This window comes from Taudactylus pleione, unplaced genomic scaffold, assembly GCF_031769625.1.
Source record: "Taudactylus pleione unplaced genomic scaffold, aTauple2 ptg002523l, whole genome shotgun sequence".
Classification (NCBI taxonomy): domain Eukaryota; kingdom Metazoa; phylum Chordata; class Amphibia; order Anura; family Myobatrachidae; genus Taudactylus; species Taudactylus pleione.
The window spans coordinates 192,771-264,859 of NW_028286906.1; the positions used below are offsets into that span (position 1 = coordinate 192,771).

The 72,089-nt window shown below is 43.4% G+C and overlaps 1 protein-coding gene across 2 annotated transcripts; it reads right to left on the reverse strand.

The window, feature by feature from the left end:
- Nucleotides 1-6,582: 6,582 nt before the first annotated feature.
- On the reverse strand, nt 6,583-26,062 carry LOC148431282 (uncharacterized). 2 transcript variants are annotated; one of them, XM_088466130.1, is made up of 8 exons: nt 25,900-26,062; nt 24,131-24,181; nt 21,372-22,607; nt 19,278-20,311; nt 11,468-11,981; nt 8,451-8,629; nt 8,085-8,378; nt 6,583-7,663 (listed from the first exon to the last, which is right to left on the reverse strand). In XM_088466130.1, the coding sequence occupies exons 2-8, from the start codon at nt 24,177-24,179 to the stop codon at nt 7,433-7,435; spliced, it is 3,537 nt and encodes a 1,178-aa protein (XP_088322256.1). In that variant the 5' UTR covers nt 24,180-24,181; nt 25,900-26,062; the 3' UTR covers nt 6,583-7,432. The 2 variants fall into 2 exon arrangements, with proteins under 2 accessions (XP_088322256.1, XP_088322255.1); XM_088466129.1 differs by lacking the exon at nt 25,900-26,062 and adding an exon at nt 24,868-25,019.
- Between the last annotated feature and the right edge of the window lie 46,027 nt (nt 26,063-72,089).

The window sequence follows — 72,089 nt, forward strand, 5'->3', positions numbered from 1 at the left end:
AGGGAGGGCGATTCTGAGCATCTGGATGCCACTGTAGGTGCCTTCATCCCAACTGCCGCGCTCTCATCCCCAACCTGCTAAAACATCACTGAAAGATATACATGCAGACAATGAGCAATTGTGTTACAGAAACAGATCTAAATATATCTACTAGTATTTTCCGCAGTGCCGTACATAGAATGACATAGTAACAGTGTAACTTCAAGTATCAGAAGTATAATGTTTTGTCAACTTTTCAAATCTAGAATCAAAATACAACAATAAAATGACAGACTATTAAAGATGGGGAAAGACTAGGGCAAGGGGTGGTAATTTGCAGGGAGGGGCTAAACCAGGACATATGGTAAGGGTAAGCGGAAATTATCAGGGTCATTGAATGGACTTGTAGACAAAAGACAAGAGACAGAATGCATGACGCACCGCATTATGAATGTGACGCATCCCACCACTCAGCACAAGCATAGCGGTGTTTATTAAAGCCTGAAGGAAATCACAAGGGACAGCTGTCCCAGCAGAAGCTGTCCTTTGTGATAGAAGGACTTTGGGTTTAGGACCCAGAAATCCTCCTGTGCATGCGTTGAGTGCCGCACGATGGGTTGCTGGGAGGGTCAGATTGGATCCCTCTCAGGGGGAAGTGCAAATAGAAGCCCATAGGCTTCTATTGGGCAATGCCATCTAAAATAACTGCAAATGGTAATAGTAAATGTTCTAGCTAGCGGCTGGATGTAGGACATAAATAACCAAGGAGCCCCTGCTCATACAACTTTTACATCAATGTTGATGGAGGAATTAAATTGTTGCTCTGTCTGAGCCCGACAGCCGCCGGCGTCGGCATTTCTGCTCGCAGCCTCAGGAGGGTGCAAGCAAAAATGTGCGAGAAACCCGTGGTTAGGGCGCCAACCAGGACTTTAGATGGATTTAGCCATTTTACATGACTAAACCCGGTCTCATAGGGCGATAATTAATGAGCGCCCAGAACAATTGAATTGCAAAACTGGGCGCTCATTAATTAATCACTGCTCATGCAACAATGAAATCGCCCCCTCTGTCCTCCCCACACTGAGGTGCTCCAACAAAGATGTAAAGTAATAATGTGCCCCCACCATTGTCTAATATAGTAAAATGATTTAAATGTTTTCATTAGGGTGCAGGGACTTTTTGCACTGCCCCCCCCCATCACCAGTGGACATTAGGGGACCAGTGAGTACTGTGGAGGCTCCAGGATTTGAACTAGAGAAAACGGCAGTTGGTGGCTGCGCTGCGGTGAGGTATCGGCCGCTGGGAGCGGAGCTGTGCGTTGTGTGTGTGTTTTTTATCTGATTCGCGGCGGTTCTTCCCCGTGACTGACAGCCGAGAGCAGTTTAAAGGAAGAGATTAGAGAGCATCGCACCAGTGCCTCCAGCTCATAGAGACAAGTCAGCCATCGTGAGGGAGGTCAGTGAGCCCTGTTGCTAAGCCACGCATCCTTACACCATAAGGTAAAGGGATCCACAGTCAGTTTATACGGGTCGGGTATGAAATCCCGGCTGTTGGGATGCTGCTGGTCACAATACCGACAGCGGCATCCTGACAGCCAGAAACCTGACACCAGGGGCGTATCTATAATGGGTGCAGGGACCTCTCTAAAGTCCCACGTCGACGGGGGGGGGGTCCGGCGCTGTAAAACGACTGGAAAATGGCCATGGTGGCCATTTTCCCAGTGACCTGTGCATACACTATAGACTCTGGGCACACTCTAGTGCTCAGAGTCTATAACTTTGGTGCTGGCCACGCACAGCTCAGTGTGCTGCCGACACCGAGTGGAGAGGAGGGGGCCCGAGTCGGAGACTGCACAGGTGCCCCCTCCTCTCTAGAAACGCCCATGCCTGACACCAATAGGAAAAAAAGGTAAATCTTTCCTAACCCCTGTCCTAACCCTCCCTCCCCAGTGCCTAACCCTAACATCCACCCTAGTGCCTAAGCCTTACCTCCCCATGCCCACAGCCTAAACCTAACACCCCGTTCCCGGTGCCTAAACCACCATCCATTGCCTAACCTTAATGCCTCCCTAACACCCTAATACTTACCTTTGGGATGCCGATGGTTGGGATACTGGTGCCGGGATCCTAACCTGTTGGGATTTCGGTGCCGGCATTCAGTATGCCGACTACATCCCATTTATACATTGCAGCAGATTGTCACAGTATATTATGCTGAAAACACCATTGTTATATGGGAAAACAGCGCTGGTTGCATAAAACTAAGCAGCCAGCCCCTGTATTACCAGCACCATTTAGGAAAGTGACAGTAGCTGACAAGCAGCAGTAAGCGCGCCAGTGCAAGTGCAATCAGATTGCTAGCTCACTTGCAACAGCTCTCCCAGGACACGGCCAGAGCCTCATAGCACAGTCTGGGATAATACAGCTCCAGGATCATAGAAAGCACAAATCATTCAGGACTCAGCACTACAGAAATATGTAGCTTAAACGTGTTCGTCTCAGTCAGATAAAGGGAGGATAGAGACTTTGTGCAGCTCAGTACTTTTGTTGCACTAATCATCTGAAAAGTTATAAAGGGCCAAATGTAATAGGGTGAGAGTTTAAAAAAAAATGTGAGTTTAGCAGTAAATCTCACACGGTCACATTGGTCGAGTTGTATTTTCAAAATGGGAATCATCTAGATGAGAGTCTAAATCGTGAGAGTTCTCTGAAAAAACAGGCAAGTTTGTACGTTATAACGTAAGGGAAGGGGAACACACGGGAATGATGACGCACAGGCAAATAAACAGATTAAATAGTAATACTTAGTATTAACCACTGTTCCTAAGAATAATGAGGGGAAAATTTCAAAAGTATATGTTGGCGGGGGTGGTGCTCACTAGCGTTAGATACAGATTGTCAAAAAGAAAAATAGAAAGAACTCTGTTTGGTGCGCACTCTTTTTTTAGATGAATAATCAAATAATTAAATCTTAACTTTTAATAAATATCTTTAAAATAAGAAGAATAATTCATATATAAACAGACACATCATCGAGTAGAGATCCACAAATACTATAATATACAAAATATGACAAAAATTAATAAATGAATTAGCACATATAACAATAAACAGGAAAGTGTCACTATGATGACATCAATGTTTATTAATCCATCTAATTTGGGGCGAAATATTAAGAACCTTAAGTGTATAATTGTCTGGCATCAAAATTGATAAGACATGCGGTATAAATACTTAAAGTGTCCTTGAAATCATATATTCAAACATATCAAGTGTTGAATCGGAACCCCCATTTTTTAAAACTCCAAGAAGAATCTAATCAATTCAACACAATAGTAACATATATAGAAAATATCCGAGTTTGTCCCTCTAACATATCATTTCGTGAGGGCATAAAGAACATGAAGTATCAGAAAAGTCTGGGTATAGTGCTACTATTCCTCATTCTGCTGCTCCCCACCTATGCAAATTGCTATTTGTGAGGAGTGAGAGATTACCGGATAATAGTTTACCCTTGGAAACAACAGAATAACAGGGACGTTACTCAGGTTTCATTTCTGTTTTTGGGTGTCATACTGATGCATTGGACACTCAATGAGAGAACTACTGACTAGAGATTGTCCTCAGTTAATAGAGATAAAGAAAAGCAACACATTAAGAATAAATGACATATGATTAGAATATATGAAGGTTTGATAAGTGTGTTTATAAACTCCTGCTGTCACGTTTAAAAATTACATTATTCATACATTTAAGCATTAAACCATGTTACATAGTATTTAGCAACTTATGATAAGTCATTTAATAAAAGAAAAATATTTTTTTATATCATGAAAGTACCGCTGTATACAAAGTGTTCAGTATCCATACATGCACAGATATTATACTGATAGGGTCTATATTATCCAAACCCAACACCACACAGGCAAGGTTAAAATACTCAGCCAAAAGATGGAATGAAATCAAAGATTCACTTGCTGTGTTTGGGTTCGACACTTATGCATATATGAAAAATCCCTTGTTGCAGATTTGGGAATGTGTTAACAAAAATACAGATACATATACTGTATATCAAACTCCCCACAGTGCATAAGTCAAATGCCTGATTATAACATAATTAAGGGGTAGATTACAAGCAATGCTTAACATGACTGTCACAATATGCAAATGACGGTACTAAGTTACCAGTAACATGGCTACCATAGCAAACAACAAATATAAAGATGAACGTGATTCCTTAGAAAAATGAATAGACTATATGCTGATCATCAAGGAATAATACCCTGCTACTGTCCAAATGGTATAGCCTCTATGAGAGTGATTACTCGGATATAGTTACCGGGATTGGAACAGACTTGAGACGTACGCGTCCATCATAGTATGGGCGTACATAGTCCAAAAATGTAAATAGATATAGACCACAATCAATAGGATCCCGATCTGGGTACAAACTTGTGGTAAAGATGCTGCGCCGTGCAGCCACAGACATCCATCCGTCCCGTCCTTCCCCGTCCCGTACGTCCTCCACGCGCGTTTCGCCGCTAGAGCTTGATCACGAGGGTGATCACATGTGACAGTGTTCCTGTTAAATACAGGTGTGTATGTTAGGCTGACCAATCAATTCCCTAACTTTAGACTGACTCTCGGTCCAGCCTATCGATGTGCCGGTTCAAGAGAGATACAGTATGAGGACAGCTCATCAGAAATTAACCCTTATTAATACCGGGCTTTCTTACCATTGATGTGGCTACAGAAATTCATACTCGATAGTATATATTATCCATTATATTATAAGAGGTTTAAAATTAAGGGGGATCAAGAAAGATATCAGTAAAGAATACTTGATAATTATTTTTATTCTATCCTAACAGCTAAATATAGTAAGTATTACGTGATATATGGTTGAAAATTATATAAAATATCAATAAGAGGAATTACTTATACTCATGTTAGTAAGCAGACACTAATACATGTGAAGGTCAGTTGCACTACTGACCATTCTAAGTACTAAGAAAATTTGACATTTGAGTTGCAAATTTGCATTCCATGGTGTCACTGTTTTCTAATAACCATTACCTCATATATAGATAAACGAGGTAACAATAATAGTTCACTCCCACCTTAGTATGTCTTCTCATATACCAGAAACTGGTACTGATGCTCTACATTTAATACTGTCTAAATCACTCAGGGTTTATCATATTCATACTTGATTGAGTAAGACACCCTGGAGTTGCATATTGGTAATTAATGGATAAACAAATTATTAGTGAGTCCATAAGTGTGAATACTTATCAATAGTGAATAAAAGTGACATGTGCAAATAAACTAAATTTTGTAATATGTGTGTCGAATGAAAATAAAAATAAAATTAAATATAAAAATAAAGATAATAAAAAAAGAGTGCTCACCAAACAGTTCTTTCTATTTTTCTTTTTGACAAAGTTTGTACGTTCTCAGGCTCTGTTACATTTTAAACTCAGCCAATGTAATAGAGTCCGAGAACGGCAAATGTTCGAGAGGTTACTGCTAAATTCTGACATTCTCTAACCTCTCACCCGATTACATTTAGCCCAAAGTATCAGTTTTGTCTGACAGGAAGCTGCAGATTGTCATCATTCCAGGAAAGGAAACAGTTTCTTCATGTTCAAGAGAACACACTGGGTCACCTGCACTACTTTGGGGTCTATTTACTAAGCAGTGTTCGGAGACAGAGTGAAAAGTGATAAGGTGCCAACCAATGAGCTCCCATCTGTCATTTTTCAAACACAGGCTGTGAGATGGCAGTTGGGAGCTGATTGGCTGGTACCTTATCACTTTCTTATTACTTTTCACGCTGTCTCCTAACACAGCTTAGTAAATAGACCCCTTAGTGTGCATGTTATGAAGCACATGGCTTGGTTTGATCACACTGGGCTTCCGTACTATGGAATCACCTGTGTCACTTTACAACACCAGTGAGCCCACTCTCCCCCTTCATATAGAAAGGAATCGGGGCTGGCTGAGACTGGGTGATCTGGCCCTCCGTGTGTGTGGCAGCAGAGTAACAGGAGGATAGCAGCCGGCAGAGCACAGCACCCGCAGTAGGCGGGCGCCATAGGTCTAGGACCATCAGGTGCAGGGCCACTGGCAGGCTAGACCAAGGTGCTTGGTGCTATTCCCTCCTCCAGTCCCCCCCTCAGTTGCTGCCTACTCCTTTTCCCCTTTACAGCCGGAACTCACCTTCTCCGGCTCTCCGTCTGTCCTGGGGAATGAAGCTGGATGGAGCACAAGCCACGCCACTGGCGGCAGGAACCTTCCTCTTCTGCCACGATGACTGTTCCGGGTCCCGTGGTGCGCGCTGACACTGACAGCAAGGGGCTTATGTGTCTTGTGTGTGTAATTCATTACCTATTTTTTTTTGTACTAAGGACCAGGTATGAATAGATCAGAGAGAAAAGCTGGGTGAAATGGGTTTCTCTTTTTATCGGACACAACGACCGACGCATTAACAAGGTGCAACACAATTTTATATTAATTGTCACATAACAACTGTACATTAAGGGCCTGATTCAGAGCCGGACGCTCTGAACGAGCGCCCGCTCTGAATCAGAGCGGTTTTTTTTTTGGTTGCGGCCTCTTGGTCACTCGCATAGCTGTGGGTTACTATCCACAGCTTATGCGAGCGGCCATGATGATGGTCGCGATGGTCAAGCACCATGACTGCAAAAACAAAAAGTGTCTCCAAGAAATTTCAACTCATACATACAATCTGTGCTCAACTTTGCACCACATTACATTATAAAAATCCATCTACAGAATAAAGCAACACCTCAATATCGCTATTTTTGGGGGCCTGTGAGTATAGTACCGGTTTAACGACAGCCCACTCAGCTTTGCCATGGAGAGATGTAGGTTACTGATTGCCTTTTATGTGATTGATGGGAATGGCACAAGCATCACTGAGAGAACAAAAAAAATAAAAATCTTTGCTCACAGTAAAGTTACCTGAAGAAAAAATAAACCGATTTTCAATGTAATGGAGAATTTGGTGGATGGATATTTTAACTTTTAAAAAAACATTGATCTAATTTCCTAAAGAAACTAGAGTCTCACCTCCCGTTACCAGGGCAATAGGAAGATACCCCCTACCTCTCCAGATGATTCATCAAGTATCCATTTTCCTAACAGTAGACTAGTTGGCCAATGCAGTTATCCACTGTTTATACTGTAAGAGGGTGGGTGGAAAGGTTTATCCAATAAATTGAAATTTGCAAAAAGGTAACGTGTGGCGCCTGCTATGAACGCACAGTACTTTGCATAAAGTCTTTTATTAATATGGAGATCACAGATGTGATGCAAAACTTGGTTCTCCCATCATGGAGGAATAACAAAAAAAACAGTATTAGCTGTAGTAGAAAATGTAGCATAGCATAAAGAGACATTATGCAGTGTCACAGTGACAAATGACCCAACTACCAATAGGACAAGTCTTCTGATCTCCAGTAGTCCAAGCTGTTCCTGGAAGCACAGGCTCCACAGTATTCTGCAGAGAAAGACTCTGCAACCTTAATGGTAAATTCTCCTGAGGCGTTGAATGAAAGGTCTATCTTCCCCGGCTGGCCAATGGACACTACATCCATCCATCTGGAAATGAACAGGTCTGGAGCCACAGTAAGAGGTAGAACCATCATGTTACCATTTACCTGTTGGAGAGTTTAAAAAAAAAAAAAAAATTAAAATATAGGGATAAACAACAACAACTACAACATAATAATAATATAACAAACATTAAAAAAAAAAAACATGTAGCCAACACCCAGTCAATGGAAACAGCCATCGAATGGTCTGGACCAATATTTATGAAATTGCAACCTTTCAATTCATAAGGAAAAGGACATTGCTCAACATTAACTACACAGCACGTCATGGACCTAAATGCTCCAGGGAAACTGAGACAACAGATTGTACGGTAAGGACAGGTTGGTCCCGTCACCAGATTTTCTCTCTGCATAATTAGAAGGTTTAATGGATTATGTGTTACAAATCTCCACCAATCTTTGAATTATTATTTTGGTTCAGAAGATTAAAAAACAAAAAGTAGAATTTGCTTCTATCCCCACTCACCCAAACGTCAAGGACAGAATTAATGGTGATAAAGCTTCGCTCAAAGAATACGTGGAGTCTGACTGCCAGAGGTGGCTGCAGGTGCAGGACAATCCTCAGCCACTGCGGTGCAGATGGGTCGCACTTCCTCAGTAGGTCATAAGCACCATTTCCTGCGTGACCACTTGAAAAATCACCAAATGTCGTGATGTTGGAATCATCTACAGAGCAGAGGCGGCACTTGAGCTGGGATTCCACGTTAGGGTCACAGCTGAGGTATTTTGGCCGGATGGGGACAGGGGTGCTCGTCTGCATCTGAAGATTGAAACCATGATTACTATACTCAAGTCATAGTAAAAGTCAAGTGCTAGAAAGGAGAAGACGTACCTGGCTATTCCTTCCCACCTCCATGCACATCTCCTTAGGGACACAGCCCCTTCCATCCCATTGCAATCCATCAACGCAGCGACAGCCTTCTAAGCAGGTTCCTGAGCACTTGTCCCCTATACAATCACTGCATGGTTCTATACAGAGTTCGTACTCCCCTCCTTGTGGACATTGGAAAGCTAGAAAACACAGGAGAAACATTATCCACAGACTTTCTGCTGCAGTGGCCATTGTGTAGTCACCAGTGGTAGCAACACCTACAGCGGTGCCCTCCTTAAATCACGAAAAAGTGCAATTAAGCTGCGTCATGCGAGCCATTGCTCTCTTTATTTTTTCACACCAATGCAATAAAAGCACAAAGCACGCATACACTGCACAAGATACTGTATGTATGCTATAGCAGTGTGACAAGGATGCCAATCTGAGAAAACGGGAAGGGGTGGCTATGACTGAGCCACGCCATGAATCCCGCAACATTGCTCAAATTTACGCAGCTATGATTGTGAGAAATGTACAAATTCTAAGTGATCAGAACACTACAATCCTGTTTGTGTTGCTGCGAAGCAAAAGTCGCTATTGTTTAAAAACAAAAACCTGCAAAAGTCCAAAATTCGCTATCCGTGGCACCAGGGCTTAAAGTGGTCCAGGTGAGGTGGTGGAAGTTCTCTCCCGCCGCCTACCCCCCACCCACCCGCCATGCTAGTGTGACAGGCCAAAACAAAAGGGTAAACCTGTTCTTTATATACACACACACACACACACAAAGAAAAAAAAATAATTCTATATCAGTATTGTTTTTCTGCCGTGCCTCTCAGTTTTTTTAAGGGGTCCCCACAAACTAGTCTAGGGGGGTCTATTTACTAAGCAGTGTTAGGAGACAGAGTGAAAAGTGATACATTCCAGCCAAACAGCTCCTGTCATCTCACAGGCTGTGTTTGAAAAATGACGGTTGGGAGCTGATTGGCTGGTACATTATCACTCTGTCTCCTAACACCGCTTAGTAAATAGATCGCTATGTCACTTGGATACCCAATGTTTTTTTTGCAACCCCTATGTATTGCCTTAGCTTGATTCTTTCCTTACCAATATGCTGGTTTCTCGGATGAAATTGAGCCTCCCTAGGCAGACAGTGAGGGGCTCTGTCTGTGGAACTTCTGTGCAGGGACTTGGTGGAATAAGTTCCACATTCCATTAGAGGTGACGGAACTCAGTTCCACCCCATTCCTGCCCACTATAACCCCTGGGTGGCACAATATATCCATACAGTATAACACACTAGTACAGTGTTGGCTAACCTTGACACTCCAGCTGTTATGGAACTACATAAGCCAGCATGCACTGCTACAGTTTTGCTATTAGGGCATGCTAAAACTGTGGCAGGGCATGCTGGGATATATAGTTCCACAACAGCTGGAGTGTCAAGGTTAGCCAACACTGCACTAGTATGTGTGTGAGGAGGACACATCTGCGCCTTTTAGGGTGAAGTAAAGAAAGACTACATCATGCACGGTGAAATACCAAGTTTCTGTGCTCTATTATTTGCTTTCATTAATCCCCTCCCCAGCCCCCATTCAGGTGTTCTCCTACAGCAGAGCTTCCCAAACTCTGTCACTCATTACAGTACAGGATTTAAAGGATACCTATGCTTGAGCCTAGATGGTTAAACCAAATTGTCTGAGTAACTAATTAAGTTACCAGTGCTCAATCATGGATGTTTTCAAAACCTGGACTGTAGGAGTAGAGTTTGGGAAAATCTGCTGCAGGGGAAGACACATGAAAGGTAGCTGGGGGGGGGGAAAGAGATTAATGAAAGCAAATTGAGCAAAAACAATAGGGCAGAGGTTCCCAAATGTGGTCTTCAAGTTCAACAGTTCTGGTTTTATAGATACTGTATCCATGGCTGAGCACAGGTGGTGGTTCAATCAAATTGACTAAGGTACTAATGAAGTCACCTGTGCTCAAACCTGGACTGTTGGGGAGGCTTGAGGACTGTGTTTGGGAACCTCTGCTATAGGGTATTTCAACTTGCATAAGGTGGTCTGTATCAAACCTTCTAAAGAGGAGGAGAGGAGGAGTTTCCCATAGCAACCCATGAGATTATACCATATTACAGACTGTACTAGATAAGTGATAACTTGAATCTGAGGTGTTGCCTTGGAAACCTGTAAACTTTTCCTCTGTAGAAGGTTTATAAATTCCCCAGTAATTATATACGCACACCTAGATTACGTTCGATGCAAACACTTAAGGTGCACACACACGTAACGATTTTGTAACCAAAGATTATCTGTCAGATTTTCCCTTGAAAAGTGAAAGATTTTTTGAAGTGTAATCGATGATTTTTACAATGATGAATGAAAAATGTTCCTTCCCTTAATGAAAATCGTTATGTTGGACAGTCTGAAATGGACTACAAACGGGAGCGCGCTTGAACGATTTTCGTTCATTGTTATAACTCAGAAACTGAATGTGTACGTACCTATAGTTTTCAAATAAAATAAAAAAAAAATTGAGCCCTCCCCCTCCAACAATTTGCCTTTTAGGTTTTGGCAACATTGGTTATTAGCTTTTAATGGGATATGAACCAAGCCTCGGAGAGAGATACAAAGAGGAGACGTTGCCCAGAGCAACCAATTAGCTTTGTCATTTCATAGACTGTGCTAGATAAAACTACAGTTAGAAGCTGATTAGTTGCTTTGCTCCACTTTAACTTTCTCCAAGACTAGATACATCTCCCCCTTAGATATGCCTGCTAGGGACCATAAGATGTCAATCTCCCAATCACAGACAGATTATTTTCACCAGTTGGAACCTGGTCTATAAAGATCATGTAGTTATGGGATTGTTTATACAGATAGGGAGGTGGGGACTAAAACATGCAGTACATTTTGGAGGCAAAAGTGCCTTCCCTGGCAAAGTACAAACAGAAGCAGGTAGGTCAGGAGACCTTGTGCGTCTATGGCACAGCAATGTACTTTGAGAAATTACCAGTTTCTAACCAAGAATACTAAACTTACGGCAGAAGCTGTCATTCCGCCAAGGCTTGATGGGGATGCTAAGTGATTGACACAGAGCAACATACTTTTGGAGGTCTTCACAGAACATCCAGCCATCTTCACCACTACCACATGGATGACTCTGGCATGATTTGTAGTAAATATCAGGGTTGACGATATTGTGGCATGTGTCAAATGGGCCGTTTTCACCCAATAACAGGTTGCAGCCATTGAAGCTTCCATTTTTATCCACTGTACAGCCCCCATTCCCAGTTGTTATTTGAAGACATTGGTTTGGCCGATAGTACAGATCAGATGAAGCCTCCAAGTCTTTAACACTTGTGTTCTGCAATGTACACAATCCACATATGTTATTTTGGTAAGCAATAGGAAGCAAGATTACTAGACGGCCATCTTGATTCCAGTCTATGACCAGACCAAAGGCGGTCTCCAGCACTAACAGAGAGCCATTGCTCCTCAGATGGAGCGAGTCAGGAATCAGGTAGGCAGGTAGATCTGTCAGCAACCCATTGACCTGAGAAGAGAGAAACAGCAATTAGTGTAACTAGCTGGTAAGCAATTTTATAGTGGTCCATTTTTTTTTTATTTTTTTTTTAGGGCAGGGGTGTTGAATGGGTTCTGAAACAAGTCCTGATTTTGCACATCCTTTCTCCTGCCTTTGGGTGGAGAAACTTTTTTGCCTATTTTTGACTACGGAGTCTTCGCACATGTGGCGAAAACATCACGTCGGCGAACGCTTTTTGCCAGTCACGGCTTTTCACCTCTAATTGAATACGGGCCTTAGAGGTTGTGTCTGTTCTGTCAAGTTTCCAAACCAGTCCATCCCACCACAATGATATACCCTGCAACGATTAGATCATAAGTCCTTAAGAACGACACCTTCTGGGTGAGTGTCAAAAAAATAAAAAATTATAACGAAGTAAAAATAAGAGTGGTGGTACCATATATCTTTTTGTCAGAGTCCATCTGGGAGTGTAGTGAAGGTTGAAGAACAAGCAATGAATAGGTTAACTTTTAATGGCATATATGCTCCTACCACTGAACTTAAGCAGTAAGGAGAGGTGAAAAAATAAGGACAGGCTCGCATCCTTCTCACACACACAGCCCAATAAGGGAGGGATCGTAGTGTCCCCTAGATGAACTAGGAGAAAGTTTTACTCATAATTACCAAAAATCTTCTCTTTCCTCCATCTGGGGTACATTTCTAGACCATGAAGATGTACAAAAGCTGCCTGAAGGGGAGGGTATATTTAGCCTTGGCTGAACCCAATACTTTCCATTCAAATATGCATTACTGGATGCAAATTCATGACTTCTGTAACATTTGGTGAAGGTATGTACCGGGAATCATGTAGCTGCTCTACATAACTGCTCCGTGGAAGCGATGTTCCACGCTGCCCACAAATTTCCAACCGAGCAAGAGGAATGAGCTTAGACCATAGCTGGAATAGGTCGTTCAGCCCCCTCTCATGCGTGCTGAATAGGGGTACTATCCCATCTGTTTGGATGTTGGCCAATCTCTTTTCTCAACATAATAAAGAATAAGTAAACTCTACGTTTTTCTTACACTGGCTGTCCTCTCCAGATAAAGTCTTAGCACTCTAACCACATCTCACAGACCCTGATCTGGTCTTGCCTAACTTGGCACAGGTCACTATTTCCTCATGAAGTTGAAATGCTGACACCACATTAAATTTAAAGGAAGGCAGTGTACATAACGCCCTATCTTCATGGATAACCAGAAACTGAGATCTGCAGGGTAAAGCTCCTAATTTTGACACTTTTAGATATATTATCAGCTACAAAAGAAAAGATAAAACTTTGTGGTTACCCACTTTAGGTCTGCTTCTCACAAAAGGTACAAAAGCTGATACCGGAAGTGCCGACAGTACAAGATTCAGGTTCCATGGCTCTATGAGTTTCAGAAATTAGACAGAGCAGATACCTGCGCCTTAATGAAACCTAACCTACAGTAAGGCCCAAAACTAGACCTATCTGAAGAAAGGAGAAACGTTCTCCTTGTTACCCCATGCAATATAACACCCCTTTCAGACTGACTACCCAGGTAAAAAATGGGTCTACCAACCTGGGAATTTCCTGCGTCCCAATTCCTGACCCTATAACAAAGCAGTTGTGTTGTCAACTCCTTTGTTCGGTCTCCTTGACAGCAGTACGTCCATACCTGCAGGTCCATCAGCAGTGTTTCTAGTTCTCATACCAACCAAAGTTCTCTGTTGCTTTCACGGTGGGAACCAACTGCCCTGGGCCGTGACCTGGGTGCTTATTGAGTGAAGCCCATATCCTCTTGCGGGTTTCCCTGGTGAAGTCCTGTGGGGGTCTTAGGCACCATGCCACTGTATTTGGTTGTGCCAATTCTACCTATTTGCCTGTATAATTTGTGTGTGTATAGGTGTACAATAATACACTTGCTGTCTGTCTTAAACTCCAGGGTTATTGCAGGCCATACACTGTTCCCAGAAGGCCAGTACATAAGTGTATCTTGTTATGAGCTATACAAAATAATGCCAACACGGTCCGTGTACCTTATTGCACGCTTTACAAAAACAGTGCCAACACATCTGTGTACTTTGTTGCACGCTATGCACTCCGCAACCAGTACCACGTGAATCCGGTAAGAAATACCGCTGGCTACATGGTTCGATTCCCGGCAGCGCCTGGCCGACAAAAGCAGAGTTCCAGGCAGCAGAAGCCCGACAGCGCTGGAAATCCCGATCGTCGCTAAGTATAAATTAACCTAACCCCCTAACCCTCTTTAAGGGTGCCTAACCCTAAGCTCCCCCCAAGTGCCTAATCCCAACCCCCCCTTCCCCACTGCCTAAACCTAAGCCCCCCAGGGGGGGGGGGTGCCTAACCGCTCGTGGCGCCCGGCATCCCTACGATCATGATGCCGGACGCCTGTCTCCTGCGTCGGGGTAATGACGTGCGTCTATATCTAGACGCCTAGCATTTCACCCTCGCCGGGATATGACAGTCGGGAAGCTGGCTGTTGGTATTAAGGTAGCTGATTTCCCGATTGTATACCGTACCAACATATCTGTGAACCTTGTTCCACACTACCAAACTCCCACACTTTGTGTATTCAGCTGTACCTTCATAATTTGTGTCGACTGCGTTAAACACCACAGGATATGTAGTTTCTACCCCAAAGCTTCCCACAGCCATGATCTTTGTAAAAATTTGAGGGGCAGTGGCTAAATCAAAAAGGTCTTCCTCCACCTGCAAACCTTAACAGACATTGATGGCATTCCAAAACAGGTACTTGAAGATGGGCATATATACATGAGAAAACCTTATTTGCCTCCATTCCATTTATGACTGATCTTATCAATTCCATCCTGGATCTGTTCTATTCTCAGCCTTTTAATTAAGACCTTTAAAATTAAAAAATTGGTATGGCTCCCATATGGTTTTTGGACTAAAAACAGATTGTCAAAGATAAATAGGATTTTAATCCAATCTGGTACTGGGAGAATCACTCGAGTTGTGACTGGCTGCTCTAAAGCCAAACACTTCTGTCTGTCGTTTAGTAACTTTGTTGAAAAGTACCTGTGTGGACTGAGACCGTAACCACTTTCTATTATAGCTGTTGCCTATTTGTCTGAAGAGGACTTTGGCTTCTGGTCCCTGAATGACAGTAGATGGGGGGGCCCACCTAGATACTTATGGGTTTATGCCCTTCCCATTATGCTGACCTACCCCACATAGCCTGGGCATCTGTTTCCCTGGATCCTTCTTATATGTCCTAAATGGTCTTCTGAGGTTTTGCCTTACCCATGGCCAGAAAGGATTAAGCAGACTTTTTAAATGGTGAATAATATGGCAGACCTTTAGACACGTAGCAGATCTTCCCATTGGTAAAAATTTAGCTTTTACCACCCACGGCCTCAGAAATACAGAACTTTACCTAAAAAAAAATTATATTTTTATATATATTTTCCCCCCCCCCCCCCCCCCTCGAAATCCACACTCTGATTTTAAACTATAGAACACGCCTAGCCACAATAGCAAGGTGAAAAATCTTTGACTGTACCAAAGTTGCTTCTAAAGCAGCTTCCCCCAAATAATCTGCTCCTACTTTGAGCTGCTCTGCAATGAATAACAACTGAGACTTAGAGCTGTCTGACTGAATCCCCTCTATCAAGAGGTCAATCCACTTCTCCATTGCCTTAGCTATCCAAGCTGGACCAATACTGGTTTTTATAGCTGCTCCTGCAGCCAAATAAATGGATATCAAAATACTTTCACACTTCTGGTACAAGTATTCCTTAAGAGACACCCCATTTGGAATAGGGAGGGCCATGGTCTTTGATAAGTGAGCTTCAGGAACATCTACCCTAGGTGAATGTTCTCTGTGAGCATTACAACTATTTGGAACAGGATACATAGAAGGAAACCTGTGTGAAATCTGAAGTCTCTTATGCAAATTAAGCCATGGCTCATCAACAAATTCAAATAGCTGTGAGTATTATGGAAACAATAGTTGTCTTTTGTTCTCAACTTGAACTTCTTATGATGTATACGGTCAGATGAACGATTGAACTATGAACGATTTCTGACTGCATTAAAATTAATGGAATTGTCCAAATCTGACTGCAAACACATCAGATGTCAGATAACGATATCTGACAAGTGGGAACGCGCATCGTTCATCTGACAAACATGTCAGATTTTCCTTCAGATATGAATGATTTTTAAAATAGTTATTGTACAGATCTGAAGGAAAATATGACCGTGTGTATACACCATTAGTCCTTGTAAGAACATGAGATGTGTGTTAAAAATGTATTTGCAGCATCTCAGTCCCTGCAGCGATAAATAAACATTTTAGCCCTTGGTGTTCCCCTATCAGTCTACTAGTGTATGTGTGTTCAGTCACAGAGCAATGTAACGTCTCACAGAACAAAAGACCTCCTGAGTTAATTTGCACCTCTGCAGGGGACACTCAGGACCAACACCTCCTTCCATTTTCCTGCTTTTGTGTCTCACTGGGGTCTGGCAGACTGAACAGAACCAACCCAGCAGGTATTGGTCAGGGAAGCAATATCTGGGGGAGGTAGGAGATAAGGGAACCACATCAATCAGAGAATGGTGCAACTCCCCTGGGTGGTCACAAGGACTTTGGGAAATTGTAAGCTTTCAAAAGAAGTAATCGAAGGCAGCTTCGCATGTTAGTCATTGACCTGGGCTAAGAAGGGAATTTCTGCCAAGGTGCTTAGTGGAACGCATCGTGAATCCTGTGTGGATGTATACATTTGGAAATTCTGTGTGGACGAATACTCTATCACTACTGTGTGATAGTTTCTACTGTGTGGGATCCTGGAAATGCTAGGACTGAGGATCTCTAGCTATTTCTTGGAATTGTTCTGGGACATTATACTCTAGTGGGACTGTCTCTGTCTAGACTGTGACCTGCATATTTCCTGTTCGCTGTATTTACCTCTTGTCCTTACATATTACCCATCTCTGTGTGCCATGGGAAAATAAACCACCACTTTGGATTCATCTGCTCAGTGCCTGGGTGATTGAGAGACCCCATATCCTCACAGTCCTAAATAAATAATCAGAGAGAGTCTCTTGATTATTTCTATCTGTAAGATCAAGCACTCCTTTAACCAGACCATCTACCCCCTGAACATTCATCTAGAAAAGGATACAGATTCATTAAATTAAGAATCCCCCAGATATTCATCCCCTTCAAAGGAAACATCAGATTCTGAAAATTGCCCCATCAGCAGTCACTAATGAGATTTACTGTAGGTCCAGCTGAAGACAACTTATCTAAAGAGGAGGACATCCTTTCCAGACCTAAAGCAGTCCTCTCGATTGCCTTGGCCCAAGATGGTACTTCTGCAGACCCCAAGGCCCCAGACCCCCCAGAAGAAAAACTGTCTGTGTAACACTTTTGTCCATCTTAGATGAACCAGAGTGATTGTAAAATTTATTCTGACTTAACAAAGTTAGACAATTCCTCGCCCATAACCAAAGCTATGAAAGAGCAAAAGACCTAACCCACGAGGCCTGTGGGGACCTCTGCAACCAGTCGCAGATCAGTAAAAAAAAAATGAACCACCAATATACAGTCACTATGACTGTCTTTGGACATTTATGGCTTCCTAGCCTACCCCCTTCCATGGGTCCAATATGATGGACCAAGTTTAGCTCTGTTCCTCCACTTCCCTTCATCTTTCCCACTTCCTTTTCTCAGGTTGTATGCACACTAATCCTTCTTCCTTTCAGAGCTCTCAATTCTCTTAAGTTGTCATTGCTGCGCTCCTTGATTATATATATTAATGGTCCTTAAATTAGTCTTAAAGTAGACCATTTATGGGGACTATTGTTTCTCTCATTTAAACAGCTGGGGGGGTGATAGTGTGCCTCTGGAGGAGACCCAGGTTTTCCAGTACTCATCATCCCGAACTTAAATCTAAATACTATTCCAATGTCTACCCTGTTTGTGATCCTCACAAGAAAAATTGTGATTCTATATTGTTTGCTAGTCACCTCACCTTTGTTCCTCCTAATATTGTCCACGACCCAGAGGGAGATATCTGATTCTTAAAAGGTACCCTTTACAGCATCCCCTACACCAGGAGTGGGGAACCTTTTTTCTGCCAAGGGCCATTTAAATATATAGAACATAATTTGTGGGCCTGGTGCCGGCCACGCCCCCTCCTTGTGACATCTCATGGGGAAGGGGCCACAATCGCCGTTGATTACAGTAATGCCCGACGCATCCTGAGGATGTTCCAGAGAGCTGCAAGGGCAGCGGTGTGACCATCTGAAGCATCCTAAGAATGCTCCAGGTGGCACTGCTGCATAGATTCTGGCTGCAGGGTGCCCTTCTAGGCACCATGCTAGCCAGATGAGGTTTCTTGCCTCTAGATTGCAGTCAAAGATTTCTCAAAATAACATTTGTTTAATTAAAAACTTTGCGGGCCACATACCCCACAATTCCAAGCATATTACAGAACAATTCCTCCAATTATTCCAAAAATGCTCTGCTCCATCACATGTACTTAATACAGCAATTCCTTCCAAACTGTAAACTTCCATTTACTTCTCCTGCAGCCTCTAAGACTTCAAGCACTGACATCAGAGGATGAAATAGCTTAGGCAATTAAACAGATGAAATCTAGCAAGGCCCAGGCGCAGAAGGCCTCACAGAGGCCTATTATAAAGAATTTCTGAACATTCTTACCCCATCTATCAACACTATTTGTTAATAGTGTTTTAAAGGGTGCTCATTTCTCCCCATAAACCCTTGAGGCAAAAATCATAGCAATTCACAAAGAGGGGAAAGATCCTACTGATTGCACCCACTAACGGCCAATATCATTATTGAATACTGACATTACTGTAAGCTTTACTCTAAAAAGCCTGGCAACTTGCTTAAACTCTGTTTTGTCTCAACTAATCCATAATGGTCAGGTGGGTTCCATTCCTGGGAGGGAGGCCCGATTCAAATCTAGATGGGTCATTAGCCTTATCCATGTCATCAATTCCCACCAGAGTCCTGCTCTCTTGCTTTCTCTTGACACAGAGAAAGCATTTGACAGGATTAGTCGGCCATTTATATTTGGCTTTATATTCATCCCCCTCCGCTGTTAAGCAGACAGTCTAGATTTGCCTTTTAATTTTTAACACTATACAATGTATTAGAAACTAGTTAATTCAATGGGTTATAGATCTTCACAAACACTCATTTTATTTCATTAAACTTTATCAAAATTGACAAGAACAGTGAAGGTGGTTAAATAGGTTCTATAGGGTCAAACATCTCTCATCTTACCCATACACCGTTCTCTCCACCATTCAGCTGCAGAACAAAGTGCCGCCCGTAGACTTCCACAATGAGACTTGCTGCACTCTCATTTCCTTGGGCTCTGATGTTTATTGAAGAGAGAACATGAGTAGCCCGATTATCGCAGAGCTTTGCCAAGACCAAGCTGCACTCTCCAGGAAGCAGTTGCAGTTCTATCCCATCACCAAACTGGACAGAATTATTTCCAAGCTTAAAAATGCAACTGGTTGTATTTGAAGGCAGACATTCTGGGTTTTCAGGATTACCAAGACATCCTGCATCTGCTGTTGGTATGGGAATTGGTGGTGGAGTGGTGTAACTGCTGGGTGCTGGAGTAGATGCTGCTGGTATGGATACTGGTAATGGAGCAGTGTAACTGCTGGATGGTGGAGCAGACTTGTGTGTGGATGCTGGTGGGGGAGTGGTGTAGCTGCTGGGTGGTAGAGTAGATGTTTTTGGCTCAGAGGCTGGCAGTGGATTAGTGTAGTTGCTGGTAGTTGGAGTAGATGCGGGTGTGGGAGTGGTGTAGCTGCTGGATTGAAGAGTAGATGTTGGCACAGAGGCTGGAGGTGGATTAGTGTAGCTGCTGGGTGGTAGAGTAAATGTTGGCACAGAGGCTGGAGATGGATTAGTGTAGTTGCTGGGTGGTAGAGTAGGTGTTGGCACAGAGGCTGGAGGTGGATTAGTGGAGTTGCTGGATGTTAGAGTAGATGTTGGCACAGAGGTTGGAGGTGGATTAGTGTAGCTGCTGGTAGCTGGAGTAGATGAGGGTGGTGGAGTGGTGGAGCTGGAGCTGGCAGGTGGTAGAGTAGATGTTGGCACAGAGGCTGGAGGTGAATTAGTGTAGTTGCTGGTAGCTGGAGTAGATGAGGGTGGTGGAGTGGAGGAGCTGCCAGGTGGTAGAGTAGATGTTGGCACAGAGGCTGGCAGTGGATTAGTGTAGTTGCTTACTGGTGGAGATGCTGTTGGCAAAGAGTCTGAAAAAGTTGGTGGTGCAGACAGGGGTGTCATGAATGTAGATACTATGTGCAGCATGGGGGCAGGACGGGGTGAAAGGAATAAAATACAATAAAAGTTAAAGGTTTGAGAACATCCTCACAAAAGAAAAAATACCATCATTTGATCAGACATAATACATTCAGTTCCTATATTATTCTATGAGAGGACAAGGAATGAGAAAAATGCACAGACAAAAAGGGACTCCCAATTATGCATTTACCTGGTTCTCTTTCAGTGTTGCCTCATCTACCTGCAGCAGATCCCATATGTCATATGTGGTTACATAGGACACCAATAGCTGCTGCTGGTGGAGTGTTGGGACTTACTACAGGTGAGTTAGAGACTGCCGTTTGCCATTATGCATGCGCTCGAGCTTGGGGTCCAGCAGCCAGGACATGCCCACCATCGTGAGAAGCCAAGACACCAATAGGAATTTAGCGTCAGGCATTTTTAACAATCCCCCCATTATAATGCTTTTATTTTACACTTTTAAAATGTGCGGTAGTTTAGAGCAGCGACTTTGTTCTTCAATCATCAAGTACCCCTACCCCCAACACAGCGGTTTAAAAGAGGAGGGGGCCTTTGTGCAGACTGCTCCGTGTGGGCTCCCTTTGGAATTGCGCATGCCCAGGTCTCCGGTAAAACGGCGCATATGCTCACCATTTTCCCAGTGTTTTGCGAAGCTACTGCAGTGCCGCCAAGGGACTCCAGAGCTGTAAGTATTAATAATGGGTGCAGGATGTGTGGCGTGAGCGCAACGCACACATTACAGAATGGCCAATGCCCCAAACAGGTCATGTTTTGAGGATTTCTGACTGTGGAGACAGGTAGTACAAGTACTGAGCCAGCAAAACGGATTAACTCACCTTTGTATATTTAAAGATATCCTAAAAACATGGCCTGCGGGTGGCACATAAGGATTGTAGTTGAAAGCTACTGGTTTTGAAGATCAGAGAGAAGTCTAACAATTATGGTGTGAAGCACTTTTATAGACTACTGTACAGTGCCTGTAGGGTTCAGGGACAAATTAAAGAATTGTATCTTTCCAGTGCACATATAGACAGATAATCCTGTAAGACCTACCTCTATCCAAGCATACGCCATTAACTGCATACGAGTTCATGTTTCTTATACCGATTGTGGCTAAACCGAAACCATGCCCAGGATTAGATATGGAATTGTAAGACATCCCCTGGCCCAGAGGCAGAATTGCATAATAAAGGTCCGTCCCTGGGAGACTTTTCCATTTTAGAGGAGGCAATTGTTTGCGATTAAGCTTCAGCCCATTCTGGCCCCCTGCGTGGACAACCAGCACCACAAAGTTCACAAACCCAGACACAGAAGCAACAGAGTAATTAGCGCAAGTCCTGTCTATCGGCCAAAGATTGTAAAGAAACCCATCAAAGTTGATGGACCAATACATCCCGCCACTGGCAAACAGCACAGCCATAATTCTTCCAGGGCTGGAAATTCCAATAAATGTGTTAGAGTCAGTCTTCAATGCTACGGCTTTCCCAGGAGTCACAGTCAAATTTGTCTGGCTGTTCCCACGCTTCACCTTCACCACAGTCTCTCTAGCAGACAATATATAGACAGTCTTTGTGCCATTGTGAAATGGGAGAGGTGGAACCACAAAATTTGAGCCCCAGACAGATACTGGAGGAAGTTGCAGGCAAATGGGATGACACGTTCCTCCCATGTTAGCACAAAGGCGGCCTGTAAAGACAGCGACAGGCTCCTGTGACACAAGGTGGCTGCCAGACAAATATTGACTGGTCTGGAGTTGCACAGATTCCCAAGGGCCGAGAGCTAAATGAATCTGCTCTCCAGGCAGGTAAGTGGTGTAATCAAATTGAATCAACCCCTTTAAGGAGACCAAAATATAGTTACGTTTGGGGCCGTTAATTATTACTACCTGACCCAAAGTGCTTTTAGGCCTATAGCTTGGAGTCATTATGTAATATTCCACGCCCCAGTCCACTATTGGAGATACATCCACTACACTGGTGGAGTAAGGACTCCTGTTGGTGGCCACCACAGATATAAGCTTGTTGGAATTGATGCGAATGGTGTTGTGTGATCTGGAAGAACCTAAGATCTTAGCTTTCATTGGTAACGCAATAGTCCTTGGAGTGCCAGGGCTTACAGAAACCAACTGCATATACGAGTAATTTCCATTTTGTAGGAAAATGACCACCCGTGTGTCTGGAAAGAAGGCGGTCAGGACAACCGCCAGGCGCTGGTTACCAAGACTAGGCAGGAAGTCCTGCATAAACACTACAGCAAACTTTGTGCCCGGCTGATCACACAGAATAAGACCTAAAAAAGGGTTAGAGAAAAAAAAAAAAAAAAGTTGTTCCGAGGAGTCACCTGCTGTTAAAAATAGAAACACAATATACAAACCAATATGTATACTCTATAAATATATATATTTATTTTTATTTACATTTCTTTTCTCTTATACAGTCAATTTTATTTTATTTTTTAATAGCTTTAGGGGCCTATTCATCAAACTATAATTGGCCCAGTAACCATGCGGAAACATATTTAAGTTAGTAGGCCATGCATTATCAGGGGTCCGAAAGGACCTCTTTGGTATTCAGCAAACTCCGAAAACTGAAAGTTTTAGGAGTTTGCTGCGGAGAACAAGCGCCATCTTCAGACTGCGCTTGTTCTTGTATCCCCACTTCTTGCTATGGGAAGGAGTTCTGGGGTTGCGAAGAGGGTTCTGAGGGGATCCCTTCGCCGCCTCCGCACTCCCTTCCGGTGGCTTTGCACATCCATGACCCGAGGTAGCCAGGACGATGGAGAGCAGGTAAGTAATGCAGCTACAGAAGTAGCTGCAATACTTTCCATGGGGACAACGGCTTTTCGGAGCAGTTGTACCCTCAGCGGAGCAACGATGATTGATGAATTGCTCTGGTGTCATGCTTCCCCCGCTGCGAGTTGGATACTTAAGTACCCCTCGTAGTGAGTTCAATCCATCATCGGAGGCCATAGGGCCTCCAATGATGAATAGGCCCCTTAGACTGCAAAAATTGTGGTTTCCATTATTAGGACAAATCTGAGATTATCCTGTAACTCAGAAGAAGATGCATGAAGTCTTCAAAAGAGTAGAGACGTTGTCCATAGCAACCAGATTCTAAGGGGTATATTTACTAAAGTGCGGGTTTTTATAAGTAATGATGTTGCTCATAGCAACCAATCAGATTCTACTTAACATTTATCTAGCACCTTCTAGAAGACAATAGCTAGAATTGGACTGGTTGCTATGGGCAACAGCTCCACTTTTAAAATCCCACACTATAGCAAATAAACCCCTAGCTATCATTTTATGTACTAGGTCAATGATAGAGACAGTAGAATCCGGTTGCTATGGGCAACTTCTCCACTATAGACTGTTTGATGTGTCTCCCCCTAAGTACATAATAGGAATAAATACTTTAAGGTAAGAAATGAAAGGTGTCTCTCTTATCCCCTAGCAAAACTAACCTAAAGATATATGAAACATACAATTTTTATATATATGCTACCTACATCCCCATGTAAATCTCATTCTCTCCATAGGGGTGAAACATTTTACGGTTATTTCCAGTGAAGCTTCAGAGATGTCACCTTAAGGTGCCTTCACCTCCCCCACAGCAGACCTGACCCACCATACAGTACAAAGGTGTTTGGATGAGGTTGGTCACCAGCCCCTACTGACATCCTTACTAGGGAACACTTCTCATTTTGGCATTTGGTTACTTCTGCAATTTCCCCTTCACCTATTTAAATTTTGCTCATAGATAAAAACTGCAAAAGCAAAGAAATTATTTCTATGATGTTACAAACCCACTTACCGCTGAGGCACAGAGAGGAGCAGAGATAGAGGAGGAACCTGAGATCCATCGCTGTAACACACAGAACAATCAGACATCAGAGAGTTACAGGCCACCAGCGCAGTGTGACAGTATAACACATCTGTGACAGGTTACAGAACCAGCACATCTCACAGGTGACAAGTACATAAAGGCCTATTTATTAACCAGAGAAAATGGTCTTCCCCCTACAGTATCTATCCACAAATACAGTGCATACTTGCCACCTCTCCCTGATTGTCAGGGAGACTCCCTGTCTTCCTGAAGAGTCTACCAATCTCCCCAATTGCACATTACCCCCATTGTGAAGCTGTTATTTAAAAAAAAAAAAAAAAAACACATATATATTGATAATTAGTATCATCTCCCTGCATTGGGTATAAGGCACAATGATCCCTATAGCTACATGTGTTTTCTGAAAAGTGTGTTAACAACGAGTAGATGTTACTGACTGCTTTGTTGCTCATTTACATTTGGGTGTACGTCAATTATATGACATGCCTCTCAGATGTAGCAGTACACACCTATCACATGTATGACATGCCTCTCATATGTAGCAGTACATGCCTCTCAGATGTAGCAGTACACACCTATCACATGTATGACACACCTCTCAGATGTAGCAGTACATGCCTATCACATGTATGACACGCCTCTCAGATGTAGCAGTACACACCTATCACATGTATGACACGCCTCTCAGATGTAGCAGTACACACCTATCACATGTATAACACGACTCTCAGATGTAGCAGTACACGCCCACTTTACCGCCACGCTCATAGGTGCGGCTGTCGCAATCTCCCTGACATGCTTTTTCAAAAGTAGGCACGTATGATACAGTAAAAGCTCCCAGTTGCCAAACATGGGGAACCTATATAGCAATAAGGAAGACAGCGGTGAAATAAAGCATTTTTTCAGGAGGACAAGTACAACAGGAAGCCTGGCCCACGAGGTTTAATGATAAATAAAGGTAACTAGAGCTTTTCCACCACTATGTAACACAATCTTGCGATGGAAATACACTTCACTGTGAGAGTTGCGATGGCAGAGAGGCTTCCCAGACCCCACTGGGTCTCATCATACTGCGCTGTGCATACTGCCGTAACTGCTCGCCCCCAGCGCTATTCTGCCGGTGAGGGAGGAGAACCTCCATATAGCAGCCCTGGCACAGTAAATTGGCTACAAAGTAATATTACTGCAGTAGGAAATGTATCTTTGCATGGAGACACTGTGACGAGGAATAGACACCTAAGTCACCATAACGATGTACCCAAATATTAAATAAAAGGAATTCTATTACAGTCAATACTGCAGGATAATCCCAGTCACTGGCCTACCAAAGGCAGCAACCTCCATCCTGCTCATCCCTTATATACATTTACCATACACATTGCAGCATTATTACACCACACAATAAGAATGGCAACAATACACAGCTATAATAAGAACATTTGGATTTTTTCCCCCAATTATTAAAGTAATTTATGTTGCTGTCTGAAACACAACCCTGTAAGGAAACAAACATACAGTATAGATACTACAGAACTGTACCCACAAATTTCCTCCCCCCTCAACCAGTTTATCTTTAGAAATGGGACGTAGGGAGCTGCAGGCTGTGTCATAACATCCCCCCTGTATTTGGTGATGTATTAATGTATAATAAGGGATTATACCAGCTGGGAACATAGAACAAATACATAAATGAGAAGAACTAGTACACAAGCGATGGTCTACCTGACATAACCTACCTTAGTATGATCCTATATCACACCCTACGCATACAGGACCTCCACTAAATTCTCCACACAACAATCTGACCTCAGGGCTGATAACCTGTCTGCAATCAATGGGCCAGACCATTAACCAGGGGAGTCCCAGAATCCCATACAGATTACAAGCAGCGCATGAAGTTTTCAAACCAGCCCACCTGCCAGGTCAGGTTTTCCAGCTAGCTCTCGGTGTGCACCTGGTTTTAAACACAGGAAAACTGAGCATGGGATATGTCATTTAAATCAGCACCAGGTGAGGGCTTATTGTGATTAATTACTTTATCAATAGTGTTTACTGATGTTACAGTCGCAAAGCACCTAACAAATGTCACAGGGGCATCCGCACAATGCTCGGGCTCTGCAGGTCTGCGCATGACCAGATTTGGGCTTCCAGTTCCACTAATCAAAAAAAAAAAAAAAAAAACATATTTTCAAAGAATAAAGTTTTTTTTTGCTTTTTAATATTTAATTATCACAACAATACTGATTAAATAGCATTCTCCATGCAAACTTGCTACTGGAAGGGGTTATTGCCAGTGACATCAGGGATAACCCTTTGGTGCAGTAGTTGTCAAACTCGGTCCTCAGGACCCCACACAGGTCATGTTTTCCAGGTCACCCAGCTGGTGTATTCATTACTTACTGACATTTTTTAAAAGTTCCACAGGTGGAGCTCATTATTTCACTTGAGATTCTGTGAGGAGACCTGGAAAACCTGCTCTGTTTAAGGTCCTGAGAACTGAGTTATGGTGCATACACACGGTCAGATTTGCTAGATGATGGATAACCGATAACGATTTCATCAATGTTTTGAATGATTTTGTGAACGATTTCTAACAGTATTAAAATTAATGAAATCATCCAAATCTTACTGCAAACACAGTCGATGTCAGTTATCTGACATTCGGGAACGCGTGTCGTTGGTTGATGCATGCCCAACATGTCACATATATGAACAATTTTTACAATCGTTATCCTTTAGATCCTTAACAACATCTGACCGTGTGTACGCAGCATAAGAGAACTTGTGCTTTAGAATATTGGGTGAAATGAAAAAAAGTTTTCACTACCAATAAAAAGGTAAATAAAAGTGAAACAACTGTACCCACCCCAATTCCCAAACCAGCCCCAGCGCTAGGCAGTACCTATGGGGTTCCCATTCTAAAGTGCTATCCAGCTCTATTTTCACGCAGCTAATTCAGGAAACAAGATTCCCAATAAGTTTAACAGTTTTTTTTTTTTAAAGGTGAATGTAAGGTTTGGGGATGAAGCCCTGAAATGAGTGAAACATGTTAGAATAAAGGATCCGTAGTTGACATCACTTTACGCCTTTGTGAACCCCAGCGTGCATACACAAGCTGACAATCGGAACCTAACTTCAAACAAACCGGATCAGACAACCAACTGGGTAAAGCTGGCCGCACATCTAAAGATTATCTGTCCAACCAGCCAACTAGTTGATTGGTTGGAATGAAAATCTGGTAAGGTATTGTCGAAGCTGAATAATTGAGTGAGACAAGTTCAGTTTAAAATTTAATCGCAGCGACGCCATCTTGCGAATGGCCGCAAGACTCCATGTTGGAAATGAGATCGCAAGACACCATTTTGTGTGGTCAGCATTAATTCAAGTTATAACCCAGGAGCTAAGAACAGATGGCAATGTTTTTGTTTACCTACCAAGGGCAACGGGAAAAACCAGCTGTCTGAGTAGAAGTAAATAAGAAGAGACAATGGGTATTTTTACATACAAATTGGGAATCCCTGGATGCAGATAAAGTATAGTTGTGGCAATTGTAATATAATATCTACACAATTGGATTTGCCTGAATCCTAGACAAGATGGCTCCAAATCCCACAGTTTGAGGTGATAATACATTTGCACTTCACACAAGAGTCTGTGAGAACAAAAGAGGTTTTGTTTTCCTTTGAACACAGCAGGTGGGGGCCTGCTGACAGAGGGCATGTAGAACTACAACCCTCAGCCATCCACACTGATGGAGGTTCACTTCGTGTATGAGAGATTATGCACTTAAATCTCACCCATTAATAACTAGCGTCCTTATATCAAACCCCGAATACCCACACACTACATATTCGCACATAAGGTTCCATTAGCATCAAATTGTATGATTCAAGTTGGTTAAGTTAGTTTAAATGCTAAGAAATAGAGGTTTTTGATATCTAAGGTATTATACATGATAAGCAAGGTATGTTTGATCTCGTTCTGATGCCTACGCTTTTTACAGAATCCCGGTGTTATCGGTGGAGAGATCGCATCATGCAAACTCAAGTTACGGATCGCAGAACTTATAAGCAACAAAATGTTTTAGTTGATGGAATGTTACAGGAGGCGTTACCAGAAAGACCCCGGCTGTTAGAGGCAGGGAAAGTCTATTTGAAACAACCTGTTAAATGTGTCGTTACATATGCTCCTCCTCTGGGAACCAATGAGATCAGCAGGAAGTTTCTCCTTTGTCCTGTTTCAGTCTGGGGGGGAATAAATACATGTGTCCGAACACTGGTTTGCCAGTTCATGCTGAATTTTGGGTGAACTGAGGATATCTAGTCAGAAGTCTATCTCTGGGTCCAGAGGCGCAGCGTATGTATAACCGTACTTGGTCTGTATTATTTCCTTTTACGCCTAAATTATGTATGTATAGATTGCGTGTAACTGACTGTACTTTTACCTGAATAATACTTGTGCGTTGAAACCACAAGATTTCACTCCTGTCTTTATTTGCGGTCATACTGCGTACGCAATTAGCGTTGTGTTTAGAGGTTTATAGGCAGGTTTTGTCTTAGAGGTTTTTAGGCAGGGTTTTGTCTTAGAGGTTCTAGGCAGGTGAATCTTAGAGGTTTATAGGAAGGAATATATTAAAAGGTTTAAAGATGATTTAACAGTATGAAAGCAAATGACAATCAGCAATTTGCTCCCAAATGCCGGACAATGGTCAAAAACTGTTGTTTGAACAAATTGTTTGGATCAAACATTTAACAAACTTGTCTGAATAACCATTTTCATCTGTTTTCTGGCATTTAGGAGCAAATTGCTGATCATCAGTTACTCCCATACGTTACCAGATTTTCATACCAACCAATCAACTAGTTGGATGGTTGGACAGATAATCTTTAGATGTGTGGCCATCTTAATACAGCACCAGAGAGGAGGAACCAACAGCACCAGTGCCACAGAAACACCAGCAATTCAGCAGCTGAGTGTGGAAGGGGTAAGAGGACTGAGCGACTTACCGGTAAGGTAATTAAGGAGCGGGACGCCGCTCAATTAAAATACTGTACTTTGGACTTTTTTGCAGTAATATTGAGCCACCACTGCAAAGTATTTATGGGAAATGTATGCTACCATTTCACACACAGCTCATATAAGAGACTACGGCCCTCATTCAGAGCCACTCGCTATTTGCGGTCGTTCGTTCTAAAACAAGGGGTGGCTATTCAAGTGAACCGTTCGCTGTTTGTGGTCTGTTCACGCCTCTAGGTCTGAATGAGCGAACAAAACTTGTGTTCGTTTTTTTGAAAAATACGCCCCCTGGCCGCTCGCATCCTACGTCATGTCCGGTATTTATTAGATTAATCGAGTACATCGACCAGGGTATGAACTGCTCGCTATTCTTGTGGTTGGTTTTTGCTACCACAATTTTGCGAGCAGTTCTGGCTATAAAAGAACCCAGTGACGTGGTCAATGACGCTGCTGTTTTAACTATGCACACCCATAAAATGCCCGTTTTGACCATTAAGCACGCCTGCGATCGGATCTCCACTCCCCGTTTTCAAGCACCTTCCCCTGTTACCACCCACATACGCCTCTTTCTGTCACTCAAATTATCAGGCATTCACTATTTTGCGAGCACATGAATTTCGGCCGCACTGAGTGGTTCGCGCATGCGTATAACGATCCGTACGCATGCGCAGTTGGGCAAACATCGCTCGGAGCGAACGAGCAGCCACTTGCGTCCGGCTCTGAATCAGGGCCTACATTTGTGACTTTGTTACATTTATACAGAAAACCTACAACCCCCTATCCATGCGAGAGCTAATTTTGTCCCTGTTTTATGCTATTTTCTGTGCTTACTGTGCATAAGGTCATACTTGCCTAAAGGTCCCCATACATCAGACATTGATTGCAGCAATCGAATGTGGCAAATCTGCAATCGATTGAAAAAGGGAAGATTTTTATACACAATCAATTGCAAATTTCACGATTGCTGCAATCAATCTCTGATGTATGGGGGCCTTAAGGTCATACTTTTGAAAAAGCATTTCAAGGAGAGTGTGAAAGCAGCACCAATGAGCGCGGCGGTAATGTGGGCGTGTCCTGCTACATCTGAGAGGCGTGTCATAACATTTACTTTCAAACAAATGTAAATGAGCCCCAATGATCTACTTGTTGATGAAAACACACTGATACTTTTTGGAAAATGTATGTAGCCATAGGGATCATTGTGCCTTATACCCAATTCTGGGAAATGATACTAATGATCCTATTTGAATCTTTATATCTGTTTTTTTTTATAAGATAACAGCTTCATAATAGGTATGGTGCAAGCAGGGAGATTCTTAAGCTGGGTACACACGTAAAGATTTTCTGTCCAACCATCCAACTAGCTGATTGGTTGGAATGAGAATCTGGTAATGTATGGGAGTAACTGATGATCAGCAATTTGCTCCTAAATGCCAGAAAACAGATGAAAATGGCGTCAGACAAGTTTGTTCAAACAACAGTTTTTGTCCATTTTCCGGCATTTGGGAACAAATTGCTGATTGTTATTTGCTTTCATACATTACCAGATTTTCATTCTAACCAATCAACTAGTTGGATGGTTGGACAGATAATCTTTACGTGTGTATGCAGATTTAGGCTCGTCAGGGAGATTGCTACTATTTCAGGGAGTCTCCCTGACCATGAAGGAGCGTTGGCAAGTATACATAAACTATTATCTGTGCACACTGTGTATAATCTAGTATCTGTGCACACTGTGTATAATCTAGTATCTGTGCACACTGTGTATAAGCCATTATCTGTGCACACTGTGTATAATCTAGTATCTGTGCACACTGTGTATAAACCATTATCTGTGCACACTGTGTATAAGCCATTATCTGTGCACACTGTGTATAAGCCATTATCTGTGCACACTGTGTATAATCTAGTATCTGTGCACACTGTGTATAATCTAGTATCTGTGCACACTGTGTATAAGCCATTATCTGTGCACACTGTGTATAATCTAGTATCTGTTCACACTGTGTATAATCTAGTATCTGTGCACACTGTGTATAAAATATAATCTGTGCACACTGTGTATAAACTACAATCTGTGCACACTGTGTATAATCTATTATCTGTGCACACTGTGTATAATCTATTATCTGTGCACACTGTGTATAATATAGTATCTGTGCACCCTGTGTATAATCTATTATGTGTACACACTGTGTATAAACTGTTATCTGTGCACACTGTGTATAATCTAGTATCTGTGCACACTGTGTATAAACTATTATCTGTGCACACTGTGTATAAGCCATTATCTGTGCACACTGTGTATAATCTAGTATCTGTGCACACTGTGTATAAACCATTATCTGTGCACACTGTGTATAATCTATTATCTGAGCACACTGTGTATAATCTATTATCTGTGCACACTGTGTATAATCTATTATATGTGCACACTGTGTATAATCTAGTATCTGTGCACACTGTGTATAAGCCATTATCTGTGCACACTGTGTATAATCTAGTATCTGTGCACACTGTGTATAAACCATTATCTGTGCACACTGTGTATAATCTATTATCTGTGCACACTGTGTATAATCTAGTATCTGTGCACACTGTGTATAATCTAGTATCAGTGCACACTGTGTATAAGATATTATCTGTACACACTGTGTATAAACTACAATCTGTGCACACTGTGTATAATCTATTATCTGTGCACACTGTGTATAATCTATTATCTGTGCACACTGTGTATAATCTATTATCTGTGCACACTGTTTATAATCTATTATCTGTGCACACGGTGTATAAGATATTATCTGTGCACAATGTGTATAAACTACAATCTGTGTACACTGTGTATAATCTAGTATCTGTGTACACTGTGTATAATCTATTATCTGTGCACCCTGTGTATAATCTATTATCTGTGCACACTGTTTATAATCTATTATCTGTGCACACTGTGTATAATCTAGTATCTGTGCACACTGTGTATAAGATATTATCTGTGCACACTGTGTATCAGCTACAATCTGTGTACACTGTGTATAATCTAGTATCTGTGTACAGGGGCGCTGAGAAGGGTGTTGAGCGAGTACAGATGGCCCGGGCTTCCAGAGGTGTGTGTGTGTGTCTCCCTCTCCCCCGGATAGCGACGGACAAGCTGTCGCTCCAGCTCTCGCTACAAAGGGGGCGTGCTGTAGATGTTGAGTGACAGCAACCCCCTTTGGTAGGCGGGCCGGGGGCGTGGCTGCCCAGATGGAGGCGTCCCCATGAGAACGCCTACCGTCTGGGTCCGGCCCCACTGACATCACTAGTGATGTCAGTGGGAGTGTTTTTGGCTCTGATAGCGCCAAAATCACTCCGGGCTTGCGGTAGACGAGACCCTACCACAATGGTCTTGTCGCAAGCCCGATGGTCACGATGGTCTTGACCATCGCGACCATCGTCTTGGCCACTCGCATAAGCTGTGGGTAGTCACCCACAGGTATGCGAGCGGCCAAGAGGCCGCTCCAATATTAGGTAGGCCAGCCCGGATTCAGAGCGAGCGCTCTGGTCAGAGCGTCCGGCTCTGAATCAGGCCCACTGTGTATAAGCTATTATCTGTGCACACTGTGTATAATCTAGTATCTGTGCACACTGTGTATAAGCTATTATCTGTGCACACTGTGTATAAGCCATTATCTGTGCACACTGTGTATAATCTAGTATCTGTGCACACTGTGTATAAACCATTATCTGTGCACACTGTGTATAATCTATTATCTGTGCACACTGTGTATAATCTATTATCTGTGCACACTGTGTATAATCTATTATATGTCCACACTGTGTATAATCTAGTATCTGTGCACACTGTGTATAAGCCATTATCTGTGCACACTGTGTATAAGATATTATCTGTGCACACTGTGTATAAACTACAATCTGTGCACACTGTGTATAATCTATTATCTGTGCACACTGTGTATAATCTATTATCTGTGCACCCTGTGTATAATCTATTATCTGTGCACACTGTTTATAATCTATTATCTGTGCACACTGTGTATAAGATATTATCTGTGCACACTGTGTATAAACTACAATCTGTGTACACTGTGTATAATCTAGTATCTGTGTACACTGTGTATAATCTATTATCTGTGCATCCTGTGTATAATCTATTATCTGTGCACACTGTTTATAATCTATTATCTGTGCACACTGTGTATAATCTAGTATCTGTGCACACTGTGTATAAGATATTATCTGTGCACCCTGTGTATAATCTATTATCTGTGCACACTGTTTATAATCTATTATCTGTGCACACTGTGTATAATCTAGTATCTGTGCACACTGTGTATTAGATATTATCTGTGCACACTTTGTATAAACTACAATCTGTGTACACTGTGTATAATCTAGAATCTGTGTACAGGGGCGCTGAGAAGGTGGGGTGAGCGGGTACAGATGGCCCGGGCTTCCAGATGTGTGTGTGTGTGTCTCCCTCTCCCTCGGATAGCGACGGGCAAGCTGTCGCTCCAGGTCTCGCTACAAAGGGGGCGTGCTGTAGATGTTGAGTGACAGCAAGCCCCCTTTGGTGGGCGGGCCGGGGGCGTGGCTGCCCAGATGGAGGTGTCCCCATGAGAACGCCTACCGTCTGGGTCTGGCCCCACTGACATCACTAGTGATGTCAGTGGGAGTGTTTTTGGCTCTGATAGAGCCAAAATCACTCCGGGCTTGCGGTAGACGAGACCCTACCGCAAGGGTCTCGTCGCAAGCCCGATGGTCATGATGGTCTTGACCATCGCGACCATCTTTTTGGCTGCTCGAATAAGCTGTGGGTAGTCACCCACAGCTATGCGAGCGGCCAAGAGGCCGCTCCAATTTTAGGTAGGCCAGCCCTGATTCAGAGCGAGCGCTCTGGTCAGAGCGTCCGGCTCTGAATCAGGCCCACTGTGTATAAGCTATTATCTGTGCACACTGTGTATAAACTAGTATCTGTGCACACTGTGTATAAGCTATTATCTGTGCACACTGTGTATAAGCTAGTATCTGTGCACACTGTGTATAATCTAGTATCTGTGCACACTGTGTATAATCTATTATCTGTGCACACTGTGTATAATATAGTATCTGTGCACACTGTGTATAATCTATTATCTAGGCACACTGTGTATAATTTAGTATCTGTGCACACTGTGTATAAGCTATTATCTGTGCACACTGTGTATAATTTAGTATCTGTGCACACTGTGTATAAGCTATTATCTGTGCACACTGTGTATAAGCTATTATCTGTGCACACTGTGTATAAGGTATTATCTGTGCACACTGTGTATAAACTATTATCTGTGCACACTGTGTATAATTTAGTATCTGTGCACACTGTGTATAATCTATTATCTGTGCACACTGTGTATAATCTATTATCTGTGCACACTGTGTATAAGCTATTATCTGTGCACACTGTGTATAATCTATTATCTGGGCACACTGTGTATAATTTAGTAACTATGCACACTGTGTATAAGCTATTATCTGTGCACACTGTGTATAATTTAGTATCTGTGCACACTGTGTATAAGCTATTATCTGTGCACACTGTGTATAATCTATTATCTGTGCACACTGTGTATAAACTAGTATCTGTGCACACTGTGTATAATCTATTATCTGTGCACACTGTGTAGAATCTAGTATCTGTGCACACTGTGTATAATCTAGTATCTGTGCACGCTTTGTATAATCTAGTATCTGTGCACACTGTGTATTATCTAGTATCTGTGCACACTGTGTATAATCTAGTATCTGTGCACATTGTGTATAATCTATTATCTATGTATAATCTGTTATCTGTGCATAGTGTGGTTACATCCTTTTTATGAATTGCTATACTGTATTTTACCAATGTATGTTATTACTTTATTGTTCATATTTGGGGGGCCAAGGCCTAGTCGTGTATATATCATACTTGCCCACTCTCTCGGATCCTATGGGAGACACCTGATTTTTCGCATTGCCTGCATCTGTTTACCGATTGCTCTGCTAAGGAGTGAGGAGCGGGTGAGAGGGGGTTTCCCAAACTCCCCCAGCTTTGTCTCACAAGACAAGGACGGTCTCATAGAGCATTGTAAGGAGATCCTGCACGGGCCGCTCTGCTTGCAATGACATGGAAGAGCGTCACTGCTTGCAGGGCCAGTTCTAGACAAAGTAGAGCCCAGGGACCCACTGACGCCCCCTTAAAAATAAAAAAAAAATCCTATACTGTTTTTTGTGTGTCTATGGAATAAATATGCACCTTCCCTATATGTGGTTTCTCTGCCAAGGGAACCTGTGAATAAATAAATCCTCTCTGGGCAGGCAGTGTCTTCAGTCGGTATTCACTATTTCTATAGGAGATCACATGGTCCGGAAGCCGCTATCTGCAGCACATAGGTTAGAATGGATGAAATCACACACTATGTAAGAATTTGGTGGGGGGTCCAATAATCCCAGTCTACCCACCCCTCCCCCGGAGCAATTTATGGAGACCATCAGGCTGGGAGCCTCAGGAGGTCAGCTTGGCATTGCCAGTCCCCCTCATCTGTAGCTGCAGACCCCCTGGTTGTAGCAGTAGTTCCGCTTAGGATCATACACTTTTATCTTCTACTCCAAACCTTGGTTGTAGATAATAATAAATTAGACAGTGATTGATAATATGTATTATTTCAGCTGTCACTCTCTCACTCACCTTGGGCTATTTACTTTCATTGTCCTATAATTAGGCACAAAGTTAATATCCAGCCACGATGTTTGCAATGCAGAGAATGTAGCTAAACTGTATCATATCCAGGGGCAACAAAAGTAAATCTCTGTCTCTCTCTCTATCTCATCACTGACCATCTGCTGTCGAACTATGTGCGACATTGCAGACCTGTACTGCGGTATACAATCGGGAAGCCGGTATCCCGACTGCTTTATCCCAGCGTGGGATAAATGACCGGCGTCTATATCTAGACGCCTGTCATTTCCCAGACACCGGGAGACCGGCGCCCAGCATCCCGATCAAAGGGATGCCGGGCACCGCGAGCGATCAGCCGCAGGGAAGGGTTAGGTTTCATGCACCCGGGGGGGACTTAGGGTTAGGCACCCCTGGGAGGGTTAGGTTTAGGGTAGAGGGAGGGAGGGTTAGGGTTAGGCACCCCTGGGGGAGACTTAGGGTTAGGCACCCCCCCCGGGAGGGTTAGGGTTAGGCTAGGGGGAGGGAGGGTTAGGTTTAGGGCACCTGAGGGGGACTTAGGGTTAGGCACCCCTGGAAAGGTTAGGGTTAGGGTAGGGGGAGGGAGGGTTAGGCACCCCTGGGGGAGACTTAGGGTTAGGCACCCCCCCGGGAGCGTTAGGGGGAGGGAGGGTTAGGCACCCCTGGGGGGGACTTAGGGTTAGGCACCCTCCTGGGATGGTTAGGGTTAGGCTAGGGGGAGGGAGGGTTAGGGTTAGGCACCCCCCGGGGGACTTAGGTTTAGGTAGCGGGGAAGGGGGGGAATTAGGGTTAGGCACCCCTAAGGAGGGTTAGGGGGTTAGGTTAGGTTAGTTTATACTTACCTTAGCGACGATCGGGATTTCCAGCGATGTCGGGCTTTCGCTGCCGGGATCTCTGCTTTTGTCGGCCAGGCGCTGCCGGGAATCGAACCGATTTCATACCGTTTCCTGTACTGCACCTGTGCAGATTCCCAACCATCAGGTATCTGCGTTCACTGTGAATTAGGCCCTAAGTGCGAGTGCATATGTATTAAATCAGATTCATGACCCACTTACGCTGGTCTCCAGTGGCTTACGGTTGAATTGGCGGATAGGGACGGTATGTATGCGTTCTGTCATAGGCAATGTACGCTGAGGGCAGGTTCATGCAAATGCTTTCACACACATAGCTGGAAAAGATGGAAATACGCCAAGAACAGACAAATCATTTGCAGATGGTCATTAGCGGGTTCAGATACCGGATGATGATGGTGGTGGTGGTGGTGATTCCTGTTGCATGTAGCAAACTGCTTCTGATTGGACCTGGCATGTGGGTATAGTGTGCTCACCTTGAATGCACATTTTTTAGGTGGAACTTACCCTTATTCCGCGGCCCTCTGTCATCTGAACATCAATCTACACTAGGGAGGCCAATCCCGGGATTGAATTGATAAATGAAAATGCAGAGGGAGGAGTCGGTGGGGAATAAAGATGAAGTGATGTCACATCCTTATGTGCGCGGTGGCAGAGTGCGGGGAGAACTGCGGCTCCTGCTGGGTGGCACTCAAGTACACCATGTGTAACTGTGAGTGCACTGTAGGTTGGTCTCCAGCGGCAGGGTCAAAATACATCAGCTGTTGCCTGGCAACTTGCCGGCGAGATCTGGAGAAGGAGGGCTGGCACACAAGACGGCAGCTATGGGTGACTGCGTGACATCACAACTGTGCATCGCGCCTCCAGAGACCAACAGACCCGGCGTTCATGTGGTGACTTGGTGGTGTGCTGTGTAATTTCACTATAACTTTTGCTGCCCGGCTGGTTGATTCAACATGCGCGCCATGGTCCCAAAATCAAATCCCGGAGTTTTTGGGCCAGAATCCTGGGATCTCACTAATTCAGATTCTGGGATTGGCTTCCCTAGTCTACACTCAGATCCACAAAGCTGTTACTGAATCCATCTGATTTCAGGGTAGCTAGCCTCTTGGATCCATCTGTACACACTACCAATCATGCAGTGTGTATGCCTGATTGCCCGCTCCCGTGGGTCGCATGAGATAGCATGTGATCGCCAATGCTGCACGGCCAATCACACAATATTGTATGCGGGGCTGTGTAGTTTAATGAAGGACTCTTGTAGTGTGTATCGGCAATCTTGCATGGTCCAGGGTGAAGGTACATCACCATGGCCATAAGCAAGATGATTTGTCATGGTGCAAGTCAGCTGTCTGTCCCCACTTCACCAACATCAAGTTCAATGCCTCTAGGCATCAGTACTAGGGGCAAGTGCAGGATTTCTGTAGGGTGTTTTCAAATGCTTTGATTTTAGAGCAAGCATGGCCAGTCCATGAAGAGGGTATAATTAGCATTTAAGAAGCCATATGGGGAAATGTAAAAGATTATGTTTTTTTCTGTGAGTTGGGTGTGACTATTGAGGATACCGGGTATTGGGACTGTAGTTCGCTAAGTGTGCCCAAATCCTTAGATTGGGCAAACCGGTAAGGAGGAGAGAGAGGTAGCGCAAGCGAAGTTCCATTATCTCGCCATGTAGCAGGGAAAATCCAAAGGATGTAAAGATAACCTGTAGACGGGCTCACTGCTGCCCTCCTTACGCTGACTCCTGTTTTTGTCTTTTGTTAAAGGTCCCGACCCCTGAGCCAAGCTCTCCTCTGTGTGGTGAGGTTCTGGGCCTCAGTCACCCTGCTCCAGCAGGCACACCAAACACCACAGAACCAGAGAGCTACTCTGGATGGAGCGATGCCTCGTACAGGTCCTCAGAGGTGACACAGCTCTATTAGTAATCCAGCAGAATGTCTAGGTCCTCCTGGTAGAGAGCAATACTCCAACTGTGATGTGACAACCCCAAATGTTCACTTGTCCATTGGTGAAGTAATAAACAACAAGGTTACAACTTTGAATGGTGTACATAGAGATAAGGTAGTATCACATGCAGCCTCAGGAAACTTACTTATATTTTTATTCAAAGAAATTCTCCAGATAATTAAGATACCAACAACAATACACAATAATATACAATTACAAGATCAATGGACACCTCTGTAATGCTCTAATGTTTTATTTTACAGGAATTCGATCTCGATGAAGGCTGTCAGAAACAGCTGGAGCACTGTAGAAGGTAAGTGAGTAAAATAATCACATCACAATAACAGCTTAACTATTTGTGAATAACTCTTTCCAATGCCATGTTTAGGTAAGATGTTATTAACGATGCTATTTTCCTTAATCTAATAGTAATCCTATACTGGCCAGCAATTACATAAACTAAAGTCTCAGTTTAATCGCTCAGTTCAGGGTTAACCACTCTGTTGGTGCACTTAGAGTTGCCCGGGTTATTGAAGCGTAGAATAAATATTTATTTGCAAAACAACTGATGACAATCTCCCTATATTCGCTGGGATTGCTATTTAATGATCCTTATTTTTCCTTCCAGTCTGTGAATAACTTCGGCTGCGACTTGCACTGTTACATTTCTTTAAGCTACTTTGTTGTAACTTCTGTGACTACTATAGCAAAGTTCAGTGTAATACTATAGTGTCACTATGTATTAGAGTAGTAACCAGATCATTGATTGATTTCTCTTGTATGAACTCTCTACAATTGCAATGGTAGATATTTCTAGCAGCTTTTCAACAGATGGTTGCCTAAACTAGATTATTCCTTTGTCACTGACACTTTTTTATACTGCCAAGTATCAATGCTAAAGCCTGTGGCCTAGATTCTGTCTGTGACCCTCTGATGTAACTGACTGGCTATATGGATGAGGCGGGTGATATATTGCAGTTGATTACCAGCTAACGTCTCCTTAGTCTATAGGAACTGAGGCTATGGCACATGTAAATGACCTGGGATTACTGACTGTCCCACTGGAGTCTAAGGTAGTGCATGTTATGTGGTTTAGGCTTCCTTGTACTCACTACTCTCCTCTCCTCTCAGTCCAGCAGCCTCTGGATCTCTCCAGCTTACAGCCCCGCCTCTCATTCACTATGGCTCCGCCCCTACTCTCAGTCACTTGCAGGGATTGGAAGTCTCGGGAGTTCCAGTATCCCATCAGCCTGCTGTCACCATTTCAACTGCCGATCACCGCAGCGTATCAGACAAAGATCGCAGCGTAGGTCCGGTCCTCATTCTCGCTACCTCAGAACTGCCAACTGCTGCTCCCTGCCAACTGACACCTGCCTAGCCCGGGTCATGTCACCTGCTCCTGACCTCCTGAGCAGCTGCAGAGGCTGCTGGGAATTGTCCGCACCGTTTTAGACATAATACCTTGCATAGCAGGGTATTACACAACAACAGACCGGATCTAAAAATACGCCCTCACTGACCTTGTGCTCCTTCATTTACAAAGTCCCCCGCCACTCTCTACACCCCCTTCTCCTTCACTTCTGCTGCCTGGGGTATGTGGCTCATGTGCATTGGTCAGGGGGATGTAATTGGTGGTGTTGGATGGGTGGGTTAGTCTTTTACACTGTAGCTGGGGGATTGCTGAGGCTATCACCCTGGTGTCTGCTTAGAATCATGCACACAATGGGGTGTATTGGCTTTGAAAGTAGTGTGGTAATTAGTCTTTCAAAGTTGCGTGATTTAGATATTTGCCCTATAAAAGTATCACTGGTGCACTGATCTCACTGATGGGATTTGTGAAGGTGGAGACAGGTTGGACAGTGCGGTGTGTTAGGTTTGTTGCAGGATGGCTACTATGAAGAGGATGGAGGTTCAGAAGAGCAGTGAGGAGGAGGATAATGTTAATTTTGATCCCGAAGAGGAGGATGAGGAGGCAGAGGCTGCAATATCTGACCCTGTCAAGACTAAAACTGGGCACAACCTGCACTTCTCTTATGAAGAAAACTGTGCACATGCACTTGTACCAGTGCATGAGAAGCTGCTAGGGGCCGAGACACACCGCAGATCCCTGGTCCACAAGAAGGGTTTATGGAAGGAGGTATGTGAGGCCGTGAATGCTGTGAGTTCCTACAAGCAATGTGCTGACAGCTGTAAAAAACTCTTCTCTGATAAGAGGGTTTTGAGGAGAGGTGTGAAAGCAGGAAGCCACCGGGTGGCCCAACAGTCCGCGTCCACTCCACTTCAATTGAGGAGGAGCTGAAGCAAGTAATCCCACCTCAAATCCTCCCAGGGACACATCTTGAGGACATGGACCATCCATCCACCCGAATAGTAGCTGGTGAGTAAGGATAAATAAATAATGTATAGAATAATGTATAGAGCACCCTTTACTAAATAATGTTGCATTCTTTTGTGATGAATTTCATAAACTTTGACTGTAACTCTGCTGCACAATCTTAGAGCAACACCCTAATGAGTGTCACCCAACATAGCGGAGGGACGTCCATGGGCAAATGTGTTTTTTTTTATTTACAATACAACTTTGTGGGTTTTTTGTGACGGCAAAGTAATCAACAATTAAGGTTTCAGTGTTTCTCCAAGGAAATTACGTGTACTGTATATTGGTACATATGTCTCTACTTAAAACAAGGAAAAGGGAACTTTAACCATTTTTTTTCTTTCCTTCCAAGCTGATGTACACGGGAATAAGGCACCTTCCAAAAGGCGACACACCCAAGCTGATGATGATGATGATGATGATGATGGTGGTGAGTTCTAAAAAAATGTGTGTAGTAAAAAAAAAAAAAAAATCAGCCCATGGTTTAGCGGCATGTGCAATTTTGCAATATTGTCACGTAATAGTTCACACATTCACAGCGTGACATTTTTAAGAGCAGACATTGTGCAATGTAAAGACTTTGCAGTAACACAACCCCCCCACCCCAAAAAAAATAATTATTCATGACATGTACTTACCTCTTTTTAGGACCATCACAAGCAAATCCACCAACAGCATTGCCAATTCTGATTGAAGATAATCCACATTATCCTCACTGAGGGCGATATACCAGAGCCTGCAGGTGACACAGCAGAATACACCATTGAGCACACAGAGCAATGCCAGCAGCCGCAGACAACATCTGCAACCCCACCCATCCCAACTGCGGAGGAGATGTCATAGATCTTGGATGCCTTCCAGAAGATGCAGATACAATTCATAAAGGTACAAACCACACAACTAAGCAGCATTACATCACAATTACGTAAAATTGCACACAACAGAGTTGCACTAGGTACTCTCAGCCTCCAAAGACTAGATTTAGGAGAACAATCGTGGTATTATCCCTCATATTCAGACTCTCTGGTGCACCTCCATAAATGTACTTCAGGGGTGTGTTACACAAATAGTAAGGAGGAAGAGTGGGTAGTATGGCCAGCAAGTCAGCCTCATAATATATGTTGCTGCAAGATAGGCTGATCTGGAGTTTGCAGTTCTTTAGTGCAACTATTAATTTTCTTGGTTTCTCTTTCAAAAATTGTGAGGAATCTTTGAATATTAACATTGTATTCTTTTATGCCCATATAATTCATTTTCTTAATCAATTATAATTAATTCATCAATTTTTTACCTGCCTTTCACTACATACTGTACAAATTCTACCTCAATTTCCCTGTAATGCCCTTGGGCCTCTGATCGAGTTCTTGATTAATGAAACCATTCTTGGTTTATATGAGGACATATAGTTTATTAAGCTGCCATCAAGTCTGCCATTGCAGTGTGGCAATGTTTCATAGATGTGCTATACACACGCCGTGTGTTTGTGCTGCTGCTTAGTTTAGCCAGCAAGCCTTTGTCCAATATTGATGAACACTATTGTGAGCTGTGAGGTGGTAAAAATTGACTGTAAATAACTGGAAATTAGTGTTATTGAGTATAATAATACTGTAGGAACATAAACAAGTCACAATTATGTGATTTTAAGCTTTTTTTTTTTCAATTTTACATTATGGTGGTTTTGGCAAAATCAAGACCAAAACACAACGATGAATTAGAACACAGGTCCTCAAACTCGATCCTCAGGACCCCAAACAGTGCATGTTTTCCATGTCTCCTCACAGAATCACAAGTGAAATAATTACCTCCACCTGTAAATCTTTTAATGTGTGTCAGTGAGTAATTAATACACCTGTGCACCTGCTGGGTGACCTTGAAAATGTGACCTGTGTGGGGTCCTGAGGACCGAGTTTGAGAACCACTGAATTAGAACCAAAACTGAAATCAAAACACGGGGGTCGGCACACATCTATAGTAAGAATAAAGCGTCACAGCACTTGTGGGTTACTTGCACTAGCAGCCAGTATTTACCCTGCATGCAAACATAATAAATGCATTTACCCCTATTGCAGCCTGGTTTGTCTACGTGCAAGTTACTGCTTTTTTTGTTTTGCTCCCAACTGAGAATCAGCCCCTCTATGTCTATGTTCCATTAAAGCTTTTTTCCTGGGCTTCCAGCCATAATGGACATTCTATAGCTCCTTTGGCTGTACCTAGCCACCCCTCAGACTTGGTCCATATACTGTATTTTCAGTTTCTGTAGTTGTTGTTATCACTTTCTTACAGGTGTTACTAAGTAATACGTAACATTATGTGCATTGATCATCCCTTCAATTCACCACAAGACTGTCAGCCCTATATAACTAAGACTATATGGGGTGGTAAATGTAATAGCCTGCGACTTGCAGGCATCAGTGAGATCCTGGCGAGTCTGGTCCATGTTTTAAAGTGGCAATGAGTTAAAGGCAAAACCAGGCTGGTTTTCACGATTGCCAAATTTGTCAGCCAGACTCGGCGGGACCTTGTCCCTTGGGCCTGCATGTCCCAGGCTATTACATTTACCACAATATATTCTGTCCATACATCCGACACCTATATTCTATACCTGGAGTGATGACCGATTATTCATGTTGCTGGATTGCATCAATGATCCCCAGCTATGTGCTCCTGGTATAGAATACATTATTTATATAGGCTTCATTCAGCTTCTGTGCAGTCCGATATATGAGCTGCAGTAATTCTGAAGCTTGTGACGTAGCCACCAAACAATGGAGCAAGATATCACATCCTTATCTGAAAGCTGTTTCCTGGTTGTCTTAATTGTTCTCAGAATAAAGAATTTTTTAAATGCAATATATATATATTTAAATGAACTTCTGTGATCTGAGATTGAGAAGTATTCAGGTACGGTATACGGTAATGTGTCCGATTAGGAAGTGTCATCTGGGACTAGGTGCACAGTTACTCATAGAGGGGCTGACGCAAGTCTGCGGTAACAGCTTATGCATTACGTGCGCGGGTCCTGTAGGCATCTCTGCGTCTGGACCGCCCTGGTATTGTAACCTGTTTACACTATAAAGCTACTTAGTACTCTGGATGTGCTACTAATAGGGATCAATGATCCCTTGTGACAGCACAATTCAGCACACCCTCTATGTAGCCCAATCCAAATGGACAAATGGGACTTTATTTTCTAATGTTAATCCTTATGATATATGCACATTCCTGTGACTATCATCTTAAAAATTATTTTGGTATTTTTAGTTTTTTTTTTGGTAAGTATTTTAGTACTTTTAAATTATTAAAATGGGAAAATGTTTTTTTTTTGTCATGAACAGAAAGTTGATATTAAATCACATTAATAACCATTTTTTTTTAAAAAATAAGTAAGAGTACAAGTGACATATACGGCAGTAAACTTTTATAAACATCAGGTTTGCTTTGATGGCAAATAAGAATAAATGATCATTCCTTTCTTAAAAACTAACATGATAAAAATAATTTAAATATTGTGTGTTTTAAAACATTTGACAATTTAGTCCAAGCTAAAAATAGTTCCCCATAACATATGGACCATCAAAATCCATTTCTTGAAAACTGTACTAATTTTTGGAAATTCCGAGTCTCTTTTTAAGTCTGACGCATGTAAAAATTCAACTTGTTTTATATTGTATTATATTGCTCGCATTGCACACACACGACACAACTTGCGTCCCTGTTTCGAGTTGCACATAATTTGCACTTGCACTGTGCTTGGAGATATGGATCGGGAGTGCTTATATCTACACTCTGGGCCTGATTCAGAGCCGGACGCTATTAGCGCTCGCTCGTTCAGAAAAGGGGCCGGATATTTAAATAGAGCGCTCGCTCTTTGCGGTCTGTTGACGCCTCTATGTCTGAACGAGGGAACGAAACATGCGCTCGGTATTTTTTAAAAAACGTCCCCTGGCCGCTTGCATCCTACATCATCTCCGCTATTTATTAGATTAATCGAGTACATCGAAAGGCGTATGAACTGCTCGCAGTGCTTGTGGTAGGTTTTACTTCCCGCAATCATGCGAGCAGTTCAGGCTAAAAGACAACCAAGTGACGTGGTCGATGACGTTGCTTTGTTAATTATGCACACCCTTAAAACGCCCGTTTTGACCGTTTGGCACGCCTGCTTTCGGATCACTACTCCCCGTTTTCAAGCACCTTCCCCTGTTACCACCCACAAACGCCTCATCCTGTCACTCAAAATAGCAGGCACTCGCTATTTTGCGAGCACACAATTTCCGACCGCAATGACTGGTTCGCGCATGCGTATTATTACAACCCATACGCAGTTGTGCGAACATCGCTCGAAGCGAACGAGCGGCCGCTTACGAGCGGCTCTGAATCAGGAACGTGACCATTTTTGACACGTCTGTAAGATGCATAATTTCAGAGGTCCGGTGTAAGAATGTCAATTGATGATGATAATGATGGCGGATGGATTTTTGCGCCCGATGCATGTATGATTTAAAGTTGCACATATATCACAAATACAGTACGTGTGAATAACATTATTTTCACATCACCAAAAACAGTAGAGTCACTCCATGGATTTTAACCAATTATCCAGTCATCAGTCCACAGTCAAGTGGTTCCTGATGACGATTAAAATCCATTAAGTGCCCTAAAGCTGCTTTATTGCTATGAGTTCATATGCTGATCTCTTGGAGTTCACCCTGGCATTTGCTCCTTATATGTTTCTATGGTTCTGTGTGTGTGACTGTATATGTGTATATCTGTGTGTATGTGTGTATATATTAGGGGTGTGCACCGGACACTTTTCGTGTTTTGGTTTTGGATCTGGATCTTTCTTCGTGTTTTGGATCTGGATTGGTTTTGCCAAAACCACCCTTCCGTGTTTTGGGTTCTGGGTTTTGTGTTTTGGATCTGTATTTTTTTTTAAAAAAGCATAAAAACAGCTAAAATCACAGAATTTGTGTGTTTTTCTGCTCCTATGCTATTATTAACCTCAATAACCTTAATTTCCACTTATTTCCAGTCTATTCTGAACACCTCACACCTCACAATAGTGTTTTTATATCCAAAAGGTTGCACCGAGGTAGCTGTATGACTATGCTAAGCGACACGAGTGGGCGGCACAAACACGTGACCATCTAGGAGTGGCACTGCAGTGGCAGACAAGATGGCAGTTTGAAAAACTAGGCCCCAAACTGTACATAATGCAAAGAAAAAAAAGAGGTGCAAGATGGAATTGTCCTTGGGCCCTCCCACCCACCCTTATGTTGTATAAACAGGACATGCACACTTTAACAAACCAATCATTTCAGCGCCAGGGGCTGCCACACGACTGTGGCTGAAATGATTGGTTCATTTGGGCCCCCACAAAACAAGCTGGCAATTAATCTGTCCCTGCACAAACTGGCTCTATGGAGGCAAGATGTCATCCTCATCCTCCGATTCCTCACCCTCTTCAGTGTTGTGTACATCCTCATCCTCACAGAGTATTAATTCGTCCCCGCTGGAATCCACAACCACAGGTCCCTCTGTACGTTCTGGAGGCTGGTCTCCCTGGAAGAGTTGATAATTCATTTTATGAACATCATCTTCTCCACATTTTGTGGAAGCAACCTCCTACGCCTTTTGCTGACAAGGTTCCCGGCTGCACTAAACACTCTTTCGGAGTACACACTGGAGGGGGGGCAACTCAGGTAAAATAGAGCCAGTTTGTACAGGGACCTCCAAATTGCTTCTTTTTCCTGCCAGTACAGGTACGGACTGTCTGACATGCCTACTTGGATGCTGTCACCGATGTAATCCTTTAACAGACAGACGCACGCTTGTCGCTGCTGCTTTAAGGATGCAGGTGCGGGTACAGCCCACACATTTCACAAAGACAGAAAAAAAATAAGAATTTTTTAATTGTTTGTGGAGCGCACTTTGAGGGTTACACCACCCTTTAACAGACAGACGCACGCTTGTCGCTGCTGCTTTAAGGATGCAGGTGCGGCTACAGCCCACACATTTCACAAAGACAGAAAAAAAAATAAGAATTTTTTAATTGTTTGTGGAGCGCACTTTGAGGGTTACACCACCCTTTAACAGACAGACGCACGCTTGTCGCTGCTGCTTTGAGGACAGTATCATATGTAGTGACAGTAGACTTGTCAGAAATTGTTGGCACGTCCTTCAGTCCGGACCAGATGTCCAAACCGGCCCTTGACTTATGACACAGGCGCACACTTGGCGCTGCTACTGTGTTGCTGCACGTGCGGCTACATCGCACTCAAGTCACAAACACATAAAAAATAAATTTTTTATTTTTTGGAGCACTTTGAGGGTTACACCACCCTTTAACAGACAGACGCACGCTTGTTGCTGCTGCTTTGAGGATGCAAGTGCGGCTACAGCCCACACAATTCACAAAGACTGAAAAAAAAAGAAGAAGATTTTTATTGTTTGTGGAGCGCACTTTGAGGGTTACACCACCCTTTAACAGACAGACGCACGCTTGTCGCTGCTGCTTTGAGGATGCAGGTGGAATCTAGACGGGATTTGGAACCGGGGACACACTACCTCCATCAATTGTCTAAATCCCACTGCACTAATGGCGGATACCGGACCCTTGTCTAACACCAACATAGCAGTCAAGGCCTCAGTTATACGTTTTGCTTCAGGATGACTGCTGTCGTACTTCATCCTCATCGCTAGGGACTGTTGGAGGGTCAATTGTTTAGTAAAAGTAGTGATGTTCCTACTTCCTCTCTGGGATGATGAACAACTCCCAGCAGCAGCAATAGCACTAGGAGGAAGTGGTTCTTGATCTTTCCCTATTTTATTTTTATCAGAGAAAGTTTGGTCCTCCATTTATGTTATATTGATATATACGTGCGGCTAAAGCACACACAAACACAGAAAATATTTTTTTATTTTTGCTGGAGAGTAGTGCACTTTGTGGGTTACACCACCCTTTAAGAAATGAGCCAGCCGGCTCTTTACTTATGGGACACAAACGCACGCTTGGCGCTGCTCCTTTGTTGATGCACGTGCAGCTACAGTGCACACAAGTCACAAACATAGAAAATATATATTTTTTTTGTTTGGACTGGAGTGTACTTTGGGGGTTACAGCACCCTTTAACGGTCAAGCCAGCCGGCACTTTACTTATGACACAGGCGCACACTTGGCACTACTTTGTTGATGCACGTGCGGCTACTGCGCCCACAATTCACAAACACAGAAAAAATATAATTTTTTTAGCACTTGGGGGGAGCACCCCTGATGGACAGAGCACCCCCTGGACAACACTACAGCACCCCTTTAGGACTGGGACACTGCACAGGACTTTGGAGTGGACACAGCCCCTATGGAGAACTGACTGCACAACACAGTCCAGCCAGCCCCTATGGACTTTGAAGGAGTGGACACAGCCCCTATGGACAACAGCAGCACAGCGCAGCACAGCACAGCACAACACAACTCTGCACTACACTACACTACACAGCCCAGCCAGCCCTAACTCCCTCCCTCCCTCTTCACTGTCCACAGCCGAGTGAGAAAATGGCGCCGACGCGGGTACCTTATATAGGATCCAAAACCCGCGAGACCCGGAAGGTGGGATGATGACGTTTTGCCTCGATTTCAGATCCGAGTCAGGCGGGAAAAGTCGAGCCTGACTCGGATCGGCCTCGGATCGGGGGGGCTCGGGGGGGTTCGGATTTCAGAAATCCGAACCCGCTCACCCCTAGTATATATATATATATATATATATATATATCCTGTATGTTATTATTTTTTTACAGGTATCTCTATGTATGTTCAGGGAAGTATCTACCCCTTGGCCAGAATGGCATTTTTAGGTGCCCTGGCCGATATAATTTATATTGTTTTCAAAATACTTTATTTTATATTAAATGAATTGCTATAAAGTTTTTTCTTTTTCCAAAAAATATGGGTGGGGGGAGGGCACACCAGCCCCTTATTGTGCCAGGGGGGCTCAGACCCCTAGATACACCCATGTGTATGTTATATACAGTATATAAATAACACTCACACAGACATCGGTGAATAATTGTTTACTGGACTTTTAATGTTACTCAAGTATTTCAAGGGAATCCAGTCTAGCAACACCAGGTCACTCTATGTCCCTTCAAGGGAGGAACAGGCCAACTGAGTTACATCTCTACTGACAACAAGTAGATGATATGACTACAGAATAGGGGTGTGCACCGGCCACTTTTCGTATTTTGTGTTTTGGATCTGGATCTTTCTTCGTGTTTTGGATCTGGATTGGTTTTGCCAAAACCACCCTTCCGTGTTTTGGGTTCTGGGTTTTGTGTTTTGGATCTGTATTTTTTTGAAAAAAAGCATAAAAACAGCTTAAATCACAGAATTTGTGGGTCTTTCTGCTCCTATGCAATTATTAACCTCAATACCTTAATTTCCACTCATTTCCAGTCTATTCTGAACACCTCACAATATTGTTTTTATGGCCAAAAGTTTGCACCGAGGTAGCTGGATGACTATGCTAAGCGACATGAGTGGGCGGCACAAACACGTGGCCCATCTAGGAGTGACACTGCAGTGGCAGACAGGATGGCAGTTTGAAAAACTAGGCCCCAAACAGTACATACTGCAAAGAAAAAAAAGAGGTGCAAGATGGAATTGTCCTTGGGCCCTCCCACCCACCCTTATGTTGTATAAATAGGACATGCACACTTTAACAAACCAATCATTTCAGCGCCAGGGTCTGCCACATGACTGTGGTTGAAATGATTGGTTCGTTTGGGCCCCCACAAAACAGGCTGGCAATTAATGTGTCCCTGCACAAACTGGCTCTACGGAGGCAAGATATCGTCCTCATCCTCCTGATCCAACGATTCCTTGGATAAACAGGAAAATGGGATTTAGGTGTCCCTGGACTGCTTACGGTATTAGCCAAAGTTTCTGAACTTGACAGTAACTTTTTATGAAAGTGCTGCAGGTGCCGTATAAGGGAGGATGTTCCTAGGTGGTTAACTTCCCTACCCCTACTTATTTCACCTTTACATATGGTACATATGGCAAGACAGTTGTTGTCCGGATTTGGATAGAAATATTGCCAGACCAAAGAGGTGGAATGTTTGGTCTTCTGCCCAGGCATGACCATGATGGGCTTTTTCATCCCACGGACAACAACTGTCTCCCCCGGAGCCTGATTTAAACAAACCACATCACCATCAGAATCCTCCTCGCCAACTTCCTCCTCAATGCCAGCTACACCAGTATCCTCATCCTGTTGTACTTCAACAGGGACATCTTCAATTTGCATATCAGCAAGTGGACTGTGGGTGCTCCTTTCAGCACTTGCAGGGGGCGTGCAAATGGTGGAAAGAGCCACCTCTTCCCGTCCAGTGCTGGGAAGGTCAGGCATCGCAACCGCCACCACACTTGGACTCTCCTTGGGGATTTGTGATATCTTCTTAGAACGCACAGTTTTTCGCTGTGCTTTTGCCATCTTAACTCGTTTGATTTTTTTAGCGGGAGGAGGGCTTCCATCGTCATGTGAAGCTGAACCACTAGTCATGAACATAGGGAAAGACCTTAGCCGTTCCTTGCCACTCCGTGTCGTAAATGGCATATTGGCAAGTTTACGTTTCTCTTCAGATGATTTAAATGTTTTTTTCAAGGTCATTTTCCTGAACTTTGTCATTTGGGATTGTATGTGCCCTCTACTATGACATTGGGCATCGGCCTTGGCAGACGACGTTGATGGCATGTTATCGTCTATGTCATGACTAGTGGCAGCAGCTTCAGCACTAGGAGGAAGTGGTTCTTGATCTTTCCCTATTTTATTTTTATCGGAGAAAGTTTGGTCCTCCATTTATGTTATATTGATATATACGTGCGGCTAAGGCGCACACAAATACAGAAATTTTTTTTTTATTTTTGTTGGAGACTAGTGCACTTTGTGGGTTACACCACCCTTTAAGAAATGAGCCAGCTGGCCCTTTACTTATGGGACACAGGCGCACGCTTGGCGCTGCTCCTTTGTTTATGCACGTGCAGCTACAGCTCACACAATTCACAAACACAGGAACATTTTTTTTATTTTGTTTGGAGTGCCCTTTGGGGGTTACAGCACCCTTTAGCGGTCAATCCAGTCGGCCCTTTATTTATGGGACACAGGCGCACGCTTGGCACTACTTTGTTGATGCACGTGCGGCTACTGCGCACACAATTCACAAACACAAAAAAATATTTTTTTTTATTTTGTTTGGAGTGCCCTTTGGGGGTTACAGCACCCTTTAACGGACAAGCCAGCTGGCCTTTTACTTATGGGACACAGGCGCACGCTTGGCGCTGCTCCTTTGTTGATGCACGTGCAGCCACAGTGCACACAATTCACAAACACAGAAAATATATATTTTTTTTTTTTGCACTTGGGGGGAGCACCCCTGATGGACAGAGCATCCCCTGGACAACACTATGGCACCCCTTTAGGACTGGGACACACTGCACAGGACTTTGGAGTGGACACAGCCCCTATGGACAACTGACTGCACAACACAGTCCAGCCAGTCCCTATGGACTTTGAAGGAGTGGACACAGCCCCTATGGACAACAGCAGCACAGCACAGCACAACACTACACTGCACTACACTACACTACACAGCCCAGCCAGCCCTAACTCCCACCCTCCCTCTTCACTGTCCACAGCCGAGTGAGAAAATGGCGCCGACGCGGGTACCTTATATAGGATCCAAAACCCGCGAGACCCGGAAGGCGAGATGATGACGTTTTGCCTCGATTTCAGATCCGAGTCAGGCGGGAAAAGTCGAGCCTGACTCGGATCGGCCTTGGATCGGGGGGGGTTCGGATTTCAGAAATCCGAACCCGCTCACCCCTACTACAGAACAATGATTAGTTCATGGTAGAATAGTTTGCAAATTGTAGTCAAAGTTTACTACAGTAAAAGTGCTCAAATTAAAAATACTAGCACACACACATTTATGTATACATATAAATCACGGAAACTCTGTTATGTGAGCACTCTTGAAGTATTAATTTTGTCATTATTTAAAACATAACTTTTATTGGCATATTAATGCCTATCATGTAGTGTGAACAAACAACGACTTACAACATAGAACATGTAAACCCAATCTATTTATGTCATCATACCCAGCTAAACATATCAGTTAATTAGGTCCTAGGATCAGGCAAGTTCCTTGACAATAGATCGCTTTTGCTCTTTTTTATTTTTGTTCATATTGAACAGCTGATTCGGCAGAATAAAACAGAGTTTTCATAACAATGAACGTTGGGGTATTATCTTGTTACTAGCCGTCTATAGGAGGATTAACATAATTTTACATTAATTCTCATATACCTTCTCCTGCACAGAATATTACTTATTTTCAATGCAAGACATCTCCTAGAATTGTAGGTTTCTGTTCAAGTTTCATGTGTGCTTTACAACAAATGTGCATGGTAATCAGATTTAGAGACTGTAATTAATTGTCTATGAAATTACCTACCAGATTATCAGGAGTTAATCAGAAGAGGATTGCTCCTTCTATGTATTGATGCAAGAATTATATGTTCTGTGTGATTGATTATTTATTGATCTAACCAATTGATTAACTTATTTGCTTCTTGGGATACAGTTTCTATCCTTTTGAAAGTCTTTTAGGTATTAAAAAACAGACAGGAGATCTGGTGCACATCATTAATTGTTGTTCTAGATTAGAAAAATTCATCGTTAATACATGTTTTATATGTATATGCATGATATATATAGCCTGTTTTAGATACTTACCCTTGATTCTCTTGTATTTCTGAACTGTCAATTTTGTTGATACTAAAACAATGGTAATAGAATATCACTGCAACTAATTATTATTGGAAATGTACGGTGCACAACTACTATCCTCTCTATTAACTGATGACTATCTCAGTCAGAGTAACTCTCTCATTGGGGGTTCTATACAGTATGTAAGACCCGCAACAGCAGAAGTGAAAAATTGAGTAACATTGTAGTTACACTGTTGTTTGTAGGGGCCAAACTGTTCTCAGATGATCTCACTCCTCATTGATGGCTGTATGGTAAGTGAGGAGAAGCAGATTTAAGAGTGACAGTGTATTTACCCCGACTTTTCTGATATATCAAAAAGTGTACGGTATACCTAAATAATATTGCTTGCTCTTGGTCTCTTAAGGTGATATATGGGAATTCATACAATGAACAACTATTATACAAACTAATATGAATACAATCATGCTATTACAGCCAAATATCAAAAATGAATGCTGCTTAATATATTTTCGCCAATATAATTGACAGACATGAATTAATGCCAATTTAAGGCTGGATCTAATTGTTAAACAGTATATTCTTTGAATATTTATTAAAGGAGGCACTAATATATTTTTTATCTGATCATATGTCTGACCATTATTTTTTCCAGCTAAACAATCAACCTTGCCTGATCCTAGGACCTAATTAACTGATATGTTTAGCTGGGTATGATGCCATAAATAGATTGGGTTTACGTGTTCTATGTTGTCAGTTGTTGTTTGTTCACACTACATGATAGGCATTAATATGCCAATAAAAGTTATGTTTTAAATAATTACAAAATTAATAATTCAGGAGTGCTCACATAACAGAGTTTCTTTCCTTTTCCTTTTCTATATTTATGCTACAATTTGTTTCTACTCTAGTGAGCACCACCGCCGTCTAATACAATATTTCATTGATGAGATTATGAATATATACACGTGTACACACAGATGTACAGTTTGTTTACATATAAATATACATACACCCATGAACCATAGTAAATGTGATGCGACCACAGCTGGCACGGACACATCATATGTAACCTCCGTTCCCCCCTGACACACGCTCCACTGCGCTCTGCATATTTACAATGAAAAAAATTTATACTGGTCACAGGGGACTATTAATGGGATGTGTGGGAGGATATTATTAGGATATATGAGCCCCGGGGGGAATATTACCTATAGGAAGTGGGCAGTTATTTTATTAAGGGGGCCTATGGACACAGGGGGATGGGGGGTGGCAAAACACCCCATAGATATATATATATATATATATATATATATATATTTGTCTCATTTTTATCAAATATTTAAATATTATTAAAAATATTTTTTACTGAGGGGGTGGAAAGGGGTGTTAGCAGGCAATGCCTGCTATGCACATGGGAGGTGTCCCAAACCTTACCTTCAGTTTCCAGTAAAGATTCCCCTTTACATGCACGTTGTGTTCTCCAAGATATGATGATATGTCTTGTATAACAAACTTTTGAGTTTGGCCTTTAAGTTAAAACTCCCTGGTCTCTGCCAAGTGGAACCAGCCACTGGGATCACTACCTCCTCCAACCATTACTTCCCTCCTCCAACCATCACTTCCCTCTGGTGTGGCACCTGCCATAAACACGTGTGCCGGGGCCAGCTGAGCACCTTTTAAGTGATTTTAGCTTTTAGGGAAATAGCGCGGGTTGAGGTGAGTATCGCAGTCACTTGTGTTTATAGCTGTGCAAACTCAGAGGATGACAGAGGGCAAGTGAGATACAAGGGAAAATTGCCCAAAAGTGGCTCATCTTTTCAACTAGGCATATAAAAATTCTTCAACATAATATGGGTTACGCAGCAAGACAATACGAAAATAACTAAATATGCAGTAAATGAGCAAAATCAATTCTGCAAATCGAAGAGTCACTGTTGTTGCCAACAGATTGGTCAGGACAGACTAACAGCGATAATGGTTTGTATTATAGTAGCAATATATATATATATATATATATATATATATATATAAATATATATATATATATATATTTAGTGGTCCAAACTAAACAAATATTTAAAACTAATATTAAACATATTGCATTAATAAATTGCAATTTTTTAATTTGTTTTATGTTATTTGTCATTATGCTCCAAGGTCAAATGAGTTATCTCAGGTTCTGCTAAATCATTTTGCTCATTTTCAATGAACTAGCCAATAGAGATTAACATACTCATGGATTTTATTTTTGCAATCGAATTAATGCATTTCTAAATTTAGGATTATTTAGATGACCATTTTTTAAAGAATTTTTTTTTTTATTAACTACAGTATATTGAAAGGATGTGTCTTCTGTAAAGTAATATAACATGTTATATATATTTTTTACAATATACACTTTGTTTACTCTTAACATTTTTTAAATAGTTGCCCCAAAGGGAGTGGATTTTTTAAATAATTAAAAATCAACACTGCCTTGTCTCATTGTGGAATGTCTGCAATTTTTTTTCTCTCACAGGGAGAGGCCTCAGGGTAATGGAGGAGACACCTTATTGTAAAACACTCTGAGGCATTGGCCAGGGGAATTCTCACATTCTGTTTAATCTGCAACATCTACTGTACTTAGAAGTTCCTTGTATACAGTAGGATGACTCACAGTTCTCTGACTCAGACGAGGCAGAGGGCATGGTCTAGTAATAGAATACTGGAGGGTACAGTTAATTTGCCCTGTGGATTATCTCAATTTGCCTTTAAATCCTGAATTAGCGAATTTTTTTGTTTGTTTCATTAAACTTTGTTTTAATTAATTTTTCTTTTATTTTCAGCTGAGATGTGCGGTTCGGTTCCTCAAAAATCCGAATCCACTTGAATTTCATGAATCCGGATAGATCTGAGTCACGGTTCTAATCTCCTAAAGTTTTTCGGTTAAATCGGAGTCGCTGTTCTGATCTTCCAGCAGTAGATCTTTAAAGGTAAATAATACACCACATGTGCTCCTGTTTTGTTCAGTGTATTTAAGAATATAACCCCACAAGTGTCATTAGATATATGTACCCTACCCTCAATAATCCAGAGCAGTCTTTGATGTTCCTCCAACTCAGCCCCGTATAGTCTTTCCTTGTGTTTATAAATGACAGTCCCACAAAGTCTGTGGGCCAAATGTAATAGGGTGAGAGTTTAGAAAATGTGTGAGAAACTCAGCCAATGTAATAAAGTCGCAGTACATGCAAATTTGCATGTTTTTCAGACTCAAAAAAACTCTCATCCAGGTGTTTCCTGTTTTGAAAATACAACTCGATCAGTGTATCAGTCATGCTTGCCAACAATCGGCTCCCTCCTTCTGGGAGGGAACTGAATGTTGGCTAACAGCGGGGGGCGTGTTCGGACAGCTGTGACACATTGGGGGCGGAGCCACATGATCGCGTCATCGTGGTCCCACCCCCTCTTCACAGTGCCGTTATTTTCGGCACTGTGAAGCAGGGGGTGGGGCCACGATGACGCAATTCCACTGCAGGGATTTCTAGTGTATTCTGGGAGGAGGTCGGGAGGGTTGGGGAATGTCGGTAGGTTTCCTGCCTTTCTGGGGGGGCGGGAGCGGCACCCGATATTCGGGAGGCTCCCGGCCAAATCAGGAGGGTAGGCAAGCCTGGTATTAGTGTGAGATTTACTGCTAAACTTTCACCCTATTACATTTGGCCCTCAGAACCAAAATAGTCTTGATCCTGGATATTCAAATGTACTGTACACCTTATATCAGTCCCACAATGCGATGCACCATACAACAGTTCCTTCATGTACTCTACTCACTGGGTCTACCTTTAAAACCTCCTCTGGAAATCCACTCCATACACCAGCACCTTCGTGTTTAAGGACAAGGACAGTATCACTATCCAAACAGACACTATGTAGCACAGAGTGGTGGTTGAAAGTTACTCATCCTTCCTGTCCGTATCTATATAGATATCACATACCATCTTATTTTATATCACATACCATCTTATTTTATATCACATACCATCTTATTTTATATCACATACCATCTTATTTTATATCTGACCAGTAATAGTAATTTGTATCAGTTTTTGAATTTGGTGCTATCATAATAAAAACTATTAACAATATTGAGTAGTGATACCATTAATCAAAGTTTTAAGGTAACGCACACACATATAAAGGGCCACCTCCCCCCCACTCATTCTAAAGCCACACTGGACAGAAGATAAACCAGCAGAGATGGACAAGAAGGGTGAGTAACTTTCACCCACCACTCTGTGCTACATAGTGTCTGTTTGGATAGTGATACTGTCCTTGTCCTTAAACACGAAAGGTGCTGGTTTATGGAGTGGATTTCTGGAGGAGGTTTTAAAAGTAGACCCGGTGTGTAGAATGCATCCCATTGTGGGACTGATACAAGGTGTACAGTACATTTGAATATACAGGATCGACACTTTGTAGGACTGTCATTTATAAACACAAGGAAAGAATATACGGGACTGAGTTGGAGAAACATGAAAGAGTGCTCTGGATTATTGAGGGTACGGTACATATATCTAATGACACTTGTGGGGTTATATCCCTAAGTACACTGAACGAAACAGGATGACATACGGTTTAGTTGACCTTTTAAAGATCTGGGTGAGCGCAGCATTGATCTGTACCCATTGTGTAACTGTTTGAGGGTTTTGTGGGATACCCTCTCTATGCAGGCAGCTTCCCAGAATCTTACTATTGCGACACTGAGCGCTGATTTTGTGAAATTATCTAATAACCATACAAGACCATGGAATAACAGAAAACTATTGATCTAAACTGTATTATATTTTATTTACATATACGGGACTAAATTTGGTGAATCTAGTGATGCAAAGGGAAATATGGAATAACTGAGTACTGTCCCGCACCGATCTAAGACTTCATTCCTATTTCTCAACCCAGTTATTTTCTATTCAAAATCTATTTAGTTTATAAATAGGGGTGCACCACAAGTTCTAATATTCAAATATGGGAAAATAGAGAATGAAGAGAGCTGTATTAATGTACGTAGTGTGCTTGAGAAACAAATATTTTAATATATGTACAATCTAAAATTATAATGATTATTTAAAATTTCCCATTAAAAATGTTATTATATTCTATAAGGAATCCCAAAAATTAGGCAAAATATTAATAACATCATAAAGAAGAATAGAAATAAAGTTGTGTTATAGAAATGTAAAAATGTGACTTAAGATTTAAATTAAATTTTGTAGACGCCACCTACTGTATATACTTTCAATCTGACAAGACACAATAATAGTACAGGTTTTCAGGATATCCATACCTACCTGTAAGCACAGGTGAAAACTTTTTCCCGTATTCAATTCCTAAGACTTTTCGCAGGTGCGGAAAGTCAATGCATTGGAATAGGCAAAAAGGATACGCCTATAAACCTGTCGAAAAAAAGTGCTTAATTGGGTTTTGAGGTGCAAACTGGCGGGAACCACCCAGCAACCTTGGGACAGTCCCCCCAAAGGTAAACTGTGTCAAAAAAAGTAAAAAAACAAAAACCTTTAAGAACACCCCAAAAAATTACTTTGAAAAAGGGGGCAAAAAGTACAAAGTTGGGGGGCAAACTTAAAAACTAGCGAAATAGACACCAGGGGGCCCCCAAGTATGCCCCATGTGTTTTTAAGATTGCAGGTGTTTACGGCAGGTGGGTTTTTAAAGATTTTTAAAACTTCACTTTAGCAAATTCAAAATATACTAACACCCATTTTCATGTACCCCAAATTTGCTGGGGCTACTTATTTTCACCCAAAAAACAGCTAAATGCTATTCTTCACCACTTCTGCAAAGACGCTAATTTGCAGCTATTGAGATCATTTAAGTTCCCTAAATACCTTCAGCAGGGCTATTCAGGGGTATCTATAGTGATCCCCAATGTCACTGCATCATTTGGGGGGTATTAGGCTGATTTCCCCAAATCTGACAGGACTTTTCGCCAGGTCCGAATTTGCCGGGTCCCGTTTTCGCCGATTTCAAATTCAATACGGGACAAGCAGGGACTAACGCGATATTGTTCCGCATGCAAAACCTGCGATTACGGTGGAAACTCCGTCATGCGACAAGTCCAGGACTTTTCGCACCTAATTGAATATGCCCCTAAGTTAGCCAAGTTTATAGTTGTACTTTGACTTGTATGGAAATCCTCTATGACGTAAAATGAATGAGACGGCGTCCCCTCCCCAAATGTTGAGGACAAAATATTGACATGGTTACATACATGCCTACTCTCCTGGAAGTCACAGGTGGCTCCCAATTTTTCGGGTAACCCCCTAGTAGAGTAGGCACTTCTACCGCATTCCTGCCCACTTCCTAGTGAATTGGGCAGAATGGGGAGGATTTAAAGGAGATCGGGGGTCCCCAAAGTAGGGGGTGGGGCTTAATGGCGCAATTCTATAAGAATCGCATCATTTGTCCGTGCTCCCTATTTAAATATGCATTATTCTCTGTAATTTACTGTGAGGGGCGGGCTTAATGATGCTACACGTCAGGAACCGCCCCCATCACCGCCCACCTGCGTCTCCTCCCCGGGCTTCTTCTGGGGAGAGAGAATGAAAGGTAGGTAAGTATGCACAGTAATAAAGTACTGTGTGTTATTCTTGCAGATATAAGTTTGAATTATCTTCTCTGGATTGTGACAATCTAAGGGAGTGCCGCCATTTGTTTAGTCAGACGGTATTTCTTCTCTCACAAAGGGCCAGATTCAGAGATGACAATAATGCAGCCATTAGTGTGTCTTTTTACTGCATAATGATGCTAATGGCACAGCCGGTATTTGGAAGCAAATTGCTGATTGTCATTTGCTCCCATACATTACCGGAATTTTATTCCAACCAACCAACTAGTTGGATGGATGGAGGAAAGTTGGTCTGGTGTGCGGCCAGCTTAAAGACGTGTATCCACTACACGATATAATGCACGAATAAACGATAATGACCTCATTATCCTTTATTATATTGAGCCCACACTGAATGATATATCGTTCAGTGCTGGCATCCTCCCACAATAACGTCAGGTTGGACAGCAGGTTCGGGTGATGAGCAACGGCGTCAATGACCAGCGGGAGCGAGCATCGCTGGTCGTTGACAGCATATCCACTGCACGATATTGCGTACGATTGAACAAGAACGATGTCGTTATCGTTCAATCGTACATTATATCATGTAGTGGATACACGGCTTAAGACTGGGTGTGTTGCTCTAAGTCCTGAGTCACTCCAGGTGATCTATATAAAATAAAGAAAACATAATAAAACTAAAATAAAGAATGTAAAGGGCATTCTAAGTGTCCTACCACACAACATCCAGTCAAATAAAACCCTGGCACTCGTTCAGCAATAAAAAAAGAAAAAAAAATACTCTTGAAAATCCAATAAAATAAAAAAATAGCAAAAAGTATTTTTTTTCCTCTTTTTAATTAAATGTACTCAAAATAATAATTTTGAGGAACAAGGGTGCTATTATTATAACGCTAATTTTACAATTTGATTCATTTTAAAGCTGAATAATATTTTTTTGGTGTTTTTATAGATTATTGTACTATAACTGCAACTAAATTTCCCGGTAATGTGAAATGAATTGCCAGACCTCCATCTTGTGTAACAGGCATGAACTAGGGATGGAAATCGGAAGCCGATGGCTAGCAACCATCAATGTTTCCGATTCGATGGAAGTAATTTTTCCATCAAATACCATAAATTTGGTTGCCAGCCATCGGATGCAGCTTTCCGATGCCCATCTGATGGTTGGCTGTTAAGGGGGAGCCACAGGAGAATAGATGCCGTGCATATGGCATCTATTCTCAGTGTAGGGTGAGCTTGGGGGCAGCCCAGCATCTTGGAGAGTGCTGGGCACGCCTCCACAGTAACGTAGGCGGGGGTGCCGCGAGGTTCCGTCCCTTTCATGCCATGCCCCGCCCCATTTATAGCTGGTACTATAAACATTGCGATGGCTATAGTGTCAAATTGTTGCGATGGCTAGTTGCCATCGCATTGCATGATTTGATGTCGGAAGCCCGGTAACTATTGGATGCTGGGATTCCGATGTCCATCCCTAGCACGAACTGCTCTTACAATCATCAATTATGTCTCTTGTACATTAGCAGTCATCTTAAGGGGGAATTCAATTGTTTTTTGCGCGCCCATTAGAAATGGGTTCCCAACGGAGCAATTCATTTGATGCTCCGATCGGATACGAGGGCAGTGGGCGCCCAGATTTTTGCTCGTACCCCCCTTAGGTGGTGAGCAGAAATCCTCAAAAACTCAGGTGTTTGGGCACCCAAACTGCTGTTTGAGCGCGTTACCAGGACTTTGCATGGATCTAGCTGCTTTACATGGCTGAACCCGGTGCATATGTGCGCGACAAGCTCGATAAGTAATGCAGTTGTGCCTGAACGGCAAAGCAATTTAATTGCTCCCTTGGGCACCCATTACTTATCGCTGCCCAAAAAGCCATTGCATTCCCCCCTAAATGTTACACGCGTGTTCTTTAGGCCTGATAGCGCTTGATGCAATAAAGTACAGTATGAGCGCCTGGATGTCAACTGTTGTGGAGTTGGAAATAAATGAGGCGCACATGGAAAACCTGTACATTTAGCCTCATGGGGCGTTGGGCACATCTCAATGCGACCGAATCTGTGTGTGCACCTTGTTTATAACATCATAATCATCTGTGGAGACTGGCATCTGTCCTAACCTGGGTGTGAAGGTAACCTGCTGAACAGATGTACAGTATCTCTCTTTGACTGTGTGTGGTGATGTTATAAAAATGCATACAACGCTGCATCACCTGCGCTGATACGCGCCCAATTGGGTGCATGCACCTTACAAATTTATCCTAGATACGCTCCACAAACTGGTGTACATTCAGCTCTGCACCAGACCAACTTTCTTTACTTGTACTGTACATTTGCTTTATAGCAGAGGTTCTCAGCCTCAACCCTCAACTATCCCCAACAGGTCATGTTTTGAGGATTTCAGTCTGTAGCAGCCGGTGGGATAATTAGTGACCCAGCAAAATAGATGAACTCACCTGTGCCTGATTGAAGAAATCCACAAAACATGACCTGTTGGCGGTACTTGAGCACTGGAGCTGAGAACCCCTGGTTTATAGCAAATTTGACACAGACAGAAGGTTTCAGAGATGTTAGGTGTACAGTATATGAGCCATCACATGGGATTAGTGTGCTATGAAGTTCATGTATAGGATTATTGGTGATTAATCATATGTCGTTACTAGGGATGAGTGGGTTTGGTTCCCTGAGAACTGAACCCACCCAAACTTCGGGGATCGGGGTGATCCGAGGCTCCCCTCGGATCTCTCCTCCTGCCCCAGATCCCTAATCGAGGCACAACTTCTCGATCCTCTGTGTTGGATCTCGAGGTTTTGCCTTGAGCAGCCATTTTTAAAAATGCCTTTGCCTTCAATGGGCAAAGCACTGATTGGATGACAGAGCCGTCTGTCATGGCTCTCAGCCAATCAGCATTATGGTGCTCATTTGCATGTGGCATGGACCTGGGAGATCCGTGCTACATGCATCTATGTGATTGACACAGAGCACGGACGGGTCAGTGAGACCCGTCTGTGCTGCTGTGTATTTCTGTGACACAGATGCACGCACGGACCAGGAGATCTGTGCTACTTGCATTTGTGTCATTGACACAGAGCACTGATGGGCCTGTGAGACCCGTCTGTGCTGCCACGGTAAAAAAAAAAACCTGTGTGAAAAAAAATGGCTTGCCCCCCCCTCCCCCAAATTAAAGCAACAAGCCCCAGGCATTAGTAACCCAGTGCTGGGTGCGCTTAAATACAGGGGACAAATGATGTATGGGTCCCCCATACTTAAGCACAACCAGCACCGGGCTAGTCAGGACCAGCCCTGGTTGCCAAAATACGGGGGACAAATGACGTAGGGGTCCCCTGTATTCTGCGCAAACAGCACTGGGCTCTGATCCATTCCTGGTTCTGGAAATACAGGGGAAAAAATTAATAGGGTTCCCCTGTATCTTTCAGAATTAGCACCAAACTTTTTATAGTGGGGGGCTGATGCCACAGCCAGGGGAGCCCTTTCACCTGGCCCCCCAGCCGCAGCATCAGCCCTGACCACTAGTCAGCCCAGGGATCCCTGGAGAGCTGTGGACCCCCCCCCAGTATAGGGGTCCACCCCTCCAGGGCACCCCAGGCCTAGGCTGATAGCCCGGGGCTATCCCCGCCAACCTTGGTGGCGGCGGGTGGTGGGTTGATTGTGGTGTGGTGTAAATAAATAATAGCAAACTGCAGGTCCCAGCAAGCCTGCCCCACATGTTGGTACTTAGAGAACCACAAGTACCAGCATGCAGGGCATTAAGGGCCCACTAGTACCTGTAGTTCATCTGTAAAAAAAACACAGGACACACACACGGTGACAGTATAAGTTTATTAAACATACATGCACTCACACATGTACACATACTCACCTATGTATCCCTGTAGCCATCGGTCCACTTCTCCGGTAAAGTGTCCATAGGGGACCTGTGAAAAAAAACTATACTCACCATCTCCTATGCAAGGTTCTGTCCTCTTCGTTCCAAAGTAGGCATCCCACGGACTTGGCCAAAAAAAACAATAAAATTGCGATACACGAACTTGTACCAAATTACAGTTAGGAGCTGGTAAGTTGGTACTTTATCTACATCCAAGGCTTAGTAAATAGACTCCACAGAATGAAGATAGCACACAGTGCTTCCAGCACAGTATATCAGTACAGAGACTTATTAGTGTACAGAAGCTGCTTAGATATGGCTGCATGAAGCATATACACAGGAGCTACTGTACATATTAAGCCAAGCGAATGGTGTTCACTTTCCGGACGCCTGTCTGAAAGTGCATTTGTGTTGAGTAATCAGTAATGCATACTGTAGCTAACACAAGGAAGTAGGGAAGATTGTTATAGCTTTAAACATTTTTGTTTGGTCGGTTAGATTTCACTGAAAGGCAGAGATATTTGTATTGTTGTTTGTGCTTTTTTAAATCGATTTTTAAAATCTTATTTTGTAGTGACTGACACAAGAATGTTTATTCTATGCAGTATTATACTCACATTGCATTCCTTATACCTACTGTACTAATACTCATGTATAACCCCAGGGCTAATGGGTGCAATACTGCATTTTATCTGTAGATGTAATTGCTTTGTGACATCTTCAGTGCCTCTATCTGGGTTAGCATTAAATTGACTCATTTTAGCAGGAAAAGATAGGGAGGGGTAGAAAGAGGGGGGGGGAGTTTTTTCTTGTTAAAAAAGCAGTTTGATGGGTTAGTGGCGCCTTTAGGAGAATAGAGCTGAGAAGAGAAGAGAAGAGAAGAGAACAATAAAACAAAGGCCCTCATTCAGACCCACTCGCGAGCGGCTGTCTGCTCGCAAGTGGGTCGATGGTCTGCACTGCGCATGCGCACGACGGAGGGAGCTCCGTCGTGCGCGTGCGCGAGACGCGACGAGCGAAGGACTTTCCTTCGCTCGGAGTGTCTCATCAAAGGGGGCGTGCTGTCGATGTTGACTGACAGCACGCCCCCTTTGGTGGGCATGTCGGGGGCGTGCCTGCCAGACGGAGGCGTTCCCAAGGGAACGCCTACCGTCTCAAGCCGGCCCCACTGACATCACTAGTGATGTCAGTGGGAGTGATTTTGGCTCTGATAGAGCCAAAATCACTCCTGGCCTTGCGGTTGAAAAACTCAACCGCAGGCTTTTGCTCGCAGTTTCGATGGTCGCGATGGTCAAGACCATCGCGACCATCATCCTGCATGCTCATATATGCTGTGAGTGGTGACCCACAGCTATACGAGCGTCCAGGAGGACGCTCCATATTAATGGAGGTGGGCCCTGATTCAGAGCGAGCGCTCTGGTCAGAGCGTCTGGCTCTGAATCAGGGCCAAAAGCCGGAGACAGGACCGTAGCTAGGGTAGTGTGGCCGATGCTATCGCACAGGTCAGGGGGCGCTGTTTGGGCCTGTCAAATTTCTGTTTCTTATCATTCTCAATGATAGCTTCCTCTTATTTCATCCCCAGCATCTCCTGGCCTCCCCTATCTCTTCCCTGGCCCTTCCCCATGAGGCCATGGCCCTCTCTCAGGTGCACTATATTATGTCCCTATTTATCCCCAGCATCTCCTGGCCTCCCCTATCTCTTCCCTGGCCCTTCCCCATGAGGCCATGGCCCTCTCTCAGGTGCACTATATTATGTCCCTATTTATCCCCAGCATCTCCTGGCCTCCCCTATCTCTTCCCTGGCCCTTCCCCATGAGGCCATGGCCCTCTCTCAGGTGCACTATATTATGTCCCTATTTATCCCCAGCATCTCCTGGCCTCCCCTATCTCTTCCCTGGCCCTTCCCCTTGAGGTCATGGCCCTCTCTCAGGTGCACTAAATTATGTCCCTATTTATCCCCAGCACCTCCTGGCCTCCCCTATCTCTTCCCTGGCCCTTCCCCATGAGGCCATGGCCCTCTCTCAGGTGCACTATATTATGTCCCTATTTATCCCCAGCTGCTCCAGGCCTCCCCTATCTCTTCCCTGGCCTTTCCCCATGAGGCCATGGCCCTCTCTCAGGTGCACTATATTATGTCCCTATTTATCCCCAGCATCTCCTGGCCTCCCCTATCTCTTCCCTGGCCCTTCCCCATGAGGCCATGGCCCTCTCTCAGGTGCACTATATTATGTCCCTATTTATCCCCAGCATCCCCTGGCCTCCCCTATCTCTTCCCTGGCCCTTCCCCATGAGGTAATTCCCCTTTTTTGGGTGCATCATGTCCCTTTGAAAAATGAGGGGGGCACCCATGCTCTTTCTGGCACAGGGCACCAAAAAGTCTAGCTACGGCTCTGGCGAGAGAGAATGCTATTACAACCTGAGAGTTATGCTGGGCATAGACTATAAAATTATCTGGCGGATTCCCTGTATAGCGTTGGAACACCCAGATAATTGTACAGTGTATTGCTGCAACCAACCATGTTATCGGTCTGTCGTACATGCAGCATCTCCAAAAGATTTGATAATTAGTCGGCCACATAAGGGGCGAGATGCACCAAAGTCAGATTTGAAGTCAAACCCCCAAAAATGCTGTTTCAAGGGGTTTGAGTGCATTTCTCATATGCACCAAGCCCAGGACTGCAATATATTCTGGGGCTTGGATACGGCAATGGGCCTCTATTCACAATGCCCCCCTGGGAGGCATTCAATCAGATCTCTCCCAACACCCGCCCACAGCGAGCATGCGCAGAAGGACACAAGAGGGACTTTTGGGTCATAGACCCAGAAGACCCTCTCTTGCAAAGGACCACTCTTATTGGACAAGCTATACTTTGCGTTTGTTTTTTCATGCATACCGGAGTAATTAACGCTTGTCCGATAACAAGTCTGAGAGACTGACGGACATGTTATCTGACAGTGTATGCCCAGCATTAGGCGCTATAGATTGATAAACATCCTAAAGCTGGGTACTCAATAATGTCAATGGGTCGGCCATATCTGACGATTGGTATGTCAATACGCACTTATCAATAATCTACGCAATGTGCCAGGCTTGACAGCTCAACTGGGCGCCTAGCTCAGTTTACTGTGCAATGCTGAATGCAGATTCCCGATTATCGAGAATCTACGCGTACACAGGGCCCATTCTGCGAATGTGCAGAACATGCCCTGCATGATCCAGGGGCATCGTGTGCATTCCCCGTCCAGGACCCCTCCTCTCTTTCCAGTGGCCAGCAGCTGACTGAAGCAACTCGCCGGCAACCACAGCATCAGCAGACTCTGGGTACTAGAGTTGCCCAAAGACTATTGCGCCATTAAACGGCGATTTTCTCACTGCCAATGCGCAAAACAGTGGAAAAGTGACAGCGGCCGCCATTTACCAGCATTTTGAGCAGTGCTGAGACACCCGACGCGAGACCTCGGAGGGGTAAGTTTTAAATAATATGGGTGCAGGGTGTGCAGTGCGGGCTCCCCTGGGACCCGGGGGCCCATGTGCACTGCACCCATTATAGATACGTCCCTGGTGTGATCACACACAGCAACTGCTATGCCTCTGTCTGATTGAAAAGCAGAGGCATTTAAGGGGCGGGGATGGCCGACGTTCTGAAAAATGGGGCGTGTCGGCCTTGTTTTCTGAGAGTGCCAAGGCCACGGGATGCAGTTTCCTGGCCTCGCAAGCCAGCTGCCCTGCATTAGCTGGAGCTTACACAGCTGGCTGGAGGCCAGGCACCAGTGTCGGACTGGGGCATCTAGGGCCCACTGGGGGAATGCAGTTATAGGGGCCCATACTTAGGGCTGTGGCCAGCCTCCAGAAGGGGTGTGGCTAGCCTCCACAGAGGCTTGGCTAACCATTAGAAAGTGGATTGTCTGTGCCCCTTTAAAAATATATATACAGTATATAGTAAATACTGCTAGTGCATGCATGATAATTTACCAGATTAATAACAGAAATAGTTTGTATAAATTACCATAGCACAGGAGATATCACAGATATCTCCTTGCTAAGTTTCCCTGCGTTAATTTCCACACTCCCCATACATTAGTACATTAGTACAGGTATATTAGTACATTAGTATGGGTACATTAGTACAATAGTATGGGTACATTAGTACATTAGTATGGGTACATTAGTACATTAGTATTAGTACATTAGTATATTAGTATGGGTACATTAGTACATTAGTATGGGTACATTAGTACAATAGTATGGGTACATTAGTACATTAGTATGGGGATATTAGTACATTAGTACATTAGTATGGGGATGTGGAAATTGTGGTATTCATCAAATTCCGAAAATTATGAATTTTCGGAATTTGATGCAGTTACTATTCGCCACTGTGAGGTGGCGAATAGCAGAATCTACTTACCTGTATCCGCATGTGCAGGTCCCCCGACGAGTCCCTCCGGCGCTCTGCTCCGTCCTCAGGCTCCGGAGGCTGGTCGGACATGTGTGCTCCCCAGCAGAGCACAAGAAAGTCTAGAAAAAGAAAAAAAAATTTTTTTTTTTCTAATCTGTAATGTGATCTGCTGGGAAACCACATGACAGACCAGCAGGACGGAGCCGGAGGCTGCTGCGCGGACAGGTAAGTCGGGGGGGGAGGTGAGCGGAGGGGGGAGGGGAGTCCGGGGGGGTACACAAACTCTTAACGCATCTGTAGGCAGTGCTGTGCATGCACTGGTTTTACAGATGTAACAGCGCATGCGCAGCACTGTTTCCAGATGCGATAAGGTAGTGTAGAGAGGGAAAAGTATCTACTTCCCGAAAAGCTGTCATCGCAAAAATGACAGGTACCGGAATAGATACTTATGGAGAGGAGGAATGATGAATTACACCTATAATTACCTAGAACTCCATGAGAGTTCTAAAGCTAATTATCTCCAGAGAATTTTTAGGTTTAATGAATAGGGCCCTATATCTCATATCTATCTCATATCTATCTGTCTAACTCATATCTGTCTATGGGCCCTATTCATTAAACCTAAAAATTCTCTAGAGATAATTAGCTTTAGAACTCTCATGGAGTTCTAGGTAATTATAGGTGTAATTCATCATTCCTCCTCTCCATAAGTGTCTATTCCGGTACCTGTCATTTTTGCGATGACAGCTTTTCGGGAAGTAGATACTTTTCCCTCTCTACACTACCTTATCGCGTCTGGAAACAGTGCTGCGCATGCGCTGTTACATCTGTAAAACCAGTGCATGCGCAGCACTGCCTACAGATGCGTTAAGTTTGTGTACCCCCCCGGACTCCCCTCCCCCCTCCGCTCACCTACCCCCCCCCCGACTTACCTGTCAGCGCAGCAGCCTCCGGCTCCGTCCTGCTGGTCTGTCATGTGGTTTCCCAGCAGACCACATGACAGATTAGAAAAGAAAAAAAACTTTTTTTCTTTTTCTAAACTTTCTTGTGCTCTGCTGGGGAGCACACATGACAGACCAGCCTCCGGAGCCTGAGGACGGAGCAGAGCGCCGGAAGGACTCCTCGGGGGACCTGCACATGCGGATACAGGTAAGTGGATTCTGCTATTCGCCACCTCACAGTGGCGAATAGTAACTGCATCAAATTCCGAAAATTCATAATTTTCGGAATTTGATGAATACCACAATTTCCACATCCCCATACTAATGTACTAATTAGGGATGTGCAGGCTCGGATAGGTTCGAGTTTGCACGTGGAGTTCGGATTTTTCCCTCCAAAAAAACGGAACTCAGAACGAGGCAAAACGTCATCTTACATGGACGAACATCATCATTCCTGGACAAAAGACCAGGAATGATGATGTTCGTCCATGTAAGATGACGTTTTGCCTCGTTCTGAGTTCCGTTTTTTTGGAGGGAAAAATCCGAACTCCACGTGCAAACTCGAACCTATCCGAGCCTGCACATCCCTAGTACTAATGTACCCATACTAATGTACTAATGTCCCCATACTAATGTACTAATGTACCCATACTAATATACTAATGTACTAATACTAATGTACCCATACTAATATACTAATGTACTAATGTACCTGTACTAATGTACTAATGTACTAATGTGACCATACTAATGTACTAATGTATGGGGAGTGTGGAAATTAACGCAGGGGAACTTAGCAAGGAGATATCTGTGATATCTCCTGTGCTAAGTCTGTTCATGAATACCAAAATAACGTTATTTAAGGAAAATGTCCTTAAAAACGTTATTTTAGTGTTGATGAATAGGCCCCATAGACAGATAGATAGATAGATAGATAGATAGATAGATAGATAGATAGATAGATAGATAGATAGATAGATAGATAGATAGGTATGAGACAGATAGATATGAGATGAGATGGATAGATATGAGATAGATATGAGATAGATGGATAGATATGAGATAGATAGATAGATAGATAGATAGATAGATAGATAGATATGAGATGGATAGATAATATATAGATAGGTATGAGTAAGATAGATAGATATGAGATAGATAGACAGATAGATAGATATTAGATAGATAGATAGATAGATAGGTATGAGACAGATATATAGATATTAGATAGATGGATAGATAGATAGATTAATATGAGATAGTCACCTCATCCTCCCAGGGTAAAGCACAGGACCAGCGCTCACATTTAGTAGCATGAAGAAGGATTTATTGAAAGGAAAAGCATAAATCTTGTCATTACAGAACGTGCCTAACGGCCGTCTCAGCTGCTCACTGTCAGTTTTCCTCCAGGGCACTTCCGGCGATGATATGATTTATATGTTATTTTTCTTCAATAAATCCTCCTTGATGCTACTACATGTGAGCGCTGGTCCTGCGCTTTACCCTGGAAGGATGACGTCAGTGTATCTATCACAATATTCATCTAGACCCTGCACTGCCTCATTGTACCTAAGTGCTGCCTCATACCCTATCCTATATTATTGTGTATATAATTATGGGATGTAGTTCTAACACCGACAATTGGAATGCCGACACTTAGAATGCTGGCACCGAAATCCCCAAACCTGTCAAAATCCTGGCGCTAGCATCCCGTCTGCTGGTATTCTGGTGGTAAGTACTGGGGTTAGGGGGAGGGTTAGGGGTTTATGTTAGGCACTAGGGTGAGGGTTAGGTTTAGGCTGCAAAGGAAGGAGGTTAGGTTTAAGCACTAGGGGAGAGGCTTAGGGTAGGGATACCTACGGACAGGTCTCTGTATCCTAACCCTGTCGGGATGCCGGCATCAGTTTTCTGACTGCCGGGATAAAGAGCGCCGGCATCACGTACCCAACTCATAATTATATATTTAATGGGATTGCACAATGGCACACTAATCCATGTTCCCAGAGGTGTGTATGTGACCCTAGCATAATATTCTCACATTCCCTGCGACCTGTGCAGTAGACCCTAGCATAATATTCCAACATTCCCTGGGACCTGTACAGTAGACCCTAGCATAATATTCCCACATTCCCTGGGTCCTGTACAGTAGACCCTAGCATAATATACTCACATTCCCTGGGTCCTGTACAGTAGACCCTAGCATAATATTCCCACGTTCCCTGGGACCTGTACAGTAGACCCTAGCATAATATTCCCACATTCCCTGGGACCTGTGCAGTAGACCCTAGCATAATATTTCCATGTTCCCTGGGACCTGTGCAGTAGACCCTAGCATAATATACCCATGTTCCCGGGGACCTGTGCAGTAGACCCTAGCATAATATTGCCACATTCCCTGGGACCTGTGCAATAGACCCTAGCATAATATTCCCATGTTCCCTGGGACCTGTGCAGTAGACCCTAGCATAATATCCCCACATTCCCTGGGACCTGTGCAGTAGACCCTAGCATAATATTCCCATGTTCCCTGGGACCTGTGCAGTAGACCCTAGCATAATATTCCTATGTTCCCGGGGACTTGTGCAGTAGACCCTAGCATAATATTCCCATGTTCTCTGGGACCTGTGCAGTAGACCCTAGCATAATATACCCATGTTCCCGGGGACCTGTGCAGTAGACCCTAGCATAATATTCCCACATTCCCTGGGACCTGTGCAGTAGACCCTAGCATAATATTCCCACATTCCCTGGGTCCTGTGCAGTAGACCCTAGCATAATATTCCCACATTCCCTAGGACCTGTGCAGTAGACCCTAGCATAATATTCCCACATTCCCTGGGTCCTGTGCAGTAGACCCTAGCATAATATCCCCACATTCCCTGGGACCTGTGCAGTAGACCCTAGCATAATATTCCCATGTTCCCGGGGACCTGTGCAGTAGACCCTAGCATAATATTCCCATGTTCCCAGGGACCTGTGCAGTAGACCCTGGCATAATATTCCCACATTCCCTGGGTCCTGTACAGTAGACCCTAGCATAATATTCCCATGTTCCCTGGGACCTGTGCAGAAGACCCTAGCATAATACTCCCACGTTCCCGGGGACCTGTGCTGTAGACCCTAGCATAATATTCCCACATTCCCTGAGACCTGTGCAGTAGATCCTAGGATAATATTCCCATGTTCCCTGGTACCTGTGTAGTAGACTCTAGCATAATATTCCCACATTCCCACATTCCCTGAGACCTGTGCAGTAGATCCTAGGATAATATTCCCATGTTCCCTGGGACCTGTGCAGTAGACCCTGGCATAATATTCCCACATTCCCTGGGACCTGTGCAGTAGACCCTAGCATAATATTCCCATGTTCCCTGGGATCTGTGCAATAGACCC

What these genes read in the sequence shown, in the direction of transcription:
- LOC148431282 (XM_088466129.1), bottom strand. Translation starts at nt 25,015, where the DNA reads ATGTTTGGCAACTGGGAGCTTTTACTGTATCATACGTGCCTACTTTTG. An exon ending in AGGTGGGAAGGAATAGCCAG is followed by an intron (nt 8,379 to 8,450) that starts GTACGTCTTCTC and finishes TTCAATCTTCAG; the next exon opens with ATGCAGACGAGCACCCCTGT. An exon ending in ATTCTGTCCTTGACGTTTGG is followed by an intron (nt 7,664 to 8,084) that starts GTGAGTGGGGAT and finishes ACTCTCCAACAG; the next exon opens with GTAAATGGTAACATGATGGT.